We start from the raw sequence: 61,956 nt of genomic DNA on the forward strand, positions 1-61,956 counted from the left end.
TAGAGAACCCAGAGGACTTGTTAAGGGAATTTTTATCAATGATGACTAATTATGTATACATTTCAATCAGGACTGACTAATCCGAATACTATTATGCTACTGTACATGTATGAATTTTCTCTCTTGCTCCCAGTATTGAATATAATGTAGTGAATGTAGTCAAGAGTTTAGAACAATGAAGGTCTGTTCCTTGGTACAAATGAATGAACTATAAATCCAGACTGTCTAGAATGCTTAACTACACTGACTGACCTTGGCTCTAGGCGAGGAGGGAAGGCTTGAGAGCTATAGAGCCTTTCTACCAGTGTCAAGAAGAGACGGAACATTTAGAAAACGCTGACGTCATTTTCAGTTTATAACCTGTGGTAAAATGTGTATGAACTCAGTACTCTCTTGAATAAAGGCTGTTACTTGACTTTTAAGACCGGACTCTGTCCATTCCAATAAAATAAGGGTCTTACAAATTCTTATGAATTGACAGAGTGTTTAATTTAATTGGGTATTAAAACAGAGGAATAAAATTCCTTCAACAAGGACCTAAAACATCATAGAGAACCCAGAGGTCTCTCTATGGTCAGGGCGTGACACATAGTCAAACAGCAGAGTCAAGTTTGAGGTCTCTATATGTCAGGGGTATTTCAGGTTATTTCATGATTATGACATATTTATAGGGCATATGAGGGAGAACTGAATTCAGGGGTCGAGAGGGGACGACTTTCCTGTTACCAGTGGTTTAAGGACAGACTGACACAGACAATGCATACACACACACACACACACACACACGCACACACACACACACACACACACACACACACACACACACACACACACACACACACACACACACACACACACACACACACACACACACACACACGGTAAATCCAGAATAAGTGTTAAGCAGTGGTCAGGTTGGTAAGGATGATTGAGAGATAAGTTCTAACAGCCCGTTCATACCAAGGACAGTTACAGATATGGACCCAACTCTTAGACCTCTGGGAACACAAGACCAGACATGTAATCTAAAAGCAATCACTCAATTATTCATTCACTCACTCACTCCCTCCCTCACTCGCACACATGTACACACACATTCTCTCTTTCTCTCTCTTTCTCTCACTCACTTTGTCCCCCCTCTCCAACCTATTTTTTTCTTTTTGAACCACCACCCAATCAAATCTTCTCTCTTTCGCTTTTCCACGCCTTTCTGTAAACTGCTGTTGTTCCTGTCAGTGCACAGAGGCGTGTGGTCCTGCTCTATGAGACACATCTGTGTTAGAATTTATCCTCTTTCAAATACTAAATCTTAGCTTGATTGAGCTCGTCTGGCAGTGGGATAGTCCCAAAAGTACTGTACAAACCCTGTCCACCTGACAAGCTCAAACAAACGTGCGAAGAAAACAAATACTATTTGATAACAGGTCTGTTAAATCCAAGTGTGTCTCTTTTGCTACAAAAAACTTGACAGAACTACATGTCATTTACAAAAGAAGGATTTTTTTTGTTTGTTACACAGCTGTGCATGGTGCAATGTTTCATCCTTGGTGTGTGTGTCCCTCTTTCTGTTATAGCAACCCCCTCACAATTCCATGTCTAATGCCCCATACGTCAAACAACCCCCTGATAAGAGAATTTTGTTATCCAGGTTCATAACTTTAATTGTGATTACTCAGTCTGCTATATCAGGATTTGTAAGATACTGATAGAAATGAAAACAGACAGAGGCCCAGTCTACCACAGTTAAATGTTTATTCACGGAACGTTCTAAAGTCAAGAATACAAAATAATTCATTTTATACACACTCCTCACGCCCACACATTCACACAGCCATATACACACACACACAAACAGACGCACATACACACATACCCACACACACATTCACACAAACAGACGCACACACATGTCCTGCTACGCACACACTGTCTGTCTCACTACCCATCTGACAGAGATAGTGACCTTGTCCTTGAGACGTACTCCCCATTGTCACGCCCTGACCGTAGATTGCTTTGTAGGTTTCTATTTTTAGTTTGGTCAGGATGTGATGTGGGTGGGTATTCTATGTTGTAGGTCTAGATTTTATTTTTCTATGTGTTTGGCCTGGTATGGCTCTCAATCAGAGGCAGCTGTCTATCGTTGTCTCTGATTGAGAGCCATATTTAGGTAGCCTGTTTTCCCATTTTGAGTTGTGGGTGATTATTTTCCGTTTCAGTGTTTTCACCATACGGGACTGTTTCGGGTTTCCTTTATTATTTTGTTCGTTTGTATTCAGTGTTCAGTTTATTAAAGGCATCATGAACACGTACCACTCTGCGCTTTGGTCCACTCCTTCTTCCACCAATAAAAATCCTTACACCGTTCTCTCCCAAATCTCTAGTCAGGTCGGCACCAAGCTCAGACAGTCTGTGTTTAAAATACCATAAAGACATATTGTTTTACCCTAATTCTGACTAGGACTACACATTTATTGATTATGATTTGATACATTCTAATCAATTCCATACAATTATATGTTTCAGGGCGGAATATTCTAATCATTAAATTAACAGACAATTCTCACCTACCCATATAAATTTTTTTTAACAAGTGCTGTTTGTGTCACACCCACAACACTCACACACACATATGCATGCACACAGTTTGCGACAGAGTAATATAGTTTACAGTAGCTAATGTAGTTTACATCAGTAGATGATGCAATTTATGTTAGTTTCTCTGAGAGAACTACCCTTATACGGCTCTGAGAGGCTTGAGGTATAGAACTCTTTCTCTGAGCTCTGTAAGGACAGGAACATAACAGGGAGACAGAACATCAAGATCGCTTAGCAGGCCTTGCTATAAAACCCGTACTGCCTTAATACCAAAATACTACTGTAGGTAAGTAACCTGAATGGCCCATAGGGCAGGAGTCTATCTCCTGTTTCTGTAGTGTGAGGCAGCTTGATGTACAAGTACACCCCCTGGATAGGACGCTAGTCTATCACAGGACCTTACCCTCAATCCATCTCCTTAATGCTGAGTGCCAAGCAGAGAGGCATTGGGGTCCAATTTTTTAAAGTTTTTAATAAGACTAGGCCGGGGTTGATTCAACTGGGATAATTCTAACCCCTAACCTTCCAATCTTAGGGCAGACACTCTTAACCACAAGGCTACTAAGTTACCAAGTACTACTGGTTCGTTTTCAAATCAGGAGGAGCCCATCTCTTTGCACAGCCGGTCACACTAGAGAGTCAAGTCCTTCAGCTCCTGCTACAGTTTCTGGTTTCCAACCCTAGATTCAGATGAACCTCTATGGGCCACTGCTTATACACACAGACCACCCAAACTTAAACATGTACAATGTACACACCATACATCTAACCCCAACCCATTCCCCAAACACTCAACAAACGTATAAGCCTGCCCAGAAAACAAATGCACTGACCAGACACTACAGACCTCCTGGAGAGGGGGAGAACTGGAGTTATACCAATGTCAATATCCTCCTGGTAGTTCATCCACCTACTCCATCTCCTTCATTTTCAGCATACTAGACAGTCAGGCAGGCTCTACAGAGGAACAAGGTTTTAACCAAACAGACAACCAATTCTGGCCAAGTCTAAACCCAGGCAGTCCATTTGCCATTGCGAGAACAAGCCTCCAATGTCCTTATTAACCCAGCAAGCAGTAAGGAAAGTTGGGCTGGGGTAACTGGGTGGGGTAGTAGCGCAGTGTTACATTTCCATTCCCCCTCCCAGCTCCTGTGGGCTGCAGAAGATAGCTGAGCTGCTTGATCTGGGGCAGCTAGGAGCTGCAGAAGGAGCCCTTGTTCTTATTATAGAGCTGGTGGCCAAAAACGACAGGCTGGAGACACGTTAACGGTAACTCCTGACCCTCCTTTTAGCTAACCCAGATCAGGTGACAGACCAGGAGAAGTCCCAATTGGCACCCTATTCGTACATAGTGCACTATTTTTAACCAGGGCCCATACGGCTCTGGTCAAAATTGGTACACTAGTATATAGAGTGCCATTTGGGATTGACACCTCTAAAGCAGCCTAACACTCAGACTCATAGACCAGAGAGAGTGTTTTTTTCCCCCAGTGGCTTGGAGTGGGTACGGTTTAAGTTGAGGTCTACTTGTGGTTTACCTATGGTCTGGTTGAAGGTATATGATGGCATGTCCGAAAGTTACTTTGTTACCATCCAGCTCTGGTATGAAATGTTGCAACAACTCCATATTAATACCAGGTCTCTCTCACTCTCCCTCCCACCCCCGTTCCCCGACCCCCCACCATCTCACTCTAGCACTCCCTTTTTCGGCAATAAGAATGCATGACGTCATTTGGGAACAGCTTTCACATGCAGTGGGATAACGGTGTGCATGCGTGTGTGCGTGTGAGTGTGATGAGAAGCCGTCTGTGCCCACCAATCCTATTAACAGATGTATCTCGTGCAGTCAGTCATTGGCTGAGATCTCGAACTGTGATTTCTCCTGTCACGATTTTCGGTGTTCGTCTCACAATCGCGGACAAGGTGCTGACACCGCGCATTGCAGACCGTCCACGCTGGAATACGCACTCCAGTAGTGGAACTAAAGAAGAAAAAGGCATTTTGTTTGTCAATTTTTATTGTCGGGTAAAGACGGCGGAGGAATAGAGCAGGATTTTAACAGCGGGGTGTTGGAGCTGAAGCAGCCGTGTTTCAGGTCTCTTTGAGCGGGCTAACAGCTGTAACCATGCCAGTGTTCCACACGAAGACCATCGAGGGCATCCTTGAGCCGGTGGCCCAGCAGATCTCCCACCTGGTCATCATGCACGAGGACGGGGAGGTGGACGGGAAGGCCATCCCGGATCTGACCGGCCCGGTGGCCGCGGTACAAGCAGCGGTCAGTAACCTTGTCAGGGTAAGTGCGTCTCCCTCTCTCTCTCCCCTCACAACTCAGTTTGGTGTAGTGATTTTGTAATGTATTGGATGGTAATGAACCGAGAGGAGTTTGTGCGGCAGAATGAAACGGGAGTGTTGTTATTGTTTGTTGTAGTGGTAAACACTTTGTTACAGGGACAATCTAGACAGGCACTGCTGTCACTGTGGACTGGTCAAATGGGGTTAGGGCAGTATCCATTCATGTTGAATAAACCTTCATCTGTAGCAGAAAGAAGGCAGTGTAAAACAGTGTAATAGTATTGTCATAAATGCCATGTCATACAGTAGTGTACATTGGAAGAATCTTATCTCTGGAAAACTGAGCTAGCAACAGAATAGCCTAACCTTTCAGCACATGTGAATGGCAGTGTGCACGGTGGTGTGGTGTGTGTGCGGGAATGTGCATGTGCACGTGTGTGTCTCCCCTCTTGGAGTGAGTCTATTAGACTTGAGGATTCTGCTGGTTTCCCTCACAGGAAACAGCATTAAGAATGCTCCCTCTTTCTTTCTCTCTCTCTGTCGCTCATTCGCTCTCTCTCTCTCTCACTATTTCCTTCCCCCTCACTCTCGCTCCTCTGTAATAAACAGAGTCATGTCTCGTTGTTTTCAGTGAGACAGCAACAGTGGTGTAGTGTTGCCTGGAGAAGTGCATATATTCTAATTTTGCAAAATGATTCCCCAAACAGCCATCCAAAGGAAAAATGCTCTGTGAAAAAAGTTATATGAGAAACCGTGTCATACACTCTGAATTACCTAAAATAAAAAATTCCACATTGGTAATTCACAGTCACGTCAACCCATGTTGTACTGTGCAAGTAGGCTAATTGAAGGTATATTATTGAAACAGATAAATTAACTGAGTCGGAAATACTTCGTGTTTCAGATTTGTTAATTTTTTCACATTTTTTTGCTCTCAAAGTCAGACTTTTTATTAGAAAACAACAAATTGGATGTTGTAAGTCATAACTTGCTTAAACCACATCAGGAGATCAATTTTGAGGTCTTGTGTAGTTACCCTTTAATTCAAGTGTACAGGCACCTAGCTCTGTTTGTATGGTGGTGTTTCTGTAGCACATGAGAGGGAGTTTGCAAAACAAATAGCCACTGGATTGATGCAAATAATCATATCATTCTGCCTGGTAGGCATAGGCTACTCTGTGTCGAGTTTACATGTAATTTAGAAGGCTTTGGGAAAGCCTCTCCATCTACCAGATATGGTTAGGCCTATCATTAGCATCACTATACTTTACCTGTTCCTTAATTGTTTGAAATCTGAACTTTTTCTACATACAGTATTATGAGGCATGTCTTACCTTGCTTCAATGTAGCCTATAGCCAAAATCCCACCATGGAAATGTAAAGGCAATTATTTTATAAGCACTTCCTCATATGCATTCTCCTGCTCTATTGGTTTTCTTACAACTTTGGTTCATTGTGTAGCACCCAAAAACATTATCCTAGTCATATTAGCAACCCATGATAGTTATTGCATATTTAGATCTTCCCTCTTTCTAAATTTCAAACAGATATTTCCATCCCTGTCCATGAATCCGCTTGCATGTGCAGTGCGCATTTTAGAACAGTGTTTTCCCTCAAATTGCATTTGGAAACATTCGTGCATACACCTAATGCTATGTGCACATTTCTGCACCTAAAATGTGAAGAAATAATAGTTTATAAAAATAAATAAAGTGAGTCGCACGCTCTCTCCCATTAATTAATGTATTTTATAGCTTACAGTTTATTCGCCATTTGTCAGCACCTCTACACAAAATAATTTTCTCTGCGTTTGCGCCAGCTCATGCTTTTTTTAAGAAGTAATAGTTTACAACATTTTAAACTAAACATTCTGATCTGTTCCATCAGCCTTATTAATTGGTATGGCTTTTACCTCCACTACACTACTTTGATACACACCATGGGGATTAAGTAGTGAATATATGCAATACCCACTGAAAAATAAATGGGCTTACATCATATAAGTGTACCCTCCACTACACCACTGGACAGCAACACAGAGACTGGCAGAGAGCAGGCTGGGATAGTGTAACGAAGACGCTGAGGGTCGAGAAGCAGGTGCAGGTGGTACGTTTAACAAAGCAACAAACATGGAACAAGACAACATAGCAGTGGCTTCAACACATAAACAATGCTGACTGGGGAAAGAAGCTAAGGGAATTCCAGATATAGGGGAGGTAATAAATGAGGTAATGGAGTCCAGGTGTTCCTCATGATGAAGTGCAGGTGCGCGTAATGATTGGTGCCAGGTGTGTGTAATGATGGATGTCAGGACCGCTGGACACTGGCAACGTCGAACACCGGAGGGGAGGAGCTGTAGATGTGACAGAATTTGGAAAAACCATATCTGCATTGTGAATTCACATTATTTAAAAAAAACATTGAAACAAAAATAATGGTAGTTTATATATTTACATTTTCTTTTACATTTGTCACATCCCTACATTACACTGACACTCGTCATAATCTACCTGTCTGTAGTCGACAATTGCTTAATTTTTTTTATTTCACCTTTATTTAACCAGGTAAGCTAGTTGAGAACAAGTTCTCATTTGTAACTGCGACCTGGCCAAGATAAAGCAAAGCAGTGTGACACAGACAACAACACAGAGTTACACATGGAGTAATCAATAAACAAGCCAATAACACAATAAACAAGTCAATGACACAGTAGAAAAAAGAAAGTCTATATACAGTGTGTGCAAAAGGCATGAGGAGGTAGGCAATAAATAGGCCATAGGAGCGAATATTTACAATTTAGCAGATTAACGCTGGAGTGATAAATGAGCAGATGATGATGTGCAAGTAGAGATACTGGTGTGCAAAAGAGCAGAAAAGTAAATAAAACAGTATGGGGATGAGGTAGGTAGATTGGGTGGGCTATTTACAGATGGACTATGTACAGCTGCAGCAATCGGTTAGCTGCTCAGATAGTTGATGTTTAAATTTGGTGAGGGAAATAAGAGTCTCCAACTGCAGCAATTTTTGCAATTCGTTCCAGTAACTGAAAACTGGAAGGAAAGGCGGCCAAATGGGGTGTTGGCTTTGGGGATGATCAGTGAGATATACCTGCTGGAACGTGTGCTACGGGTGGGTGTTATTATCGTGACCAGTGAACTGAGATAAGGCGGAGCTTTACTTAGCATAGACTTAGTACCTGGACAGAGTACCTGGAGCATAGACAGAGTACCTGGAACCAGTGGGTCTGGCGACGAATATGTAGCGAGTGCCAGCCGACTAGAGCATACAGGTCGCAGTGGTGGGTGGTATAAGGTGATTTGGTAACAAAACGGATGGCACTGTGATAGACTGCATCCAGTTTGATGAGTAGAGTGTTGGCAGCTATTTTGTAGATGACATCTCTGAAGTCGAGGTTCGGTTGGATAGTCAGTTTTACTTGGGTAAATTTGGCGGCGTGAGTGAAGGATGCTTTGTTGCGAAATAGAAAGTTGATTCTAGATTTGATTTTGGATTGGAGATGTTTAATATTAGTCTGGAAGGAGAGTTTACAGTCCAGCCAGACACCTAGGTATTTATAGTTGTCCACATATTCTAGGTCGGAACCCTCCAGGGTGGTGATGCTAGTCGGGCGGGCGGGTGCGGGCAGCGAACGGTTGAAAAGCATGCTTTTGCTTTTACTAGCGTTTAATTAAGAGCAGTTGGAGGCCACGGAAGGAGTGTTGTACGGCATTGAAGCTCATTTGGAGGTTAGTTAGCACAGTGTCCAAGGAAGGGCCAGAAGTATACAGGATGGTGTCGTCTGCGTAGAGGTGGATCAGGGAATTGCCCGCAGCAAGAGCGACATCATTGATATATACAGAGAAAAGAGTCGGCCCGAGAATTGAACCATGTGGTACCCCCATAGAGACTGCCAGAGGTCCGGACAACATGCCCTCCGATTTGACACACTGAACTCTGTCTGCAAAGTAGTTGGTGAACCAGGCGAGGCAGTCATTAGAAAAACCAAGGCTATTGAGTCTGCCGATAAGAATACGGTGATTGACAGAGTCGAAAGCCTTGGCCAGGTTGATGAAGACGGCTGCACAGTACTGTCTTTTATCGATGGCGGTTATATTTTTTGGGACCTGGAGCGTGGCTGAGGTGCACCCGTGACCGGCTCGGAAGCCGGATTGCACAGCGGAGAAGTACGGTGGGATTCGAAATGGTCAGTGATCTGTTTATTAACTTGGCTTTCAAAGACTTTAGATAGGCAGGACAGGATGGATATAGGTCTGTAACAGTTTGGGTCTAGGGTGTCACCCCCTTTGAAGAGGGGGATGACTGCGGCAGCTTTCCAATCTTTAGGGATCTCAGACGATACGAAAGAGAGAAAGAGAGGTTGAACAGGCTGGTAATAGGGGTTGCAACAATGGCGGCAGATAGTTTTAGAAAGAGAGGGTCCAGATTGTCTAGCCCAGCTGATTTGTACGGGTCCAGGTTTTGCAGCTCTTTCAGAACATCTGCTGTCTGGATTTGGGTGAAGGAGAAGCTGGGGAGGCTTGGGCGAGTAGCTGTGGGGGAGGCGGAGCTGTTGGCTGGGGTTGGAGTAGCCAGGAGGAAGGCATGGCCAGCTGTTGAGAAATGCTTATTGAAATGTTCGATCATCATGGATTTATCAGTGGTGACCGTGTTATCTAGCCTCAGTGCAGTGGGCAGCTGGGAGGAGGTGCTCTTGTTCTCCATGGACTTTACAGTGTCCCAAAACATTTTGGAGTTAGAGCTACAGGATGCGAATTTCTGCTTGAAAAAGCTAGCCTTTGCTTTCCTGACTGACTGCGTGTATTGGTCCCTGACTTCCCTGAACAGTTGCATATCTTGGGGACTATTCAATGCTATTGCAGTCCGCCACAGGATGTTTTTGTGCTGGTCAAAGGAGTCAGGCCTGGAGTGAACCAAGGGCTATATCTGTTCTTGGCATGCTTATCTAAGATGGTGGGGAAATTACTTTTAAAGAATGACCAGGCATCCTCGACTGACGGGATGAGGTCAATATCCTTCCAGGATACCCGGGCCAAGTCGATTAGAAAGGCCTGCTCGCAGAAGTGTTTTAGGGAGTGTTTGACAGTGATGAGGGGTGGTCGTTTGACCGCGGGCCCATAGCGGACACAGGCAATGAGGCAGTGATCGCTGAGATCCTGATTGAAAACAGCGGAGGTGTATTTGGAGGGCAAGTTGGTCAGGATAATGTCTATGAGGGTGTCCATGTTTACGGAGTTAGGTTTGTACCTGGTGGGTTCCTTGATGATTTGTGTGAGATTGAGGGCATCTATCTTAGATTGTAGGACTGCCGGGGTGTTAAGCATATCCCAGTTTAGGTCACCTAACAGAACAACTCTGAAGCTAGATGGAGGGCGAGCAATTCACAAATGGTGTCCAGGGCACAGCTGGGAGCGGAGGGCGGTCGATAGCAGGCGGTAACAGTGAGAGACTTATTTCTGGAGAGGTTCATTTTTAAAATTAGAAGTTCAAACTGTTTGGGTATAGACCTGGAAAGTTTGACAGAACTTTGCAGGCTATCTCTACAGTAGATTACAACTCCTCCTCCTTTGGCAGTTCTATCTTGGCGGAAAATGTTGTAGCTGGGTATGGAAATCTCAGAATTGTTGGTGGCCTTCCTAAGCCAGGATTCAGACACGGCAAGGACATCAGGGTTGGCAGAGTGTGCTAAAGCAGTGAGTAAAACAAACTTAGGGAGGAGGCTTCTGATGCTGACATGTATGAAACCAAGGTTTTTTCGATCACAGAAGTCAAAAAATGAGAGTGCCTGGGGACACACAGGGCCTGGGTTTACCTCCACATCACCCGAGGAACAGAGAGGAGTAGGATGAGGGTACGGCTAAAGGCTATCAAAACTGGTCGCCTAGAGCGTTGGGGACAAAGAATAAAAGGAGCAGATTTCTGGGCGTGGTAGAATAGATTCTGGGCATAATGTGCTGACAGGGGTATGGTTGGGTGCAGGTACAGCGGAGGTAAGCCCATGCACTGAGTGATGATAAGAGAGGTTGTGTCTCTAGATAAGCTGGTTATAATGGGTGAGGTCACCGCATGTGTGGGAGGTGGGACAAAGGAGGTATCAGAGGTATAATGAGTGGAACTAGGGGCTCCATTGTAAACTGAAACAATGATAACTAACCTAAACAACAGTATATAAGGCATATTGACATATGAGAGAGACATACAGCAAGGCATAAAGTAATCACAGGTGTTGATTTGGAGAGCTGGCTAAGACAACAACGAGTGAGACAACAACAGCTTATCAGCTAAAACAACAACAGGTAAAATGGTGATGAATGGGCAGAGAGGGTCGGTTAACTACACACAGAGCCTGAGTTCGCGGCTGGGGCCGATAGATGAACAAAATAAAATAAAATAAAATAAACAGAATGGAGTACCATGATTAATGAACAGTCCAGCGGGCATCAGCTATGTAGTCAAGTGATCATAGGGTCCAGGGGGCAGCAATAGATGGAACAGGGAAGCCGCAGAGTAGTCACTACTATGCTAGCATGTGGGCGACACGGCGTTTAAAGTTAGTAGCCCGGGGCTTGTAGACGTGTCTGCTCCTACGTTGAAGGCACAGCGGATGGAGTATTCGTCGGCAGACCTGTCTTGGTGGTGTGGAGGGGCGCCGTGTCGACTAAGGATCCAAGCCAGATGGCGAAAGAGATATTATAGTTGTTGTAATTTACTTTTCTATCCGGGAGATGCGCCTGATTCACGGCTAACTGGGGCAGGGGCGTTAGCCACTATAGCCACTCGGTAGCAGCGGTGATCCAGTGCCAAGGTCTAGAGCTTGCGGCAAGGATCCGGTGGAGTAGTGTGTTATAACCGTGTCTGGGTGGAGTCCGTGTGAACAACTGAGTAGGCCGGGAGGTGGGCCTCAGGGTACTTCGGTACTGGGTAACTTAGTCGGTGCTAGCTAGCTGTGAAGATCAGGAGAATGGTCCAGGGATTTACGGCAGGAATACGGCGTTGTAGAGGAGAGACAGTCCGTTACTGGTAGGCTGGCGAGTATTATCCAAGCTAAAAAAAGGGCTGGTACCTGTGCAGAAGGTAAAGGCCGCTAGCAGTGGCTAACAATGACTAAATATCTTGTAGCTAATTAGCTGGTTAGCTTCTGATGGCTAGGTGGTTCTTTCTATAAGGTCTAGAAATAAAAAATAATAGCGGTTCCGTATCACATTGGGTGAGGCAGGTTACCGGAAGGTATAATTGAACTAAAATGGAGAAGAGATTGAAAATAAAATTGAAATATATACTAAAAAATATGAAAAATACAAAAGTACACAAGAGGACAAAGAAAACACATCTGCACTGCTACACCATCTTGGAAGAATGAAGAGTGGGACTTCCACAACTCCATTGCAGATACAATCTCCTCCTCCTCCAGTCCCTTGTCACATTTGTACTGGTCCAAATATGCAATCTCTGGCCTGTCTCTCCGAGTTGGAACCGTGCAGTGGTTGCTAGAGGATCAGTTCACTTGCTGGAGTGTCCTTCTGCCTGTAAACATGTGCATTATGGCATGTTACTGTGGAATGATCAATACATTGATTACACTGATTCTAGGTTAGCTAGAGAGTGTTCAGTCCTAACTGGACTGTTACTACTGTGGAAAGCAGGGATTTCTGTCAGCAACTACAGAACTAAAGTTGACCAACAATTGACTAAACAGTAATATTTTATTTACATACATATATTGTTTACCTCAGGGATGGGTAACTTCGATGGGGGTGGAGGCACTCATCATAAGGGGCCGCAGTGTACCCACATCCATACCCACACATGCAGTCTGAGCCAGCCCTAGCCTTTTGGGTGCCCTAAGCAAAACAATTGAGCTGCCTCCCTTTCGACAGCAGAAAGAAATCATCTATGTTTTAGTTAATTTCCTACAATTCTACACATTTTGCCATGGGGCGTAGAAAGAAGATTTAGCAATTTTAGAACAAATTTCATGCAATTATACTCATTTTGCTATGGGGTGGAGAGAGAAATTAGCGGTTTTGCAGATACTTTCCTGCAATTCTACACATTCTGCCATAGGGTGGAGAGAAATGTTTGCAGATTTTAATGATATCTGAGTGAGAGTGACTAACAAAATCAATGGGGGCTTCCCGGTTGGTAATTTGACCATGAATACAACAAGTTTAGATGGCTAGACTAATTTAACAATCTAAAAATGTTTAGCTGACATGAGATAATTGAGTGACTTGTCAGAGACTGACATAAGAAAAAAACTGCTGATGCACAACGAAATTGCACGTTGTGTTCAACTATTCTAACTCTCAACGATAAGTTTAGACTGATTTGGGAGGGGGGAGTTGACCTGCAGTTGTCCATCCCTGGTTTACATGATCTTGGCAACTCCTTGACAACAGATGGTTCATTACACTTACGAGAAACGTGTATTTTGCGACATGTGGACTGGGTTTGACGGGTTTAGATTTTTTTTTGAGGGACACACATATACACCACTGACTAAGTTAAATTATATTGAGTTTCCTTTCCGATCTGAGGGTTGCTCAGTGTTTATTGACCCTGTGGTACACGCCTCCTCCCGCAGTACGGAGCAGGCTAATGCTATAAATCCAAAAACCACTCAACATTAATTATATATTAAAATGGCTAATCGACGCTAAAGGCACTCGGTGTGTTTGTGTCCATGCCGTTCCTGTGATTAAGAAAATGAAGACAATTTATACAATTTTAAAACATTACAATACCTTCATAGATTTCCCCACTCCACCATTACCCACATATCTACATTACTAAATCCATGTGTATGTATGTTATCGTGTGTGTGTGTGTGTGTGTCTGTGTGTGTGTGTGTGTGTGTGTGTGTGTATGCATGTGTCTGTGCCAATGTTTGTGTTGCTTCACATTCCCCGCTGTTCCATAAGGTGTTTTTAAAATCAAATTTCAGTTTATTGATGTGGAATAGAGTTCCATGTAGTCATGGCTCTATGTAGTAATGTGTGCCTCCCATAGTTTGTTCTGGACTTTGGGACTGTGTAGAGACCTCTTGTGCCGTCTTGTGGGGTATGCATTGGTGTCCGAGCTGTGTGCCAGTATTTTAGACAGACAGCTCGGTGCATTCAACATGTCAATACCTCTCATAAATAAAAGCAGTGATGAAGTCAATCTCTCCTCCACTTTCAGCCAGAAGAGATTGACATACATATTATTAATATTAGCTCCCTGTGTACATCCAAGGGCCATCCGTGCTGCCCTGTTCTGAGCCAATGGCAATTTGCAAGTTTTGTTGCACCTGACCACATGACTGAACAGTGGTCAAGGTGTGACAAAACTAGGGCCTGCAGGACCTGCCTTGCTGATAGTGTTGTTAAAAAGGCAGAGCATCACTATTATAGACAAACTTCTCCCCATCTTAGCTACTAATGCATCAATATGTTTTGACCATGACAGTTTACAATCTAATGTTACTCCAAGCAGTTTAGTCATCTCAACTTGCTCAATTTCCACATTATTTATTACAAGATTTAGTTGAGGTTTATTTAGGCTTTAGTGAGTGTTTTGTTCCAAATACAATGCTTTTAGTTTTATAAATATTTAGGGTTCGACTGTTAACTTATTCCTTGCCACCTGTTCTGAAATGAGCTGCAGCTCTTTATTGAGTGTTGCAGTCATTTCAGTCGCTGTAGTAGCTGACGTGTATAGTGTTGAGTCATCCGCATACATAGAAACTCTGGCTTTACTCAAAGTCAGTGTCATGTCGTTAGTAAAAATTGAAAAATCAGCTAAACAGCTATCCTGGGGATTTCCTGATTCTAACTGGATTATATTTGAGAGGCTTCCATTAAAGAACACCCTCTGTGTTCTGTTAGACAAGTAACTCTTCATCCACAATATAGCAGGGGGTGTAAAGCCATAACACATGTTTTTCCAGCAGCAGACTTTGATCAATAATATCAAAAGCTGCACTGAAGTCGAACAAGATAGCCCCCACAATCATTTTATCATCAATTTCTCTCAGGCAATCATCATTCATTTGTGTAAGGGCTGTGCTTGTTGATTGTCCTTCCCTATAAGCATGCTGGATTTCTGTTATCAGTTTCTTTACTGTGAAATAGCATTGTATCTGGTCAAACACAATTTTTTCCAGAAGTCTACTCAGGGTTGGTAACAGGCTGATTGGTCGGCTATTTGAGCCAGGTAAGGGGGCTTTACTATTCTTGGGTAGCGGAATGACTTTAGCTTCCCTCCAGGCCTGAGGGCACACGCTCTCTAGTAGTCTTAAATTGTTTTTATTTTTTACAGCCTTTTCAAAAATGAGATTTTTTTAAAAGTTATTTCCATTATTACGTTAGAAAGGAAAAATTACCATTATGGATGTTATAGTCTAAAATGGACATTCAAATCTTTTAAATATTTTTTGATTAAATTCTATCATAACACATTTGTTGTCATCTGAAGCATTTCTAAAATGTCAGCAGAAGTCATAGTACCTTAGGACAATATAATTACAGGTAGCCTGAATACCGGATAGGCTAAGGCCATACACCACACCCTAATAGGGTAATTTTTTCTCTTTATAGGGCCACACAAGGACATTACAAAAATATTTTGGGTATTAGATTGTTCTGTAAATTCTCACATGAAAACAGTATTGGGAGGAAGGATGTTTGACATGCTTTTTACATGTCACTTTTACAATATTTTAGGCCCTTTTTAGACCTATACTTGCCTCCTGTATCAAATCAAATCAAATTGTATTTCTCACATACACATGGTTAGCAGATGTTAATGCGAGTGTAGCGAAATGCTTGTGCTTCTAGTTCCGACAATGCAGTAATAACCAACGAGTAATCTAACTAACAATTCCAAAACTACTACCTTATACACAGGGATAAAGAATATGTACATAAAGATATATGAATGAGTGATGGTACAGAGCGGCATAGGCAAGATGCAGTAGATGGTATCGAGTACAGTATATACATATGAGATGAGTATGTAAACAAAGTGGCATAGTTTAAAGTGGCTAGTGATACATGTATTACATAAAGATGCAGTAGATGATATAGTGTACAGTATATACGTATACATATGAGATAAATAATGTAGGGTATGTAACCATTATAGTAATTAGCATTGTTTAAAGTGGCTAGTTGTAAACGGCTTTCTTCGGGTGAAAGAGATTCGGACCAAAATGCAGCATGGTTAAATCGATACATGTTTAATAGAAGAATAAACACGATAAATGCAAAAAACAATAAACGTACGTGAAAACCGAAACAGCCTAAACTGGTGCAATAACACAGAGATAGGAACAATCAGCCACAAACACACAGTGAAACCCGGGCTACCTAAATATGGTTCCCAATCAGAGACAACTATAATCACCTGACTCTGATTGAGAACCGCCTCAGGCAGCCATAGACTTTACTAGACAACCCTACTCAGCCACAATCCCAATACCTACTAAAACCCCAATACAAAAACACAACACAAAATAAACCCATGTCACACCCTGGCCTGACCAAATAAATATATAAACACAAAATACTAAGACCAGGGCGTGACACTAGTGATATATTTTACATCAATTCCCATCTATTCCCATTATTAAAGTGGCTGGAGTTGAGTCAGTGTGTTGGCAGCAGCCACTCAATGTTAGTGGTGGTTGTTTAACAGTCTGATGGCCTTGAGATAAAAGCTGTAAGACCCTGTAAACCGTACATGATACAGAAATCATCTTGGTGTTATTATACTCCTTACAGTGTCCTCTCAAATATTGAGTATTTCTCGATACAACAATAAAAATAATAATATTAATATCCCAAAGGCAGCCTTTTTGATGTTGATTTTTGATTTTGATTTTTTACATATTGTTCGGAACAATATATTCTTCAAACACGTCAAATTTCCAAAATGTGCTCTCTGGTACTTTTGAAGATATAACCCATTTTATAGGGTCATTAACCATTCAGCAAATCACCAACAGAGTGAGTTTGAATCCATTTTCCCATTCACTTTTTTGGTGGTGCTCATTAGTAGAAAGCCCACTCTGAAAAGTTGCTGTACTTGTAGAGTATATTGCTTCAAACAATGTCTAAGAATAAGCTAACTCAAAAAGGGTACTTTTGAAATGTACTTATCGAAATAACGTTTTTAATTCAAATATGTCAGTCATTGTTTTAATGTTGGTAGCCGGTTTATAAAAGCTATAAGACGTAGTTGGTTAAAATATGTTTAATAATCTACATTCATCAATCTGACTCCAATTTAATATAAAGGTTTATAGACATACTATTTTAGCAAGAGACCCTTTTCGTGACTAACGGGTCTAGCCATGCAGCAAGCTTGGGCATCACCAGACTTTTTTTTGTGTTTAAAATGAACCTTTCTGCAATTAACAAAAGGCTAGACACAAAGAGCAAATTAATTGAGTCAGTTTTAAGCAGAGGTGTCAAGTTGGTACCTCAAGAATACAATGTGTGTGTAATTAACTTAATGAATAAGAATTTGCCAATTCTAATTTATGAAAGTAGTCAATCAAAGAGGTACTCTATGAACGAGGAATGCATTCACTCAAATCAACTAATAGATGTATTAGTCAAGAATAAACGTACTCTCAAACAATAACAGTGTACATGGAAGACATTACACAGCATAAAACAGAGTAAATTACTATCAACTAATAAGACTTCAGATATTAACCTCTAGAGAGAAGATCTATGTGTCTGTACACACAAGAGGCTTGCAAATAAGGTCTCAATTAACTAAAGGAGACACAGTCCTTTTAACTATGAAAAACGGAACTCAGGTCCAGTTTTAATACATTTCAGCCTTGAGGGCACAAGGAGGCACATGGATTCTCCTGTACTTCGTGGGAAGGTCCCGCCATGTGGAGAAGGTGCAAACACAGCTGTGCCTTGCTCTTTTAAGTGGTAAAACACAATCAATTATCTAGATAATTCCATAAATTGTGATTGACCACATGCTGGTCTCCCACGCCAGCATGTCGCCAACGTAGTCTTCATCACATTCCAGGATGGCCATTCTCTCTCCCCTACAAAGGCGCATTCACGTTGTGCCTAAGAACAGCCCTTGGCCATATACCACACACCCTCATGCCTTATTGCTTAAGTATAGCCCAGGAGGTGCTTACATGGCAGCCATCAAGCTATGTGATGTAATTCTCAAGGGTTCATGATGTTTAGTGGTTGAAACATCGATTTCCAACCTGTCTTTATTTCTGTACACTGAGTATACCAAACATTAGGAACACCTTCCTAATAATGAGTTGCACTGTATACTCAGTGTAGTTCTAGTGCTGTATATGCTACACTACATTACTCATGTATCCCTGCTATTGATGCTTTTGATACTGGCACACCAATCTACTGTACACTGGCAACCCCTCTTCCTGTTCTTATATGTGTATGCGTGTGTGTGTGTGTGCGTGCATTCTTGGGTGTGCGCGTGCATTCTTGCATGTGTGCGTGCATGCGTGTGTGTGGTGCATGCATGTGTGCGTGTGTGGTGTGTGTGTAGGTGGGAAAGGAGACTGTTCAGACAACAGAGGACCAGGTGATGAAGAGAGACATGCCTCCCGCCTTCATAAAGTGAGTCACGCCTCTTACATTGACCTCTGATCTACTCCTGACCCCCTAACCTCTAACACTAACGATTGGGACTGATTTCTAGGGGTTTGCAGTGTGTACTCTTCAGCCAAACAGCAGCATTCATTGATCAGTAAAGTACCAGAGAGAAACACAAAAACCAACAGGCATGGGAGATTGGAGGGCTGAGGTTTACACCCCATGTCAAATCAAACTTGATTCATTCTAACAAAGCCTAATTATACATCTTTTATACCATCTCTTTTAGCCTTGGTAGCTTTCAGTTTCAGAGGCCTTCTGTCTTTAGTTTATAAATGGTTTAGTAATGATGCCCTTCTCTTGTGTCAGTGAGTGACGTTGCTCTCTTCTCCGCCCATCTGGTCTTTTTGTCTCTGCGTCTGTTTCTCTCTCTCTCATCGGTGGAGGAAATAATAATTATAATTCGTTTTAGGTTTGCTTAGCAGGATGTGAACTCTGTCTGTCTGTTGGTGATGTAATTTAATAACAGGCCTGACTGGACTGTCTGTTTTGCCTGAGAATGCTCTGCCCAGAGGTGTATACTGTAGCTGTGCTCTGTCTTCTGCTGTGAGTCTGTCTATCAGTATGTTCGTTCTGCTGTGTGGTTCTGTCTGTCTGTCCAGAACTCTGCTGTGGGGTTCTACTGACTGTCTGATCTGATCTGCTATACTCAGTGTCCAGAGGAGAGTGAGCGTAGATTAGACTCCGTTACTCAGCAGTCCTGCTGCTACCTCTCTCTTTTTCACTCTCTGTCTCTTCTCGCTCCTGGTAACTGCTGTAGGAGTAAAGTTTTTAGATCTCTTCACATGAGAAGTCCACAGCGCAGTACCACGCAGAAACACACACACAAACTTGGCACTGCATCATAAATATCATACTCGGTTCTCAGCAGGGGTTATGAGGGAATGTGAACCCTGCTATATTTAGTTCTCTTTGCAGAAAATTGATACTCTGGCCAATGAGGGCTCAACCCATTGATACTCTAACCAAATGAGGTCACAGGAAGGCCCTGTTCCAATAGTCTTAAAATCCTCCCTCCTTACCTTTCTTCTACCCATACTTTATTCCATATTTCCGTCTTTCATTGCTTCCTTCCTTCCTTCTCTGGGCTGTCAATAATAATTAATGTTATATATCCAGTACTGTAGGTAAATTGTTCTAAGTTGTATCTATGTTCTAACAGTGGAAAATGTATGTTTTAAGAGGGTTCTATGGTCTGTGTTCTAACAGGGTGGAGAACACCTTTTCTAAGCTTGATCTATGTTCTAAAAGGGTAGATAACACATATTGTCAGCTGGTTCTATGGTCTATGTTCTAACAGGATGGAGAATGCATGTGTTCTAAGCTGGTTCTATGGTCTGTGTTCTAACAGGGTGGAGAATGCGTGTTCTAAGCTCGTGCAGGCAGCTCAGATGTTGAAGGCGGATCCCTACTCGGTGCCTGCCAGAGACTACCTCATTGACGGTTCCAGAGGAATCCTGTCTGGAACCTCAGACCTGCTGCTCACTTTCGACGAAGCTGAGGTGGGGGGGGTCTGTCTGTCTGTCTGTCTGTCTGTCTGTCTGTCTGTCTGCAGCAGTGTAATAGGCATCACACTGTTTCATCACCAGCTGCCCTGGTACTGAACGACCACAACTCCCCTCGATCACAAGACTTACATCACAAGACGCACACACACACACGCAGGGTTCAAAAGGAAAGATGTGGGTTTTTTTTTTTTTTGAAACTGTATTTACAATCACAAGCTACAACATCCTTTAAGTGTGCACTTGCAAGCATTGGCTGGAGGGAGTTTTCACCACTGTTAAATCCATGTCCATGAAGAAATCCATGGAGAATCGGTCAAAGTGAAGAGGTCCTATTATACTGAACAAAAATATAAACGCAACATGTAAAGTGTTGGTCCCATGTTTCATGAGCTGAAGTAAAAGATCCCCGAAATGCTCCATACACACAAAAAGCTTATTTCTCTCAAATTTTGTGCACACATTTGATTACATCCCTGTTAGTGAGCACTTCTCCTTCAGAGTCAGGACTGCCAAGGGTCAAAACCAGGAGGGCGAGAAAAAGAGAGACAGGAAAAAGCAGGAGCTGAGACAACAAAGCACTGGTTTACTTGACAAACAAGATGAACTGGCAACAGACGAACAGAGAACACAGGTAGAAATACATAGAGAATAATGGGGAAGATGGGTGACACCTGGAGGGTGGTAGAGACAATCACGAAGACAGGTGAAACAGATCCCTCCAACATTGTTTTAGGGAATTTGGAAGTCAAATCAAATGAAATCAAATGTATTTATATAGCCCTTCGTACATCAGCTGCTATCTCAAAGTGCTCTACAGAAACCCAGCCTAAAACCCCAAACAGCAAGCAATGCAGGTGTAGAAGCACGGTGGCTAGGAAAAACTCCCAAGAAAGGTCAAAACCTAGGAAGAAACCTAGAGGAACCAGGCTATGTGGGGTGACCAGTCCTCTTCTGGCTGTGCCGGGTGGAGATTATAACAGAACATGGTCAAGATGTTCAAATGTTCATAAATGACCAGTATGGTCAAATAATAATAATCACAGGCAGAACAGTTGAAACTTGAGCAGCAGCAGTGCCAGGTGGACTGGGGACAGCAAGGAGTCATCATGCCAGGTAGTCCTGAGGCATGGTCCTAGGGCTCAGGTCCTCCGAGAGAGAGAAAGAAAGAGAGAAAGAGAGAATTAGAGAGAGCATACTTAAATTCACACAGGACACCGGCTAGGACAGGAGAAGTATTCCAGATATAACAAACTACTGCAGCATAAATACTGGAGGCTGAGTAAGGAGGGGTCAGGAGACACTGTGGCCCCATCCGATGATACCCCGGACAGGGCCAAACAGGAAGGATATAACCCCAAGGGGGGCCAACCCAGACAGCAAGATCACATCAGTGACTCAACCCACTCAAGTGACGCACCCCTCCTAGGGACGGCATGAAAGAGCACCAGTAAGCCAGTGACTCAGCCCCTGTAATAGGGTTAGAGGCAGAAAATCCCAGTGGACAGAGGGGAACTGGCCAGGCAGAGACAGCAAGGGCGGTTCTTTGCTCCAGAGCCTTTCCATTCACCTTCACATTCCTGGGCCAGACTACACTCAATCATATGACCCACTGAAGAGATGAGTCTTCAGTAAAGACTTAAAGGTTGAGACCGAGTTTGCGTCTCTCACATGGGTAGGCAGACCATTCCATAAAAATGGAGCTCTATAGGAGAAAGCCCTGCCTCCAGCTGTTTGCTTAGAAATTCTAGGGACAATTAGGAGGCCTGCGTCTTGTGACCGTAGCGTACGTGTAGGTATGTTCGGCAGGACCAAATCAGAGAGATAGGTAGGAGCAAGCCCATGTAATGCTTTGTAGGTTAACAGTAAAACCTTGAAATCAGCCCTTGCCTTGACAGGAAGCCAGTGTAGCGAGGCTAGCACTGAGCTACCCCTCAGTCCTGAACTACCCCTCAGTCCTGAGCTAACCCTCAGTGCTGAGCTACCCTTCAGTCCTGAGCTGCCCCTCAGTCCGGAGCTGCCCCTCAGTCCAGAGCTGCCCCTCAGTCCAGTGGGGCCCTTTAGGTAGGGTTGTCAGTCCTAGGTTGGCGGCGAGGGTCGCGGGGGGGGGACGACTGTCACGCCCTGACCTTAGTATCCTTTGTTTTGTTTATTATTTTGGTTAGGTCAGGGTGTGACATGGGTGATATGTGTGTTTTTGTCTCATTCTAGGGTGTTTGTACTGTCTAGGATTTTTTGTAGATTTATGGGGTTGGATTCATCTAGGTGGTTATGTTGGTCTATGGTTGCCTAGATTGGTTCTCAATTAGAGGCAGGTGTTTATCATTGTCTCTGATTGGGAACCATATTTAGGCAGCCATCTTCTTTGGGTATTTCGTGGGTTTTTGTCTGTGTTGTTGCCTGTGTCAGCACTCGTTTTCATAGCATCAAGTTCGTTTTGTTGTTTTTGTTTAAGTGTTCTTTGTGTTTTTCATCATTCAATAAAAGAATGGATTCACACCACGCTGCGCTTTGGTCCGCTTCTTACGACGATCGTGACAGTGTAGACCAATCTGGGTTTCCAATCTCTCCAAAAGAATGTGGTGATCGATGGTATCAAAAGCAGCACTAACGTCTAGGAGCACGAGGACTGATGCAGAGCCTCGGTCTGATGCCATTAAAAGGTCATTTACCACCTTCACAAGTGCAGTCTCAGTGCTATGATGGGGTCTAAAACCAGACTGAAGCATTTCGTATACATTGTTTGTCTTCAGGAAGGAGTTGCTGCGCAACAGCCTTTTCTAACATTTTTGAGAGGAATGGAAGATTCGATATAAGCCGATAGTTTTTTATATTTTCTGGGTCAAGGTTTGGCTTTTTCAAGAGAGGCTTTTATTACTGCCTCTTTTAGTGAGTTTGGATAGAGAGACGTTTATTATGTTCAACATAGGAGGGCCAAGCACAGGAAGCAGCTTTTTCAGTAGTTTAGTTGAAATAGGGTCCAGTATGCAGCTTGAAGGTTTAGAGGCCATGATTATTTTCATCATTGTGTCAAGAGATATAGTACTAAAACACTTGAGTGTCTCTCTTGATCCTAGGTCCTGGTAGAGTTGTGCAGACTCAGTACAACTGAGTTTTGAAGGAATACGCAGATTTAAAGAGGAGTCTGTAATTTGCTTTCTAATAATCATGATCTTTTCCTCAAAGAAGTTCATGAATTTATTACTGCTGAAGTGAAAGCGATCCTCTCTTGGGGAATGCTGCTATTTAGTTAGCTTTGCGACAGTATCAAAAAGGAATTTCGGATTGTTCTTATTTTCCTCAATTAAGTTGAAAAAATAGGATGATCGAGCAGCAGTAAGGGCTCTTCGATACTGCACGGTACTGTCTTTCCAAGCTAGTCGGAAGGCTTCCAGTTTGGTGTGGCGCCATTTCAGTTCCAATTTTCTGGAAGCTTGCTTAAGAGCTCGGGTATTTTCTGTATACCACGGGAGCTAGTTTCTTATGAGAAATGTTTTTCATTTTTAGGGGTGCAACTGCATTTAGGGTATTGCGCAAGGTTAAATTGAGTTCCTCAGTTAGGTGTTTAACTGATTTTTGTCCTCCTTGGGTAGACAGAGGGAGTCTGGATGGACATCAAGGAATCTTTGTGTTGTCTGAATTTATAGTACGACTTTGAGGTTCCTTGGTTGGGGTCTGAGCAGATTATTTGTTGCAATTGCAAACGTAATAAAATGGTGGTCCGATAGTCCAGGATTATGAGGAAAAACATTAAGATCCACAACATTTATTCCATGGGACAAAACTAGGTCCAGAGTATGACAGTGAGTAGGTCCAGAGACATGTTGACAAAACTCCCCCCCCCAAAAAAGTCGATGATGGCTCCGAAAGCCTTTTGGAGTGGGTCTGTGGACTTTTCCATGTGAATATCAAAGTCACCGACAATTACTCGATGCCGACACATCTTTCTAGCTGATTCACACGCTGAAGCTATGTTGTGCTTGGTGATCTCTGACTGTTTCATCCTAACATGGTTGGTGCCGACGTGGATAACAATATCTCTATACTCTCTACACTCGCCAGTTTTAGCTTTAGCCAGCACCATCTTCAGATTAGCCTTAACGTCGATAGTCCTGCCCCCTGGTAAACAGTGTATGATCGCTGGATGATTCGTTTTAAGTCTAATACTGCGGGTAATGGAGTCGCCAATGACTAGAGTTTTCAATTTGTCAGAGCTAATGGTGGGAAGCTTCGGTGTCTCAGACCCCGTAACGGGAGGAGTAGAGACCAGAGAAGGCTCGGCCTCTGACTCTGACTCGTTGCTTAATGGGGAAAACCAGTTGAAAGTTTCTGTCGGCTGAATGAGCGACACCGGTTGAGCATTCCTACAGCATTTCCCTCCAGAAACCGTGAGAAAGTTGTCCGGCTGCGGGGACCGTGCCAGGGGATTTATACTAACGTTACTATCTGTACATACTGGTGGCACAGACTCTGTTTCATCCTTTCCTACACTGAAATTACCCTTGCCTAACGATTGCGTCTGAAGCTGGGCTTGTAAGCACAGAGACAAGTCCAGAGACATGTTGGACAAAACCCACTCAAATCAAAATCAAATCACTGAGTCAATGATGGCTCCGAAAGCCTTTTGGAGTAGGTCTGTGGACTTTTCCACGTGAATATTAAAGTCACCAAAGATTAGAATATTATCTGCTATGGCTACAAGGTCCGATAGGAATTCAGGGAACTCAATGAGGAACGCTGTATATGGCCCAGGAGGCCTGTAAACAGTAGCTATAAAAAGTGATTGAGTAGGCTGTATAGATTTCATGACTAGAAGCTCAAAAGACGAAAACGTAATTTTTTTTTTTGTAAATTCAAATTTGCTATCGAAGTACGTCCAACTGGCCTCAACCGCAGGCCACGTGTAACCACATCAGCCCAGGACCTCCACATCCAGCTTCTTCACGTGTGGGATTGTCTGAGACAAGCCGCCCGGACAGTTGATGAAACTGTGTTAGCACAACCGAAGAATTTCTGCACAAACTGTCAGAGATTGTCTCAGGCAAGCTCATCTATGTACTTTATTGTCCTCACCAGGATCCTGACCTGACTGCAGTTCGGCATCATAACTTCGGTAGGCAAATGCTCACCTTTGATGGCCACTGACATGCTGGAGAAGTGTGCTCTTCACGGATGAATCCTGTTTTCAACTGTACGGGGAATGCTTTTTCTGATGTCAACAATAAACACAATTGCATTTTATCGATGGCCATATGAATGCACAGAGATACCTTGAAGCAATCCCGGAGCCCATTGTCGTGCCATTAATCCGCAGCCATCACATGATAATGTGATGCATGCATGTTGCGTGCATGATAATGAACGTCCCCATGACGCAAGGGTCTGTACACAATTACTGGAAGCGAAAAATGTCCTAGGTCTTCCATGGTCTGCATACTCCCCATCCATGTCACCATCCATTGAGCAGGTTTGGGATGCTCTGGACCGACGAGTTCGACAGTGTGTTCCAGTTTACGCCAATATACAGCAACTTTACACAGCCATTGAAGAGGAATTGGACAACATTCCACAGGCCACAATCAGCAGCCTGATTAACTCTTTGCAAAGGAGATTTGTTGCGCTGCGTGAGACAAATGGTGATCACACCAGATACTGACTGGTTTTCTGTTCCACGGCCCTGTCTTTTTTAAGAGGTATCTGTGACCAAGAAATGCATATCTATATTCCCAGTCATGTGAAATCCATAGATTAGGGCCTAATGAATTTATTTAAATTGACTGATTTCCTTATGTGAACTGTAACTCAGTAAAAGTTGCGTTTACATTTTTGTTGGTCAGTCCTGTTGGGTGTGCTGTGGTGTCACACAGTTAGATGGGTTAAGGGTTAGAGCCAGGGGGTTAGAGATAAGGTCAGGGTTATGGTAGCCTCTGCCGATACCCCAACAACCGGACGCTTTTGGACGTTAACAGGGCGGCACTCCATCTTAACTCCAATGCAGAAGAGAACCTCCCCCAACAGTTTTTTTTCATCACGTCAAGACCAGTATACAGGGGATCTAGTTTCAGGTGTTTATTTTACACCTGCTATGTTATGTTAAGGTTATGGTTAAGAGTTGCTGTAGCTTAACTATCTGTTGTGTACATGAAAGCTCATCCAAGTGTGTGTATTTGTGTGTGTGTGCATGTGTTTTTTTTTTTTAGGTGCGTAAGATCATTCGTGTGTGTAAGGGGATCCTGGAGTATTTGACTGTAGCTGAGATTGTGGAGACCATGGAGGACCTGATCACCTACACCAAGAACCTAGGACCAGGTAACCTGGTCTAACCTCACCTGTAGGCTCTGACCCTTAACCTCTGAACTAACCTCTAACCCTGATCACCTATACAAAGAAACTGGGACCAGGTGACCTCACCTTAAGCCTCTGTCCCATAACCTCTGACCTCTAACCCAGCGGTTTCCAACCTTTTCCCTTCTGGGAACCACCAAATCAACATCAAAAGTTCATGAGGACCACCATTCGTGGAGTCTTTTATTTATTTAATTTAGCCTTTATTTAACTAGACAAGTCAGTTAAGAACAAATCCGGGGTAGGTCAAGTATTTTTTCTCAGTGAAGGTAATAGATTAGAGCCCTATTATTATTAACAATTTGAGTTGTGAAAAGTAATGTAAAAGTAACGTTAAATTGCTTAGAATACCATTAATACTGTTATTAATTTTGGAAGAAAAAAAATATTGACAAAATAAAATAAAATCTCTTAAAAAATGCGGACCACCAGACCACAGGTTGAAACTCTAACCTGACCTCTAACCCTGATAACCTACACTAAGAACACCAGGTAACCTCTGACCATGAAGATAATTGGTTCAGGATATTTTTCACTCCGTGTTGTGATTGGCTACAGGTATGACTAAGATGTCTAAGATGATTGAGGAGCGACAGCAGGAGTTGACCCATCAGGAACACAGACAGATGCTATTCAACTCCCTGAACACTGTCAAACAACTACTGCCTGTACTCATATCAGGTCTGTCGGACTGTCTGTCTCTCTCTTTCTCTCTCCCTCTCTCTCTCTGTTGGTGTTTGTGTGTGTGTGAATTTGCTCACCTCCATGAACACTGTGAAACAACTATTGCCTCTTCTCATATGAGCTTTGTCTCTCTGTGTTTATTTGTGTGTGTCTGCCTGTCTTCTCTGCACACTCCTCACACACACAGCCGCCCAGCAGATACCAGAGTTGTCATAGCAGCACTGATAATTGCAGTGGTAATTAGAACTTGGCTCTGGCAGAATGACTCCCAGCCCACCATTTCTCTATACACACTCACTCAGGCTCTCATTCTCTCAAAGATACACACTCACACACACACACTAGTCCATGTACTCTGCAGTAATCCCCATCTCTCTCTCACCAGCCATAAAGATATTTGTAGCGACTAAGAGCACGCATAGTGCTGGGGTGGATGAGGCAGAGAGAAACAGATGCTTTACGTTTGAGAAGATGAGTGCTGAGATTAGTGAGATCATCAGAGTCCTACAGCTTACCACCTGGGATGAAGACACATGGGCCAACAAGGTACACACACACATACACACACACTTCACCCCCTGACTCCCCTTCCAGACACTCACCAGTCTCTGGTAGTCCCTCCCTTCCCATGTTCCTCTACACTAGACGCAGCATTTCCTAAACCAGGGGTGTTCCTATCCAGGTCTGGTGGTCTGCTGTTTTTTTCTCCCCGGTAATTAATTGATTGACCAGAGAGTCCACTCGCCTTGTTTTCCAAATCTGAATTAGTCCCTGAATAGAGGGTAGGGTGAACATCAGCAGTACTATTGACCTCTGGAACTGGATTGGAAAAACCCTGTCTTAATGCATACTTCACTTTCTCTCTTTTAGTTTCCACTCTTTTCTTCTGTTGGGCTTCTGTTATAACTATTTTCTTTTTTTCTCCCTTCATTCTTTTCCTCCCTGTAGAAGGTAAGCCTGTCTCTTTCCCCTCTGCCATGCTGCAGTGTGTGTGAGAGAGAGAGCGTGAGTGTGTGTATGTCTGTAAATGCTGTGTGAGGAGAGTGGGTGCGTGAGTGCATGTGTGTGTGTGCGAGTGTACAACTGCTCTCTTTGTGTCTCTCTAGGACATGGAGTGTATGAAACGTTCTCTGGCGGTGATAGAGGCTAAGATGACCATGGCGAAAGGCTGGCTCAAAGACTCCCATGGACAACCAGGTACACACACACATATCCTATCCATAATCCTATCCGCCATGGTCCAGTGATACAGTCTACCCAAATACCTGCCTGCCCCATCATCCTTATAGTGACATCCTCACAATACTAGCACTGCACTCCGTATGGTTAATTCATTGTGTGTGTGTGTGTGTGTAGGCGAGCCCGGGGATGTAGCGGTGCGTGTGATATTGGATGAGGCAGGGAAGGTAGGAGAACTGTGTGCTGGAAGGGAACGCAGAGACACACTTGGAACAGCAAAGACTCTGGGACAGATGACTGACCAGGTCACAGAGCTACGTGTCAGGTACTGTGTGTGTGTGTGTGTGTGTGTGCTTGCTCGTTGTTATAATAACCATGTATAAGCCTTTCCAATCTCGCATGATAAGGCTTACATTATGTTATGTAGGGATGCACTGATATGACATTTTTGGCCAATACTGATATCCGATATTTTCCTTGCCCAAAAAACCGATACCGATATAAAGAAAATGTGCGGCCCTTTAAGCATTCTAGTAGTTAAATAGTTGAAACACACACACACACTGGCTAAAAAGTTATTTTGTTGGCATTTACATATGTCCCCATTACCAGTAAAACATAATCAAAACCTATTTCTTTCACGTACTTGCTGTGCTGTTTCGTTGTTCATTTGTTCAGTCGTTTCATTCTCAACCAGGATTTCATCATACATGTCAAGCAGTGAAGTCTCAGGTCTGTCTGTCCATGGCCTCTTCTGTCATGGGTTCTCTTCTTCGGTACGCACTGTCACGGTATCCGTTTCCATCTTGTCCAGCTGTGTCTGTAACATTTCACATAAACCCTGTTTCTTGTCTGCATCGAAGTAGCGGTCCTTGTACCTAGCATCAAGCATGGTGGCGACACAGTAAACAGGTTCAGAGAGAATGCCACTGAATTGCTTTTTCACAGCCTCTAGGCAGCCTCGGCAGTTTTGTTGAGCAGGCGTTTCAATGCCATGACAGAGAGTATCACGTCTGATGCAGACACAGTTGATGAGCTTATTTCTCGAGTCAGTTGTTCGAATGGAGCTAAGAGTGTGTTCATGTTTCAAACATGTTCTCAAATGCCATTGAAATGGCAGCAGCGGTATGACAACCAGCACATTTTTGAGCATATCCGCAGTACGAAATCGACCCACTGTGCTGTCAGGCTCAGCATACTCATGGGGTTGACATCGCTGGTTCAAATGTCAGTCGTGAAGCTAATAGCAGTGACACCCATAGCAAGTAGCTCATGGATGTGCGTTTCAACAGTACTGTGTAACTAGGACAAAAAGGCTTCTCAACAGTTTTTACCCCCAAGCAATAAGACCCCAACCCCTCTTTTACGCTGCTGCTACTCTCTGTTTATCATATATGCATAGTCACTTTAACCATATCTACATGTACATACTACCTCAATCAGCCCGACTAACCGGTGCCTGTATATAGCCTCGCTATTGTTATAGCCTCGCTACTGTATATAGCCTCGCTACTGTTATTTTTCACTGTCTTTTTACTGTTGTTTTTATTTCTTTACTTACCTATTGTTCACCTAATACATTTTTTTTGCACTGTTGGTTAGAGCCTGTAAGTATGCATTTCACTGTAAGGTCTACGTGACAAATAAACATTGTCCCTGAATAGAGGTTATTTGATTAACTCCGGTAGGGCAACATCTGAAAAATAGCGCCTACTTGATAATGTGTACCGAGGCTCGAGGTGCTCGACCAGTCGGTGAAAGCCAACATCATCCACGTCAGAGAACGGGTTGATTGTCAAGGGCTTTTGTCCTAAGTAGTCGCTGAACATCTGGGGGTGATGTACTTTCAAATGAGTAATTAGGTTTGTGGTATTGAAATATTTCACTTTCTCCCCTTCTTGGGAAATAATAGCAGCACAAACGTTGCATATGGCCTTTTTGTTATCTTCCTTTGAAACTTCAAAATAGATCCACATAGCAGACATTGTGGGCTAGGTTAGGAATGGTGTATTTTTTTGTGGCGTCATTACGTCATCTACCTACGTTATATAGGTATGCACATCAGCTTTGACATCGGTTTTGCACATCGGTGTTAAACTAGACATTGGGCCGAGGCCGATATATCGTGCTTCCCTAATGTTATGTCTATTGTATCAGCATTTCAACTTTCTAATGGCTGGTATTTAGTCGGAATCATGTTGAGTTGATTCTAACACATTATAAGGGTGTCGTACATGGTCAATGACAATCTTACAATACATTAAACCTGCTAAGTGTTAAAGTGTGTGTGTGTATAATCTCCTCCTGTAGAGGACATGGTCTGTCTCCACCATGTGTTCAGCGGGCCGGTCAGTGTTCTCAGGGTCTGGACCTGCTGCTTGAGAAAGTGGACGGTGCCATCCACAGGCTCGAGGCTTTAACTAAAGCTAAACTGGCATTCGCTAGGAGACTGGATGCTGCCCAGGTCAGCACACACATACCAATATTTGACGTTTTGTTTCTGGGTTGGTCGAAATATCAGATTAAATATTAAAAGGACAAAACCTAAAATGTAAAGTATGTGTGTGTGCCTCATAGGCATGGCTGGCAGATCCTAATGGGGGTCCAGAGGGTGCAGAAAACATCAGAGCCTTGCTGGCCAATGCCCAAAAAATTGCTGACCTGTGCGAAGACCTCCTCGAGAGAGACGACATCCAGAGATCCATCAATGAGATTGCGGGGCTCACCGCACGACTAGTGGAGCTACGCAAGCGGTACATTTTTTTGTTTCTTTGTTGTTGCCTGTTTTTTCAAGCGTGTAACTGTTGTTGTCTATTTTGTATTGTGTGTATATTTTGTCTGTTTTGCAGGCCATACTATGGGTAACTACTGTTGTCTGTTTGCAGGCCACACTGTGTATAAATGTTGTCATTGTGTGATTGTCAGTTTGTCAGTTTTAGGCACCACATGCCACCAGCATGTTCTCCCTTCCCAGGGAGCCCTGTCTGGCTGAGTCTGTCTGCCCACTAGTAGGTTCAACACATGTGGAGTGGACACGTGCACACACAAATCATATTTTCTTTGGGATGGTTTGGAGACAGCCCAGATTAAAAAGTCAACAGTAGACAAGACAACAAAGTTTAAGAACAATTTGATTGATCTGAATTGCCTAGTTTTAAAGCGCCTGCTGACGGCTATTGACATCTTGGGGTGTTTTCACATACATTTTTGTGAACTCAGTACAGTTCACTTTTTTTTGTGCAGTGTGAACACTCCAAAGGAACTCAGACCCCTCAAAAGAGCCCCCGAAAGGAATCAAACTGAGACTATCTCAGAGGTCTGAGGTGGTCTGAGTTCGGTTCGCTTGAATTCCGCAATTTTTTTAGGGCAATGTGAACACAAAGCTCCCCAGGTTCGCTTGTAATTATTTTGTAATTATTCCCACACCACACATTAGTCTACTGCAACACCATTTCCCCTGCCATAAACCCTTTCACATGTGCCACATAAGAGTGAAGATGGGGTGCCACATAAGAGTGAAGATGATGATATGCAGGTTCACTGAAAAAACATTGAACATTCACTGAAAAAACAGCCTATTGATTAGCGAGGCACAGAAATTCCAAAATATGTGTGGAGTTTTTAGTTCAATTGATTTATTTTCAATATGTGATCTTTAGGCTAAGCTGTTTATTTGTGGGGTTTGAATAGTGTGAGAAGACACCAACATATTTGGTGAGAATCACAACATAGAAAAATCTATTCTAGCTCTTAAAGGGGCAGTATGGGGTGTGCAACACACATGGGGTGTGCAATTTCCAATTACAACATGATTTAATCTACAGTTATTCTTCAGCTATGTTTTCTGTTACCAATAATATGTACATTTTAATAGGGCTGGTCGGTATACCATATTTTACGATATACCGGTATTGATGCACTGACTAGTTTGGGTTTTTACTTCTATAAACCCTATTTGAATGTTTGATTTGTTAAATGGTATACGCTGTGTGTAACATCTATTTTTATAGTTTACTTCGCTACTTGAGTCCTCTCTCTCTCTCCGCTCTCTCTTTCTCCATGCTGCTTTCCACACAGACCTAGCCCTGCCCTATGTCACACAAGGAGTGCATTTGTTGTTCTTCGACCACGAAACAGTTGCGTTCAGTCTGCATGTGACAATGTTGACGACAATGATGCTATTTTCACTTTGCTTCTTCATATAAATCCCCTAGCATTCTATAATTACGCTATACATTTGTGTTTCTTACATCTGTAAACAGCTAGTTTGTCTTTTCTTAGCAAGTTGGGATGAAACTTTATTAGCCACTAATGCTAATCGCAAGTTAACTGGCTAGCTACCTAATAAATGTCAGTGGTAGAAAAAGTACCCAATTGTCATACTTGAGTAAAAGTAAAGATATCTTAAAAGAAAAGGACTCAAGTAAAAGTGAAAGTCACCCAGTAAAATCGTAATTGAGTAAAAGTCTAAAAGTATTTGGTTTTATATATACTTAAGTATCAAAGTGAATTAGTGTGAATTAGAAGTAGCTAAAAGAAAACATTCAATGTAGCCAAAGATTATAGGGTCCCCTAGGAAACACTTTGTATTTTGTGTGTTTATTATGGATCTCCATTAGCTGCTACTCTTCCTGGGGTCCAGCAAAATGAAGGCAGTTTAAACAATTTAAAAAAGATTTCGATACATTCACAACACACTGTGTGCCCTCAGGCTCCTACTCCACAACTACCACATACAGTGGGGAGAACAAGTATTTAATACACTGCCGATTTTACAGGTTTTCCTACTTACAAAGCATGTAGAGGTCTGTAATTTTTATCATAGGTACACTTCAACCGTGAGAGACGGAATCTAAAACAAAAATCCAGTAAATCACATTTTTTGATTTTTAAGTAATTCATTTGCATTTTATTGCATAACATAAGTATTTGATCACCTACCAACCAGTAAGAATTCCGGCTCTCATAGAACTGTTAGTTTTTCTTTAAGAAGCCCTCCTGTTCTCCACTCATTACCTGTATTAACTGTACCTGTTTGAACTCGTTACCTGTATAAAAGACACCTGTCCACACACTCAATCAAACAAACTCCAACCTCTCCACAATGGCCAAGACCAGAGAGCTGTGTAAGGACATCAGGTATAAATTTGTAGACCTGCACAAGGCTGGGATGGGCTACAGGACAATAGGCAAGCAGCTTGGTGAGAAGGCAACAACTGTTTGCCAATCAGTTGGGCTGCCAGACTTAATTGCCATACCTTTTGCCTCATCCCTCTCAACCATACAATTTTTGCAATTCTTCATCAATCCAAGGGGATTTAACAGTTTTTACAGTCATTTTCTTAATGGGTGCATGCTTATTAGTAACTGGAATAAGTAGTTTCAGAAATGCATCAAGTGCAGCATCTGGTTGCTCCTCATTACACACCACAGACCAGCAAATATTATTTACATCATCAACATGTGAATCACAACAAAACTTATTGTATGACCTCTTATTAGGCCCAGCCTTTGGAACTTTGGTTTTCCTAGATATGGCTATTATATTGTGATCAAATACAAGTTTATTTGTCATGTGCGCCGAATACAACAGGTATAGCAGACCTTACAGTGAAATGCTCACTACATCCTATGGATTTGGATACTGTTTTAAAGCAAATATCTGCAGCGTTAGTAAAGATATGATCTATACATGTTGATGATTTAATTCACGTGCTGTTTGTAACTACTGTTAGCTTAACTGACAACCTGATCCAGGTTGCAGGCACTTGTTACAGTTTGACATTTTTTCCAATTGGGCAGCTTGATGATAGCTAGTCAATATGTAAAATCACCCAGAAAATATACTTCTCTGTTGATATCACATACATTATCAAGCATTTCACACATATTATCCAGATACTGACTGTTAGCACTTGGTGGTCTATAGCAGCTTCCTACAATAATGGGCTTTAGGTGAGGCAGATGAACATGTAGCCATATTACTTAAACAGTATTTAACATTAGATTGTCTCTAAATTTTACAGGAATGTGGTTCTAGACCGCAACACCACCTCTGTTGACATTTCTGTCTTTTTGGTAGATGTTATAACCATGTATTGCTACCACTGTATCATCAAAGGTATTATCTAAGTGAGTTTCAGAGATAGTCAGAATATGAATATCTTCTGTTACAAGCAAGTTATTGACTTCATGGATCTTGTTTAATGAGTCTACATATGTTAATATGGGCTATTTCTTTGCACTTTTCTGGGTTGCTTGATTATTTTTAATGCTTTTACTGGGAAGCTTATCAGAGGTAGACTTACTCATGTTATTTACATTGGAGCTGATAGTGCAGGGTGAGCTGCATAAAGTGGTCTTCCTACTATTGCACACCGCCTCAGTGCTAACAGTGTAACTCTGGTTTATAGCCTCATGATTACGGCTTATGATAGCTGTAGGATAAACAGATGTATTCGGTGCAATTAGGGGTACATAAATTAAATTACTTACATTGTGTTTGCCAATGCCCCTAAGATCATGTACATTTGATGCAGCATTATGACGACTCATTGTCACAATGGTAGGGGTTAACTGAGATGGTCTTGGATCATTTACCAGTCATTGTTTCAACGCAACCTTGAAATGCGTGGACAGAGTCCAGGAGCCAAGATGATTGGTATTTTTTTTATTTCACCTTTTTTTTAACCAGGTAGGCCAGTTGAGAACAAGTTCTCATTTACAACTGTGATCTGGCCAAGATAAAGCAAAGCAGTGCGACAAAAACAACAACAGCGTTACACATGCGATAAACAAACGTACATTCAATAACACAATAGAAAAGTCTATATACAGTGTGTGCAAATGTAGTAAGATTAGGGAGGTAATGTAAGGGATTTCCTCCTCTTCTTCAGGAGAGGCGAAAAGGATCAGAAGACCAATATGCGGCGTGGTAAGTGGCCATGGTTCTTTTAATAAGAAATAGTACACATGAACAACTGAATACAAAAACAATAAACATGGAATGAACGAAACCCAAAACAGTACCGTGTGCTGAAAAACACAGACACGGAAACAAACACCCACAAACACACAGTGAAACCCAGGCTACCTAAGTATGATTCTCAATCAGAGACAACTAATGACACCTGCCCCTGGTTGAAAACCATACTAGGCTGAAACATAGAAATCCCCAAATCATAGAAAAACAAACATAGACTGCCCACCCCAACTCACGCCCTGACCATACTAAATAATGACAAAACAAAGGAAATAAAGGTCAGAACGTGACAGGTAAGGCAATAAATAGGCCTTAGTGGCGAAATAATTACATTTTAGCAATTAAACACTGGAGTGATAGACGTGCAGAAGATGGTTGTGCAAGTAGAGATACTGGGGTGCAAAGGAGCAAAAAATAAATAACAATAAGGAGATGTGGTAGTTGGGTGGGCTATTTACATATGGGCTATGTACAGATACAATGATCGGTAAGCTGTTCTGACAGCTGATGCTTAAAGTTAGTGAGGGAGATATAATTCTCCAGCTTCAGTGATTTTTACAATTCGTTCCAGTCATTGGCAGCAGAGAACTGGATGGAAAGGCGGCCAAAGAGGAGTTGGCTTTGGGGGTGACCGGTGAAATATACCCGCTGGAGCATATTTGTTGCCAAGGTAAAGCCCTGCCTTATCTCAGCTCACTGGTCACCATAGCAGCACCCACCCGTAGCACGCACTCCAAATCAAATGTATTTATATAGCCCTTCGTACATCAGCTGATATCTCAAAGTGCTGTACAGAAACCCAGCCTAAAACCCCAAACAGCAAGCAATGCAGGTGTAGAAACACGGTGGCTAGGAAGAACTCCCTAGAAAGACCAATACCTAGGAAGAAACCTAGAGAGGAACCAGGCTATGTGGGGTGGCCAGTCCTCTTCTGGCTGTGCCGGGTGGAGATTATAACAGAAAATGGCCAAGATGCTCAAATGTTCATAAATGACCAGCATGGTCAAATAATAATAATCACAGGCAGAACAGTTGAAACTGGAGCAGCAGCATGGCCAGGTGGACTGGGGACAGCAAGGAGTCATCATGTCAGGTAGTCCTGAGGCATGGTCCTAGGGCTCAGGTCCTCTGAGAGAGAGAAAGAAAGAGAGAATTAGAGAGAGCATACTTAAATTCACACAGGACACCGGATAGGACAGGAGAAGTACTCCAGATATAACAAACTGACCTTAGCCCACGACACAAACTACTGCGGCATAAATACTGGAGGCTGAGACAGGAGGGGTCAGGAGACACTGTGGCCCCATCCGATGATACCCCTGGACAGGGCCAAACAGCTCATCTGGGGGTTTGTTAACACAGTGTCCAAAGAAGGGCCAGAAGTATACAGAATGGTGTCGTCTGCGTAGAGGTGGATCAGAGAATCACCAGCAGCAAGAGCGACATCATTGATGTATACAGAGAAAAGAGTCGGCCTGAAAATGTAACCCTGTGGCAGCCCCATAGACTGCCAGAGGTCTGGACAACAGGCCCTCTGATTTGACACACTGAACTCTATCTGAGAAGTACTTGGTGAACCAGTCATTTGAGAAATCAAGGCTGTTGAGTCTGCCGATAAGAATATGGTGATTGACAGAGTCGAAAGCATTGGCCATGTTGATGAATATGGCTGCACAGTATTGTCTTTTATCGATGGCGGCTATGATATCGTTTAGGACCTTGAGTGTGGCTGAGGTGCACACATGACCAGCTCGGAAACCAGATTGCATAGCGGAGAAGGTACAGTGGGATTCGAAATGGTCGATGATCTGTTTGTTAACTTGGCTTTCGAAGAATTTAGAAGGGCAGGCTGTCTGTAACAGTTTGGGTCTAGAGTGTCACCCCCTTTGAAGAGGGGGATGACCGCGGCAGCTTTCCAATCTTTAGGGATCTCAGATGATATGAAAGAGAGTTTGAACAGGTTAGTAATAGGGGTTGCAACAATTGCGGTGGATCATTTTAGAAAGAGAGGGTCCAGATTGTCTAGATGGACTTCATCATTCCTATTGAGTATCTTCCGTTTCCAGAAGGTGTCAAAGTTATCAATAAAAGTGACTCCAGCAGAGCTACAGTAGTCTTTTAGCCAGCTTGTCCACACTTTGGTTCCTACCCTGTCACAATATCTCCTCCCTGACATTTCAATTCATTGTCATGTCAAACAACACTATTATATTAAGTGCCCACTATTAAATTCTAACTATAGGATTAGAATAATCATTCTATGTCCATGATTCCAACAGTTCATGCAAGTGTTTTGCTCTAAACCTTAAGTCAAATTGCAATTGCAACATTTGGCTTAGGTTGTTTGCCCATATCGTGCAACCCTAAGTGGCAGCGTGGAAATTATCTCAAATTACAGCAGGAAATGCAGAAATGTATGAAAATGCAGAAACATTTTTGGGGTTGAAGTTGAAAGAATCCATTGAAATCACTTAAAATGTATGTGTTGCCACCTTAGGGTCACGCACTACTCATAAAGCAAAAAAATGAAATAGAAAAAAGTCATACTATGATACCGTACCATTTAAAGAACACAGTCTCCCATTACTCCCAAATCAAATCTCATTTTTTTGGTCACATCCACATGGTTAGCAGATGTTAATGCAAGTGTACCGAAATGCTTGTGCTTCTAGTTCTAACAGTGTAGTAATATCTAACAAGTAATCTAACATTTCCCAACAAGTTGATATAGAATGGTGCTAACAATGATGGTCGCTTAGCTTCGAGTTCTTAGTTAACTATGCAGTATTTTATTTTTTTACTTAATTTGTTACCCCAGGAAATCTTAAGTCTTATTACATACAGCCGGGAAGAACTATTGGATATAAGAGCAACGTCAACTTACCAACATTACGACCAGGAATACGACTTTCCCGAAGCAGATCATCTCTTCGGACCACCACCCAGGACAGTGGATCTAATCCCAGCAGCTGACCGAAAACAACAGCGACGCAGAAAGGGCAGATGAAGCGGTCTTCTGGTCAGGCTTCGTAAACGGGCACATCGCTCACTGCTCCCGAGCATACTACTCACCAATGTCCAGTCTCTTGACAACAGGTAGACGAAATTCGAGCAAGGGTTGCCTTCCAGAGAGACATCAGAGATTCTAACATTCTCTGTTTCACAAAAACATGGCTCTCTCAGAATATGTTGTCGGAATTGGTCCAGTCACCGGGCTTCTCCATGCATCGCCCGACGGAGATAAACACCTCTCTGTTTTATGATGAACAACTCATGGTGTTCACCTGACCTAGAATTCCTTACAATCAAATGTCGGCCATTCTACCTACCAAGAGTATTCTCGTCAGTAATAGTCACAGCTGTGAACATCCCCCCCCCCTCCTCCCCGGTAATTCTATTGGTTTCGTCTGTCCGGTCAAAATTATATCCTCCAGCGTACCGATCAAGGGAGAGAAGAAGTGACGCAAGCCTAACAAGGCTCGCCCCGGCAATTGCGGCCACTACGTGTCCCAGTCTGACTCCCATCAGCTCTGTGCTACTTGCCTTGGCGTAGACGGGGCAGCAGGGTAGCCTAGAGCATTGGACTTAGTATCCTGTAAGGTTGCAAGTTCAAACCACTGAGCTGACAAGGTACAGATCTGTCGTTCTGCCCCTGAACAGGCAGTTAACCCACTGTTCCTAGGCCATCATTGAAAATAAGAATTTGTTCTTAACTGACTTGCCTAGTTAAATAAAAGTAAATAAAATAAAAAAGACCACACTTTGGCAGCTCTCGTTGATGCTGCTAGCTGTGCGCACTGCACTAAGCTGGGCCCTGGTGTCATCAAATGTAGTGCATGGTACATGGGAAGTATTGCCCAGGCCTCGGTCTTGCTCAAGGTAGACTTAGTTTCAGGAGTTCAAGCGGAGGGAAAGCCTGGACACTCAAATTAAATCCAAATCAAATGTATTGGTCACATACACATGTTTAGCATATGTTATTGCGGGTGTAGCTAAATGCTTGTGTTTCTAGCTCCGACAGTGCTCTAACAGTTTCACAACATATACCCAAAATACACGTACATCTAAGTAAGGAATGTATTAAGAATATATACATATGTCAGAGTGGCATTGGACTAAGATACAACGGCACAGTATAGAATACATTATATACATATGATATGGGTGATGCAATATTTGCACATAATTAAAGTGACTAAAATAACGTACAATAGTTTACCTTCTGGGTGATAGCGGGGTGAGTGGCTCGTGTGGTTGATATCCTTGATTATCTTTTTGGCCTTCCTATGACATCGGGGGCTGTTGGTGTCCTGGAGGGCGGGATGTTTGCGTTGGGCAGACCGCACCACCCTCTGGAGAGCTTTGTGGTTGTAGGCGGTGCAGTTGCCATATCAGGCGTTGATACAGCCTAACAGGATGCTCCCAATTGTGCAACTGTAAAAGTTTGTGAGGGTTTTAGGTGTTAAGCCAAATTTATTTAGCCTCCTGAGGTTGAAGAGGCACTGTTGCACGTTCTTCACCACACTGTCTGTGTGGGTGGACAATTTCAGTTTGTCAGTGATGTGTACGCCGAGGAACTTGACGCTTTCCACCTTCTCCACTGTGGTCCCATCGATGTGGATAGGGGGGTGCTCCCTCTGCTGTTTCCTGAGGTCCACGATCATCTCCAGAGTTTTGTTGATGTTGAGTGAGAGGTTATTTTCCTGGCACCACACTCCCAGAGCCCTCACCTCACCCTGTAGACGGTCTTATCGTTGTTGATAATCAAGCCTACTACTGTTGTGTCGTCAGCAAACTTGATGATTGAGTTGGAGGCGTGCTTGCCATGCAGTCATGGGGGAACAGGGAGTAACAGGAGGGGGTTGAGCATGCACCCTTGCGGGGCCCCAGTGTTGAGGATCAGCGAAGAGGAGGTGTTGTTTCCTACCTTCACCACCTGGGGGTGACACATCACGAAGTCGAGGACCCAGTTGCACAGGGCGGGGTTCAGACCCAGGGCCTCGAGCTTGATGATGAGCTTGGACGTCCGGCGCCGACAGAGATGGCCGCCTCGCTTCGCGTTCCTAGGAAACTATGCAGTTTTTTGTTTTTTTACGTGTTATTTCTTACACTAGTACCCCAGGTCATCTTAGGTTTCATTACATACAGTCGAGAAGAACTACTGAATATAAGATCAGCGTCAACTCACCATCAGTACGACCAAGAATATGTTTTTCGCGACGCGGATCCTGTGTTCTGCCTTACAAACAGGACAACGGAGTGGATTCCATGCAGCGACCCAAAAAAACGACTCAGAAAAAGAGGGAAGCGAAGTGGTCTTCTGGTCAGACTCCGGAGACGGGCACACCGTGCACCACTCCCTAGCATTCTTCTTGCCAATGTCCAGTCTCTTGACAACAAGGTTGATGAAATCCGAGCAAGGGTAGCATTCCAGAGGGACATCAGAGTCTGTAACGTTCTCTGCTTCACGGAAACATGGCTCACTGGAGAGACGCTATCCGAAGCGGTGCAGCCAGCGGGTTTCTCCACGCATCGCGCCGACAGAAACAAACATCTTTCTGGTAAGAAGAGGGGCGGGGGCGTATGCCTTATGGCCAACGTGACATGGTGTGATGAAAGAAACATACAGGAACTCAAATCCTTCTGTTCACCTGATTTAGAATTCCTCACAATCAAATGTAGACCGCATTATCTACCAAGAGAATTCTCTTCGATTATAATCACAGCCGTATATATCCCCCCAAGCAGACACATCGATGGCTCTGAACGAACTTTATTTAACTCTCTGCAAACTGGAAACGATTTATCCGGAGGCTGCATTCATTGTAGCTGTGGATTTTAACAAGGCTAATCTGAAAACAAGACTCCCTAAATTTTATCAGCATATCGATTGCGCAACCAGGGGTGGAAAGACCCTGGATCATTGTTACTCTAACTTCCGCGACGCATATAAGGCCCTGCCCCGCCCCCCTTTCGGAAAAGCTGACCACGACTCCATTTTGTTGATCCCTGCCTACAGATAGAAACTAAAACAAGAGGCTCCCACGCTGAGGTCTGTCCAACGCTGGTCCGACCAAGCTGACTCCACACTCCAAGATTGCTTCCATCACGTGGACTGGGAGATGTTTCGTATTGCGTCAGACAACAACATTGACGAATACGCTGATTCGGTGTGCGAGTTCATTAGAACGTGCGTTGAAGATGTCGTTCCCATAGCAACGATTAAAACATTCCCTAACCAGAAACCGTGGATTGATGGCAGCATTCGTGTGAAACTGAAAGCGCGAACCACTGCTTTTAATCAGGGCAAGGTGTCTGGTAACATGACTGAATACAAACAGTGCAGCTATTCCCTCCGCAAGGCTATCAAACAAGCTAAGCGCCAGTACAGAGACAAAGTAGAATCTCAATTCAACGGCTCAGACAAAAGAGGCATGTGGCAGGGTCTACAGTCAATCATGGACTACAGGAAGAAATCCAGCCCAGTCACGGACCAGGATGTCTTGCTCCCAGGCAGACTAAACAACTTTTTTGCCCGCTTTGAGGACAATACAGTGCCACTGACACGGCCTGCAACGAAAACATGCGGTCTCTCCTTCACTGCAGCCGAGGTGAGTAAGACATTTAAACGTGTTAACCCTCGCAAGGCTGCAGGCCCAGACGGCATCCCCAGCCACGCCCTCAGAGCATGCGCAGACCAGCTGGCCGGTGTGTTTACGGACATATTCAATCAATCCCTATACCAGTCTGCTGTTCCCACATGCTTCAAGAGGGCCACCATTGTTCCTGTTCCCAAGAAAGCTAAGGTAACTGAGCTAAACGACTACCGCCCGTAGCACTCACATCCGTCATCATGAAGTGCTTTGAGAGACTAGTCAAGGACCATATCACCTCCACCCTACCTGACACCCTAGACCCACTCCAATTTGCTTACCGCCCAAATAGGTCCACAGACGATGCAATCTCAACCACACTGCCCACTGCCCTAACCCATCTGGACAAGAGGAATACCTATGTGAGAATGCTGTTCATCGACTACAGCTCGGCATTCAACACCATAGTACCCTCCAAGCTCGTCATCAAGCTCGAGACCCTGGGTCTCGACCCCGCCCTGTGCAACTGGGTACTGGACTTCCTGACGGGCCGCCCCCAGGTGGTGAGGGTAGGCAACAACATCTCCTCCCCGCTGATCCTCAACACTGGGGCCCCACAAGGGTGCGTTCTGAGCCCTATCCTGTACTCCCTGTTCACCCACGACTGCGTGGCCACGCACGCCTCCAACTCAATCATCAAGTTTGCGGACGACACAACAGTGGTAGGCTTGATTACCAACAACGACGAGACGGCCTACAGGGAGGAGGTGAGGGCCCTCGGAGTGTGGTGTCAGGAAAATAACCTCACACTCAACGTCAACAAAACTAAGGAGATGATTGTGGACTTCAGGAAACAGCAGAGGGAACACCCCCCATCCACATCGATGGAACAGTAGTGGAGAGGGTAGCAAGTTTTAAGTTCCTCGGCATACACATCACAGACAAACTGAATTGGTCCACTCACACAGACAGCATCGTGAAGAAGGCGCAGCAGCGCCTCTTCAACCTCAGGAGGCTGAAGAAATTCGGCTTGTCACCAAAAGCACTCACAAACTTCTACAGATGCACAATCGAGAGCCTCCTGGCGGGCTGTATCACCGCCTGGTATGGCAACTGCACCGCCCTCAACCGTAAGGCTCTCCAGAGGGTAGTGAGGTCTGCACAACGCATCACCGGGGGCAAACTACCTGCCCTCCAGGACACCTACACCACCCGATGCTACAGGAAGGCCATAAAGATCATCAAGGACATCAACCACCCGAGCCACTGCCTGTTCACCCCGCTGTAATCCAGAAGGCGAGGTCAGTACAGGTGCATCAAAGCTGGGACCGAGAGACTGAAAAACAGCTTCTATCTCAAGGCCATCAGACTGTTAAACAGCCACCACTAACATTGAGTGGCTGCTGCCAACACACTGTCAATGACACTGACTCAACTCCAGCCACTTTAATAATGGGAATTGATGGGAAATGATGTAAATATATCACTAGCCACTTTAAACAATGCTACCTTATATAATGTTACTTACCCTACATTATTCATCTCATATGCATACGTATATACTGTACTCTATATCATCGACTGCATCCTTATGTAATACATGTATCACTAGCCACTTTAACTATGCCACTTGGTTTACATACTCATCTCATATGTATATACTGTACTCGATATCATCTACTGTATCTTGCCTATGCTGCTCTGTACCATCACTCATTCATATATCCTTATGTACATATTCTTTATCCCCTTACACTGTGTATAAGACAGTAGTTTTTTTGGAATTGTTAGTTAGACTACTTGTTCGTTATTACTGCATTGTCGGAACTAGAAGCACAAGCATTTCGCTACACTCGCATTAACATCTGCTAACCATGTGTATGTGACAAATAAAATTTGATTTGATTTGAGGGTACTATGGTGTTGAATGCTGAGCTATAGTCATTGAACAGCATTCTTACATATGTATGTATGCCTCTTGTCCAGATGGGACAGTGCAGTGTGCAGGCGATTGAATCGTCTGTGGATCTATTGGGGTGTTAAGGAATTTAAAGTGGGTTTAGGGTGACAGGTAAGGTAGATGTTATATGATCCTTGACTAGTCTCTCAAAGCACTTCATGATGACAGAGGTGAGTCATTTAGTTCAATTACCTTTGCTTTCTTAGGTACAGGGACAATGGTGGCCTTCTTGAAGCATGTGGGGACAACAGACTGGGATAGGGAGTGATTGAATATATCTGTAAGCACACCAGCCAGCTGGTCTGCGCATGCTCTGAGGACACAACTAGGGATACCATCTGGGCTGGCAGCCTTGCGAGGGTTGACGTGCTTAAATGTTTTACTCACGTTGTCCACGGAGAAGGAGAGCCCACAGTCCTTGATAGTGGGCAGTGTCGGTGGCAGTGTATTATCCTCAAAGCGAGCAAAGGTGTTCAGCCTGTCCGGAAGCAAGACGTCGGTGTCTGCGTCGTGGCTGGTTTTCCTTTTATAATCCGTGATTGTCTGTAGACCCAGCCACATGCGTCTCGTGTCTGAGCCGTTGAACTGGGACTCAACTTTGTCCCTATACCGACATTTAGCCTACTTGATTGCTTTGCGGGGGGAATAACTACGCTGTTTGTGTTCTTTCATATTCCCAGTCTTCTGGGAATGCGGCAGTCCGCATGATCAAAACAATCTTGAAGCGTGGATTCCAATTGGTCAGACCAGCATTGAATAGTCCTTACCACGGGTGCTTCCTGGTTGAGCTTCTGCCTATAGGAGGGGAGCAGCAAGATGGAATCGTGGGCCGATTTGCCGAATGGAGGACGTAGGAGGGCCTTATATGCATTCTGGAAGGTAGTATAACAATGCTCGAGAATTTTAGCAGCGCCAGTACAACAATCAATATGTTGATAGAATTTCAGGAGCCTTTTCCTCAAATTTGCTTCATTAAAATCCCCAGCTATCATAAATGCAGCCTCAATATATGTGGTTTCCAGTTTGCATAAAGTCCAGTGAAGTTCTTTGAGGGCCGTCGTGGTATAGGTTTTTTGGGGGGGATATAGACCGCTGTGGCTATTATTTACGAAAATTATCTCGGGAGATAGTGCGGTCGGCATTTGATTGTGAGATATTCTAGGTCGGGTGAACAGAAGGACTTGAGTTCCTGTATGTTCTCACAGTTACACAATAAGTTGTTAATCATAAAACATATACCTCCACCCTTCTGCTTCCCGGAGAGATGTTTGTTCCTGTCGGCGCGATGTACTGAGAACCCAACTGGCTTTACAGAGTCAGACAGTATATCTTGAGAGAGTCATGTTTCCGTGAAGCAGAGTATATTACAATCCCTGGTGTCTCTCTGAAAAGCAACTCTCACCTTGAGCTCACCAACTTTATTATCCAGAGATTGGACATTAGCAAGTAAAATACTCGGGAGCGGTAAGTGGTGTGCACACTTCCTAAGTCGGACCAGAAGACGTCCCTGAGTATCTCTCCTCCGCCAGCGTTGTTTTGGGTCAGCCTCTGGAATAAGTTCAATTGCTCTGGGGAGAGCAAAAAAACGATCTGGTCCAGCGAAGTCGTAATGCTGGAAGTTCTGGTGAGTTACCTCCTCTCTAATATCCAATAGTTCTTCCCGGCTGTATGTAACGACACAAAACAATTCCTGAGCTAATAACGTAAAAAAGAGCAGATAAACAAACAAAATACTGCAGCGTTTCCTAAGAGCTAGTCGCGATGCTCCCATCTCCGTCGGCGTCATCGTCATCCCTCCACTTGAAGTCCTGACAAAATTCTTCCCAGGGGGCCAATGAGCCTGGTACCGCTATAGATTTTTTCCTTCTATGTAGTTTTTCCTTGCCACTGTGCTTCTGCTAGCTCTTTGTTGTCTTGGACAGACTACTGTAAAGCACTTTGTGACAAAGGCTTATCTCTTTCTTGCCCTCATCCTCTCTCTTCTCGCCCTCACTCTTTCACTTTGTCTCGGTTTCTCTCCTTCTCTTCTATCTCTCCCTGTATCTCAGGGGTAAAGGGGATAGTCCAGAGGTGCGTGCGCTATGTAAACTCATTGGAGCAGCTCTCCTGACCCTGCAGGCTAAGACCAACAGAGCGGTGGCCAACATGAGGCCTGCCAAACCAGCCATCACTCTGCAAGGCAAGATGGAGCAGGCCCTACGCTGGGTCAACAACCCTGGACAGGATGACAGGGGTGTGGGTGAGTGAGGGAGGGAGAAGGGGATGTGGGGAGAGGAGAGTGGAGAAGGCAGGGGAGAGGAAAGGAGAGGATAATACAGTATTAGTGTCCATATTTATTTTGCACACCCCTATGTGCATGTGTGTTTATGTTGGACTCTGTTTCTGCCATGCTGCCGTCTGAGTGCAGTGTGTGAGTGGCCACAGCACAACGCAGGTAACTACTTTTACAGAGAACTGAACCATAAAGCTGTTGTGCTGTACAGTGAACTCATAAAAGTATTGGGACAGTGGCACATTTGTTGTTGTTTTGGCTCTGTATTCCAGCACTTTGGATTTGAAATTCTACAATGACTGAGGTTAACGTGCAGACTGTCAGCTTTATTGAGTGAACTGAACTAACATATTGAGTGAACTGTTTAGAAACTACTGCACTTTTTGCACATAGGCCCCAATTTTAAGGGGGACTATAAACGGTTCAGCCGATATGGATGAAACCCTAAATGAAAGCTGGCAGTCTGCATTTTATCCTCAAATTCACTGCATCATTTAAAATCCAAAGTGCTGGAGTACAGAGCCAAAACAACTAAATATTTGTCACTGTCCCAATACTTATGGAGCTCACTGTATATCGTTTTACTATACTAAAGTTGTACTATCATGTCATTAGAGACATGGCCATGAACTCTGAGTCGCATTAGTGCACACCGTAGCAAAACGTTTTGAAATGGGAAATGTTTTGCAACAAAGTATATCAAATCCAGTGTGTTACACATGCATTACTCTACCCTCAAGGTCAGGCAGCAATCCGGGGCTTGTTATCGGAGGGCCGCCGGTTGGCTGGAGGGCTTGGGGGGCCGTACCGGCAGGACATGATTGTCTGCTGCGATCGCAACGAGGCGCTGATGACATCACTGGCAGACATAGCGGGGAGGGGAGAGGCCGAAGCCCCGCAGGCTAAAGCTACTGCTTCACAACTACAGGAAAGTCTGAAGGTAACACACACGCAGTGATGGGCAAAGATACAGGTAACTTCCAAAATAAAGGAAACATTTGAGTAAATGAGGGATACAAAGTATATTGAAAGCAGGTGCTTCCACACAGGTGTGGTTCCTGAGTTAATTAAGCAATTAACATCCCATCATGCTTAGGGTCATGTATAAAAATTCTCAGTTGCCCATTATTTTGGCTACCATGGCTAGAATAAGATATTTCAGTGACTTTGAAAGAGGAGTCTCAAAGGAGCATATGGTGTTTAAAGTGTTGGTGTGTGTCTCAGTCAACAGATCCCAACCCAATTGAACACTTCTGGGAGATTCTGGAGCGACACTTGAGACAGCTTTTGCCACCACAATCAATAAAACACCAAATTATGTAATTTCTTGTGAAAGAATGGTGTTGCATTCCTCCAGTAGAGGTCCTTGCAGAATCTATTCCAAGGCACATTGAAGTTGTTGCAGCCCAAAGCCCTATGTGCTAACGACACCACCCGCATCATGTGCGTTGCAAAATAAATGTACACATACATGTTATTCAATCATTGCGCATCAACTAAAATAGAACTTGGTTCTATTTGTGACACTTGACACGCTGCAAGTCCCGCCTCTCCAATCTCCAGCATATACCCACGTGGGTGATTGAACGATGAATTGAGGTCCACACTCCAGTCCAGTTGTTGGTGGTAATGCACCTTACAGTTGCATGCCAACCACCATATAAAGTCCAAAGAAGAAGAAGCCTGATGGAGAGATTACAAACTCGGTTCACACTTTTATCTGTGGCTTAATTGTCAGAGTAGAAGACCTTGTGCATTTCAGGTAAAATAAAAAACATAATGTTCTATCCCAGGACAAAATAGCGAACAACAGCAACAACAAAAGCTAGCTAGCTAAATTGCCATAAATGTTTAATGCTTTTCGACCAGTTGTTTTGATATTTCATCCTGCGTGGACTGATTGCGTCTGGTGTGGGTGGACAAAATCAACATGCACTTGAGCGGTGTGGTCAGTACGTAAGACACTTAATGTTGGCACGTAAAGACACTTAATGCCAACATTAAAGCATCCTGAGACATTCATGTGTGGGGTTGCTTCTCAGCCAAAGGAGAGGGCTCACACAATTTTGCATAAGAACACAGCCATGAATAAAGAATGGTACCAACACATCCTCCGAGAGCAACTTCTCCCAACCATCCAGGAACAGTTTGGTGACAAACAATGCCTTTTCCAGCATGATGGAGCACCTTGCCATAAGGCAAAATTGATAACCAAGTTGCTCAGGGAATAAAACATTGATATTTTGGGTCCATGGCCAGGAAACTCCCCAGATCTTAATCCCATTGAGAACTTGTGGTCAATCGTCAAGAGACGGGTGGACAAACAAAAACCCACAAATTCTGACGAACTCCAAGCATTGATTATGCAAGAATGGGCTGCCATCAGTCAGGATGTGGCCCAGAAGTTAATTGACAGCATGCCAGGGCAGATTGCAGAGGTCTTAAAAAATAAGGGTCAACACTGCAAATATTGACTCTATTAAAGCCTTTGACACTTATGAAATGCTTGTAATTATACTTCAGTATTCCGTAGTAACATCGGACAAAAATATCTAAAGACACTAAAGCAGCAAACTTTGTGAAAATGTATATTTGTGTCATTCTCAAAACTTTTGGCCACGACTGTACATTAGACATAATGTAAAAACATGTACTGATATAAATATCCATGCTGTCAGGACTTGAAGGGTCGTATGCAGGAAGTCATGACCCAGGAAGTATCCGATGTGTTCAGTGACACCACCACCCCCATTAAACTACTGGCTGTGTCTGCGACTGCCCCCCCAGAGGCCCCACACAGAGAGGAGGTACTGTCTGTGTGTATGTCTATATATGTATATTTCCTTTCTACAACGTTGTGTTGCATACGGTCAGTGTTTGTAGAGGCTAATTTGTGTGTGTTGCAGGTGTTTGATGAGCGTGCTGGTAACTTTGAGGCCCATGCGGGTCGCCTGGGCGCAACAGCGGAGAAGGCGGCGGCCGTGGGATCAGCTAATAAAAACACAGTTGAGGGAATACAGGCTACCGTTAAACACACCAGAGAACTCACTCCACAGGTACATGTGTGTGTCCACGGACTTAGTCTTTAGATAGACACAACAATGATGTTGATTATGAGTGTGTGTTCAGGTGACCTCCGCAGCTCGTATCCTGTTGAAGAATCCAGGTAACCAGGCGGCCTACGAACACTTTGACACCATGAAGAACCAGTGGATCGACAATGTAGAGAAACTCACTGGTAACACACACACACACTCGCATGCATATGCAACCGCAACCACACACACATACACACACACTCGTGGACACACACCCAAAGATTTCTGAAGGCTGTATACTGTATGTTTCACTCTTCCTCATGTCTCTTTGTGTGTCTGTGTGCTTGCATGCGTGTGTGTGCAGGTCTGGTGGATGAAGCCATAGACACCAAGTCTCTGCTGGATGCGTCTGAGGAGGCGATAAAGAAGGACATCGATAAGTGTCGTGTCGCCATAGCGAATGTACAGCCACAGATGCTAGTTGCCGGGGCGACCAGCATAGCTCGGCGAGCCAATCGCGTACTTCTGGTAGCGAAGAGAGAGGTGGAGAACTCAGAGGACCCATGGTTCAGAGAAGCAGTGAAACGTGCATCAGATATACTTAGCCACACTATATCACCTATGGTTATAGACGCTAAGGCTGTGGCAGGAAATATACAGTATCCAGGTACTTACACGCACGCACACATATATGCCTTGTTTCTGCCACTTGTATGTACAGAATTTGACTGTAATTCATGCCCATACTCTCCCACTCAGCCCTTCAGAAGGCCTTTTTAGATTCTTGCCTCAGAATTCTGGCTGCTGTTGGGAAGGTCAGAGAAGCCTTCAGCCTCCCGGAACCAGACTTCCCCCCTCCACCCCCAGACCTAGACAAGCTACACGTGAGTACAAACACACACACACGCAGTGTTACACAAACTCTTGAACTGTTTCAGCGTCAGGCATTGTTAATTAAAACAAGAAAAACAATGCTATCTGGGGCTTAGAGGTGGCCTACATCTCTCCGTCCGTCCAACCGTCTTTCTGTCCGTCCGTCTGTTTGTCTGTCCCCTCCAGGTGAGTGATCAGGAGCAGGCCCCGCCTAAGCCCCCCCTACCAGAGGGAGAGGTGCCCCCACCCCGCCCCCCACCTCCAGAGGAGAAAGAGAGAGACAAAGATGAAGACTTTCCAGAGCAGAAGGCAGGAGAGCTGCTCAGTGAGCCCATGATGGTGGCTGCTAGGCAACTACACGATGAGGCACGCAAGTGGTCCAGCAAGGTCAGCAAAAACACACACACACTATACATACACTGCTCTGGTGTTAGGGTGCTAGCCATTAGCTTTAGTGCAGCTGTAAGGATGTGCTAGTGTGTATGTGTGTTAGTGCAGGTGTTCATGCATTTCTCAGACAGGAGTAGACCTACTGTATACGGTTTAGCTGTGCTATAGTAGGCCCTACCAGTGGTATTACTGTGGTAATGCAGGCTTAGTTCCAGTGGTAATGTAATCTATTGGGTTTAGTGCAGAGTTTTACTTCAGCTACTGTATTAATATCTACAGAGGAAGGATTGGTTATGACAAATAGGAGAGTTATGGAGGGGTTATGGTTATGATATAGGAGACATGTGGAGTGGTTGGGTATGACAGATGCGGTTCTCTGATGTCCTGTGTGTCTCTACTCTGAGTTGTGCAATAAAGGGATTTCTCCAACACAACTGTGTTGCTGAAATATGAAGATCTGGAAGCTGATTCCAATTTCAGACGAAAACTGGAAACTGTCATCTGAGAAAGGTGTCTGTTGCAAAATTCCCTTAACTTTACTAAAAATTCCAAAAATTCTCAGATTTTCCAGAAATTGTAGGATTCCGTATTTCTTGCTTATTCCTTTCTGATTCCGGGAATCTTCCAACCAGGATTTCCGGAAAACCTGGGAATTTTGGGAAAGTTACGGGAATTGTTTAACCCTAAACAAGAGGACTAGAACAGAACAGTCTTACAGTGTATGGACAAAAACACAATTCTCTCTCTGTCAGAGTCAATATGGGTTTGGTTTCTGTCTGCTACACAACATTGAAACAATTATAGAATAATTTTGTACCTGTATCTAAATGAACACTGTAGCCCAGGCTGACTCCCTCTCCCCCTACCACAGCTCTCCTCATTGCTACGTGCCTAGCCCAACTCCTCCTTCCCCTCCTCTCTCCTCCCTGATAGAACTGTCTGCCTCTTCTCCTCTCTTCTTTCCGTTCTCCCCCAGTGGTAGTATCGCTTTTTCCCCTCCATTCTCTCATTCCTCTTCCTCCCGACTGTAGACTTCCTCTTGTCCTTCTCTCCATTCAGTGCCTGTCATACTAATGCTCTACTTTCTACATGCTGCCTCCCATCTTATCACTCTCCTCGTCCCTCCGCCTCTCTCCTCACCCCTATCCCTCCTACTCCACTCCACTCCCCTCCTCTCCTCACCCACCCCCAGCCTGAGGAAGAGGAGGGTGTAGAGGTAGATGATGAAGACGAGTTTACTGACGGTGAGGATGACTATGAGCCAGAGCTGTTAATGATGCCGTCTAACGGCAATGCAGTAAATCAACCCATCCTAGCTGCCGCACAATCGCTTCATCAGGAGGCGCGCAAGTGGTCCAGCAAGGTACTGGCCACTGCATCCCCTCTGCATCCTGCTGTTGAAAAAGTAACTTACTGTTACTATGGGAACAAGTAATTTACTGTTACTATGGGAACTTGTAATTTACTAGGATTGCGTTTTCAGAAAGGTGTAGACTACGTCCTGACTGCATCCCATCTGCACTGCTACTATGGAAACTCTCGGCTCTGCATCCTGCTGTAACCATGGGGACATCCAATCAGCTATGGCTGCTGCATTACTCCTGGACACTTAGTTGACACACAGTTGTGTTTACATTGCGTTGTTGGGGTTAAGGTTGCCTGTGAGGATTGTTGTTGGAATGGCACCTTTGTTGCACCTGCTGGATAAACTGATACTGGCTTCTCAAGTCCCTCCCTTGGGTAACTAAGTGGTTTAGAGGAGGAGCCAGACGCTCTGACTCTACCTTTGTCCAACCTGTGAGGCCAAGGATGACAGTTTCTCAATACTTTCTGGGTGATGTAGTGTTCCTAGCTGCCTGCTGTTGGTAGGATGACACTTCCTGCTTTGCCTGATGATAAATATTAACCTCCACCTGACCATCATCACATGGTATAAGCTATCAGCGATGTATGTGAGTGTGTGTGAACGTGCATGTCTGAGTGTTGTAAAACATTCTAAATCAAGCTCAAGAAAACTAACTTTTGGACTACACATTTTCATTACACATGATCGTCAACCATTGAAGATCAATGTCTGAGAACATACATGTATGAAAGACTAACACAGAGGCATGGAGATGTGGAACGTGAAACACGTCAGATGCATTCAGGAGTACCCCACCCATCCACAATACTAACTCCCTCTTTCCCATTGTCCCTCCCCCAATCTCCCCATCACACCCTTCACCCTTTCCCCTTCCTCCACAGGGAAATGACATCATTGCGGCAGCCAAGAGGATGGCGTTGCTGATGGCTGAGATGTCCCGGTTGGTACGTGGCGGCAGCGGTAATAAGCGAGCTATGATCCAGTGTGCTAAAGACATTGCCAAAGCCTCGGATGAGGTCACCAGGTTGGCCAAAGAGGTGGCCAAGCAGTGTACTGACCGACGCATCAGAACCAACCTGCTGCAGGTACTCAAGCACGCACATACAAACACGCACCTGCACGCACACTCACTCAGGGGGTGTACTGTAACATGCTGTTTGTATCCAGGTGTGTGAGCGTATCCCCACCATCAGTACTCAGCTGAAGATCCTGTCAACAGTCAAAGCCACCATGCTGGGACGAACCAACATCAGCGAGGAGGAGTCTGAACAAGTGAGAGAGAAAATTAAGAAAAAAAATCCTCAGCAAATCTACACACAATACCTCATACTGACAAAACGAAAACAGGTTTTTCAATTTAATTTTTTTTTAAATTAAAAGTAAAAAAACAGATACCTTATTTACATAAGTATTCAGACAGCTTGCTATGAAACTTGAAATTGAGCTCAGGTGCATCCTGTTTCCATTGATCATCCTTTGATGTTTCTACAACTTAATTGAAGTCCACCTGTGGAATATTCAATTTATTGGATATGATTTGGAAAGGCACACACTCTGTCTATATAAGGTTCCACAGTTGACAGTATATGTCAGAGCAAAAACCAAGCCATGAAGGAATTGTCCGTAGAGCTCCAAGACAGGATTGTGTCGAGGCACAGATCTGGGGAAGAGTACCAACAAATGTATGCAGCCTCGAAGGTCCCCAAAAACACAATGCCCTCCATCATTCTTAAATGGAAGAAGTTTGGAACCACAAAGACTCTTCCTAGAGCTGGCCACCCGGCCAAACTGAGCAATCGGGGGAGAAGGACCTTAGTCAGGGAAGTGACCAAGAACCCGATGGTCACTCTGACAGAGCTCTAGAGTTCCTCTGTGGAGATGGGAGAACCTTCCAGAAGGACAACTATCTCTGGAGCACTCCACCAATCAGGCCGGAAGCCACTCCTCAGTAAAAGGCAAATGACAGCCCGCTTGGAGTTTGCCAAATGGAACCTAAAGACTCTCAGACCATGAGAAACAAGATTATCTGGTCTGATGTAACCAAGATTCAACTCTTTGGCCTGAATGCCAAGCATTATGTCTGGAGGAAACCTGGCACCATCCCTACGGTGAAGCATGGTGGTGGCAGCATCATGCTGTGGGGATGTTTTTCAGCAGCAGGGACTGGGAGACTAGTCAGGATCGAAGGAAATATGAACAGAGCAATGTACTGAGAGATCCTTGATGAAAACCTGCTCCAGAGAGTTCATGATGTCAGACTGGGGAGGAAAGTTCACCTTCCAACAGGACAACGAGACAATGTAGGACTGGCTTCGGGACAAGTCCCTGAATGTCCTTGAGTGGCCCAGCCAGAGCCCGGACTTGAACACCGATTGAACATCTGCAGAGATCTCCCCAAATACATACCCAAGACTCGAGGCTGTATTTGCTGCTTCAACAAAGTATTGAGTAAAGGGTCTGAATACTTATATAACTGTGATATAATATATATATATAATATATATATATATATATATATATATATCTATATATAAATGAGCAAAAATGTCTAAAAACCTATTTTTGCTATGTAATTATGGGGTATTGTGTGTAGAGGATAAAAACAATTTAATCGATATTAGAATAAGGCTGTAACCTAACAAAATGTGGAAAAAGTCAAGGGTCTGAATACTTTCTTGAAGGCACTCTATATATTTTCAAACCTGTTTCAACTCCCTTGCTCCCCCAATGGCCACAGTGTTTAACACCTCTCTCTCTCACTCTCTCCCTCCAATATCCAGGCTACAGAGATGCTGGTCCATAATGCCCAGAACCTGATGCTGTCAGTCAAGGAGACCGTGAGAGAGGCCGAGGCTGCTTCAATCAAGATCCGCACCGATGCAGGCTTCACCCTGCGCTGGGTCCGCAAGACCCCCTGGTACCAGTAACACACACATACAAACAAACAGGTGTAGTTTTATGGCATACTCTGTATGTGTAGTTAGTAGAGTACACTTAACGACATCCCTGTTGAAATAAGTTTGAGTTGTTAGCTCCAAAGTTCAATTTATCCGTTACCATGTTATTATGTAGGACAACAGCTTCAATATATATTTTTTGTATGTTGGGTTTCAAGAGTTTTTTTAGCATGAAGAGTTTTTATATTTTCTAAACATGGTGACTTTTACCTGTCCCATTCTAAATGAATGTCACCGGCCCACTTCAACCACTGGTACACAATGAATGGGTACTAAATGCCACCCTATTCCCTATATATCGCACTACTTTTGAATACAGCCCTATGGGTCCTGATCAAAAGTAGAGCACTACATAGGGAATAGCATGTGACATACAGTGACAGCTTTGTTTGTATGATGTTAATATGATATGAAGTGAGTAATATGCTATTTATTAACTTCTGGAAGCTGTCAGGCTGGCGTGTTGGTTGGTGCTCAAGAGATGCTTCCTGTGTTTTTACTGAATTTTATTTGACATGTCACAAACATCACCAAAGACTTTGTTTTACACCACTGTATATGAACATACACTATACACTACCGTTGGAAAGTTTGGAGTCACTTAGAAATTTTGGCAATTAAAATAACATTGAAATTGATCAGAAATACAATGTAGACATTGTTAATGTTTTAAATGACTATTGTAGCTAAAAAACGGCAGATTTTTTAAATGGAATATCTACATAGGCGTACAGAGGCCCATTATCAGAAACCATCACTCCTGTGTTCCAATGGCACATTGTTAGCTAATCCAAGTTTATCATTTTAAAAATGCTAATTGATTATTAGAAAACCCTTTTGCAATTATGTAAGCACAGCTGAAAACGGTTGTGCTGATTTAAAGAAGCAAGGAAACTGGCCTTCATTAGACTAGTTGAGTATCTGGAGTATCAGCATGTGTGAGTTTGATTACAGTCTCAAAACTTTCTTCTGAAACTCGTCAGTCTTATTGCTTAAGGCCAGACTTAAGGCCAGTTTTATTGCTTTCTTAATCAGCACAACAGTTTTCAGCTGTGCTAACATAATTGCAAAAGGGTTTTCTAATGATCAATTAGCCTTTTAGCTAACACAATGTGCCATTGGAACACGGGAGTGATGGTTGCTGATAATGGACGCTGAACGCCTATGTAGATATTCCACAAAAAAATCTGCCGTTTCCAGCTACAATAGTCGTTTACAACGTGTCTAAACTGTATTTCTGATCCATTTGATGTTATTTTTAAATGGACAAAAAATGTGCTTTTCTTTCAAAAACGAGGACATTTCTAAGTGACTCCAAACTTTTGAACAATAGTGTTTATACAAAAGTATGTGGACACCCCTTCAAATTAGTGGGTTTGGTTATTTCAGCCACACCCGTTGCTGGCAGGTGTATAAAATCGAGCACACAATCATGCAATCTCCAGAGACAAACAATGGCAGTAGAATGGCCTTACTGAAGAGATCAGTGATTTTCAACGTGGCACCGTCATAGGATGCCACCTTTCCAACAAGTCAGTTCATCAAATTTTTGCCCTGCTAGAGCTGCCACGGTCAACAGTAAGTGCTGCTATTGTGAAGTGGAAACGTATAGGAGCAACAAAGGTTCAATGGTAGGCCACACAAGCTCACAGAACGGTAACACAGAGTGCAGAGGCGCGTAAAAATTGTGTGTCCTCGGTTGCAACACTCACTACCGAGTTCTAAACTTCCTCTGGAAGCATCGTCAGCACAAGAACTGTTCGTCGGGAGCTTCATGAAATGGGTTTCCATGGCCGAGCAGCACAAGCCTAAGATCACCATGTGCAATGCCAAGTGTCGGCTGGAGTGGTGTAAAGCTTTCCGTCATTGGACTCTGGAGCAGTGGAAACGCGTTCTCTGGAGTGATGAATCTCGCTTCACCATCTGGCAGTCTTGATGGCCGAATCTGGGTTTGCTGTTTCCCAAGAAAGAGCTACATGCCCCAATGCATAGTATCAACTGTAAAGATTGGTGGAGGAGGAATCATGGTATGGGGAAGTTTTTCAAAGTTCGGGCTAGGCCCCTTAATTCCAGTGAAGGGAAGTCTTAACGCTACAGTATTCAATGACATTCTAGACGATTCTGTGCTTCCAACTTTGTGGCAAAAGTTTATAGAAGGCCCTTTCCTGTTTCAGCATGACAATGCTCCCATGCACAAAGCAAGGTCTATACAGAAATGGTTTGTCGAGATCGGTGTGGAAGAACTTGACCCCATCGGACACCTTTGGCATGAATTGGAACGCCAACTGCGAGCCAGGCCTAATCACCCAACATCAGTGCCCGACCTCACTCATGCATGCTCTTGTGGCTGAATGGAAGCAAGTCCCTGCAGCAATGTTCCAACATCTAGAGGAAAGCCTTCCCAGAAGAGTGGTGGGTGTTATAGCATCAAAGGAGGGACCAACTCCATTTTAATGCCCATGATTTTGGAATGAGATGTTTGATGAGCAGGTGTCATATACTTTTGGTCATGTAGTATATGATAGGACTTTCTGACAACCTTAAAAGCACAATTAATGCAGATGTAAAGATCAAGTTAAAAAACACTGAATGTACTCAAGTTTATTAGAACCTTGTTTTCTGGAGTTCAAAAAGACAATTAAATAAGATTGTTTTGCAGTGTGATTGTGACACTGATTAGATTATTATTTTCTGTATGTTCCATGTAACAGTTGAACTGTTAGTTTGGTACTTTTTCATGAGTGAACACTAAAGCCAATCTTTACAGTTACACATCCCGTCCACCTGCTCTATCAGTGTGAATGTGTTTGTCTGTGATATATGTTTATGTGTGTGCGCATGCAAGTATTGGTATTAAGCTGTAATGGTTAAGGCCGGTAAAGCACCACAGTACTGCTTAGGGTAAAGCAGCCTACAAGCTGGGTTTAAGGCTGTCAATACTGTGGTTTATGCTGGTACAGTACAGGTGGCAGTTCTAAAAATGTAGAATTTTATTTTTAGCTAGCTAACTTTCCAAAATTGCTTGAAATAACTTAATGTTTTTGAGAAATGTGACTGTTTATTAAAGTTTGGTGGCTAACTTGATAGTCCTGATATCTGGAATACCCCACTTGTTAACAAGCTTTATTTATGTTATTATGGTTACATATTGAGCATGTAGTCACTGAGCCCCCTGTCCATGTATAGGTGTGTTGTGTGCAAAGGGTTAGGGTGTGTATTCTGTGAATGTACGTATAAAACACTGTCAGACAGCCTGCCAACACATACATTGTATTGTGCCTTGGAATAATAAAGAAAACAACATTAAAATATATTTTGTCTTTTATTTATATATTACATCGACAGTGCCTCCAGAAAGTATTCACATCCCTTGACTTTTTCCTTATTGTTGTTACAGCCTGAATTTAAAATTGCTAAAATACATTTTGTCACTGGCCTAGACACAATACTGCATAATGTCAAAATGGAATTAGAGTGAGATCAAGTACTCCAGTACTTTGGATTTGAAATGATACAATGACTAAGGAGGTTAAGGTGCAGACCATTTAATTTAAGGGTATTTTCATCCATATCAGATAAACCGCTTACAAAATACAGCACTTCTGTACATTGTCCCCTAATTTTAGGGGACCAAAAGTATTGGAACAAATTAAATTATGTATTAAAGTAGTAAAAAGTTAAGTGTACTGAAAAAAATATAAATGCAACATGTAGTGAAATTTTCCATACACACAAAAAGCTTATTTCTCTCAAATTGTGTGCACAAATTAGTTTATTTCCCTGTTAGTGAGCATTTCACCTTAGCCAGGATAATCCATCCACCTGACAGGTGTGGCGTATCAAGAAACTGATTAAACAGCATGATCATTACACAGGTGCACCTTGTGCTGGGGGACAATAAAAGGACACTAAAATGTGCCATTCATCCACCGCAATCACCTCGTTTCAGCATAATAATGCAATGCCCCATGTAGCAAGGATCTGTACACAATTCTTGGAAGCTGAAAATCCCAGTCCCAGTTCTTCCATGGCCTGCACACTCACTAGACATGTCACCCATTGAGCATGTTTGAGATGCTCTGGCTTGACGTGTAAGACAGTGTGTGCCAGTCCCGCCAATATCCAGCAACTTCGCACAGCCATTGAAGAGGAGTGGGAAAACATTCCACAGGCCACAATTAACAGTCTGATCAACTCTATGCTAAGGAGATTTGTCACGCTGCATGAGACAAATGGGGATCACAACAGATACGGACTGGTTTTCTGATCCAACAATTTTTTAAAGGTATCTGTGACCAAGAGATACATATGTGTAGTCCCAGTCGTGAAATCCATAGATTAGGGACTAATGCATTTACTTCAATTGACTGACTTCCTTATAAATCAAATCACATTTTATTTGTCACATGCGCCGAATACAACAACACCTTATTGAAATTCTTGTACATGTAGGTAAAAAAAAGTGACTATGCATAGATAATAAACAGAGTAGCAGCAACGTACGGGGGTGGGGGGGTCAATGCAAATAGTCTGGGTAGACATTTGATTAGCTGTTCAGGAGACTTATAGTTTGGGGGTAGAAGCTGTTAAGAAGCCTTTTGGACCTAGACTAGCTCCGGTACCACTTGCCGTGCAGAAGCAGAGAGAACAGTCTATGACTAGGGTGGCTGAAGTCTTTGACAATTTTTATGGCCTTTCTCTGACACCGCCTGGTATAGAGGTCCTGCTTGACAGGAAGCTTGGCCCCAGTGATGTACTGGGCCGTACGAACTACCCTCTATAGGTCGGACGCCAAGCAATTGCCATACCAGGCAGTGATACAACCAATCAAAATGCTCTCGATGGTGCAGCTGTAGAACTTTGAGGGTCTGAGGACCCATGCCAAATCTTTTGGGTCTCCTGAGGGGGAATAGGCTTTGTCGTGCCCTCTTCTTGACTGTCTGGTGTGTTTGGACCATGAGTTTGTTGGTGATGTGGACACCAAGGAACTTGAAGCTCTCAACCTGCTCCACTACAGCCCGGTCAATGAGAATGGAGGCATGCTCGGTCCTCCTTTTCCTGTAGTCCACAATCATTTCCTTTGTCTTGATCATGGCCAGGTCTTTGACCTCCCTTAAGGCTGTCTCGTCGGTGATCAGGCCTACTGTTGTGTCATCGGCAAACTTAATGATGCTGTTGGAGTCGTGCCTGGCTATGCAGTCATGAGTGAACAGGTAGTACAGGAGGGGCTTGAGCACGCACCCCTAAGGGGCCCCTGTGTTGAGGATCAGTGTGGCGTGTGTGTTGTTACCCTTACCACCTGGGGGCGGCCTGTCAGGAAGTCCAGGATCCAGTTTAGTCCGAGGGTCCTTAGCTTAGTGATGAGCTTTGAGGGCACTATGGTGAACACTGAGCTGTAGTCAATGAATAGCATTCTCACATAGGTGTTCATTTTGTCCAGGTGGGAAAGGACAATGTGGAGTGCAATAGAGAGTGCATCATCTGTGGCTCTTCAAAAACAAGGACATTTCTAAGTGATCCCAAGCTTTTGAACAGTAGTGTACATAGACTTGAAATCCCTGGACACTTTAATAAATGGAACACTAGTCACTTCAATAATGTTTACATATTTTGCATTACTCATCTCATATGTATATACTGTATTCTATTCTACTGTATCTTAGTCTATGCCACTCTGACATTGCTCGTCCATATATTTATATATTCTTAATTCTATTCCTTTACTTAGATTTGTGTGTATTGGGTATATGTTGTGACATTTTTAGCTATTACTGCACTGTCAGAGCTAGAAACAAGCATTTCGCTACACCTAAAATAACATCTGCTAAACACGTGTATGTGACCAATACAATTTTATTTGTATGCATTTGCTTCAGGTTGTGTTTTGCCCAATATGAACTGACTGGAGTAATTTTCTTTCTAAGTGAGTACACTAAAGAAAAATATAAAACGCAACATGTGTTGGTCCCATATTTCATGAGCTGAAACAAAAGATCCCAGAAATGTTCCATACGCATAAAGCGCATATTTCTCTCAAATGTTGTGCACAAATTTGTTTACAACCTTGTTCGTGATTAAACATGATCATTACACAGGTGGACCTTGTGCTGGGGACAATAAAATGCCACTCTAAAATGTGCATTTTGTCACAATGCAATGCCAAAGATGTCTCAAGTTAAGGGAGAGTGCAATATACATTCTGAGTGCAGGAATGTCCAACAGAGCTTTTGCCAGATAATTTAATATACATTTCTCTACCATAAGCCACCTCCAACATTGTTTTAGAGAATTTGGCAGTACGTCCAACCGGCCTCACAGCTGCAGACCACGTGTTACCACGCCAGTCCACGACCTCCACATCCAGCTTCTTCACTTGCGGGATTGTCTGAGACCAGAAAGCCAGACAGCTGATGAAACTGTGGGTTTTCACAACCGAAGAATGTCTGCAAACGGTCAGTAACTGTCTCAGGTAAACTAATCTGTGTGCTCGTTGTCCTCACCAGGGTCTTGACCTGATTGATTGCTAGAAAAGTGTGCTCTTCACTGATTAATCCCGGCTTCAACTGTACCGGGCAGATAACTTCATGTGGGTCAGCGGTTTGCTGATGTCGAAGTTGTGAACAGAGTGTCCCTTGGTGGCGGTGAGGTTATGGTATGGGCAGGCGTAAGCTTGCATTTTATCAATAGCAATTTGAACGCACAGAGATTCCATCACAAACATTGGCACAGACACACGATACTATACATTCAGATGGATTTAGTATTGTAGATATGTGGTAGTGGTGGAGTAGGGGCCTGAGGGCACACAGTGTATTGTGAAATCTGTGAATGTATTGTAATATTTTTAAAAAAAAATTGTATAAACTGCCTTAAATTTTGCTGGACCCCAGGAAGAGAAGCTGCTGCTTTGGCAGCAGCTAATGTGGATCCATAATAAATAAATACAAATACCGAGACGCAATCCTGAGGCTCATTTTCGTGCTAAACATCCGCTGCCATCACCTTGATTCAGCATGATAATGCACGGCCCCATGTAGCAAGGATCTGTACACAATTCCTGGAAGATGAAAATGTCCCAGTTCTTCCATGACTTGCATCCTCTACAGACATATCACCCATTCAGATGTTTGGGATGCTCTGGATCGATGTGAACAACAGCGTGTTCCAGTTCCCGCCAATTATCCAGCAACTTCGTACAGCCATTGAAGAGGAGTGGGTCAACAGCCTGATCAACTCTATGCAAAGGAGATGTTGTGCTTAT

At 43.6% G+C, this 61,956-nt stretch overlaps 1 protein-coding gene across 5 annotated transcripts; it reads left to right on the forward strand.

The window, feature by feature from the left end:
- Positions 1-4,345: 4,345 nt before the first annotated feature.
- LOC112245009 (vinculin) lies at positions 4,346-55,334 on the forward strand. 5 transcript variants are annotated; one of them, XM_024412942.1, is made up of 23 exons: positions 4,346-4,888; positions 18,445-18,515; positions 19,903-20,053; positions 26,257-26,365; positions 26,960-27,082; positions 27,471-27,631; positions 28,034-28,036; positions 28,192-28,282; positions 28,442-28,589; positions 30,575-30,728; positions 30,842-31,017; positions 45,848-46,038; positions 46,812-47,011; positions 48,750-48,878; positions 48,978-49,127; positions 49,201-49,309; positions 49,474-49,776; positions 49,869-49,993; positions 50,169-50,369; positions 51,565-51,735; positions 52,620-52,823; positions 52,906-53,010; positions 54,519-55,334. In XM_024412942.1, the coding sequence occupies exons 1-23, from the start codon at positions 4,721-4,723 to the stop codon at positions 54,663-54,665; spliced, it is 3,390 nt and encodes a 1,129-aa protein (XP_024268710.1). In that variant the 5' UTR covers positions 4,346-4,720; the 3' UTR covers positions 54,666-55,334. The 5 variants fall into 5 exon arrangements, with proteins under 5 accessions (XP_024268710.1, XP_024268712.1, XP_024268711.1 ...); XM_024412944.1 differs by lacking the exon at positions 51,565-51,735; XM_024412943.1 differs by lacking the exon at positions 28,034-28,036.
- Positions 55,335-61,956: the final 6,622 nt, after the last annotated feature.

Source organism: Oncorhynchus tshawytscha, linkage group LG01, assembly GCF_018296145.1.
Source record: "Oncorhynchus tshawytscha isolate Ot180627B linkage group LG01, Otsh_v2.0, whole genome shotgun sequence".
NCBI lineage: Eukaryota > Metazoa > Chordata > Actinopteri > Salmoniformes > Salmonidae > Oncorhynchus > Oncorhynchus tshawytscha.

What these genes read in the sequence shown, in the direction of transcription:
- LOC112245009 (XM_024412942.1), top strand. Translation starts at nt 4,721, where the DNA reads ATGCCAGTGTTCCACACGAAGACCATCGAGGGCATCCTTGAGCCGGTG. An exon ending in CAATGTAGAGAAACTCACTG is followed by an intron (nt 49,310 to 49,473) that starts GTAACACACACA and finishes GTGTGTGTGCAG; the next exon opens with GTCTGGTGGATGAAGCCATA. An exon ending in CGCGCAAGTGGTCCAGCAAG is followed by an intron (nt 51,736 to 52,619) that starts GTACTGGCCACT and finishes CTTCCTCCACAG; the next exon opens with GGAAATGACATCATTGCGGC.